At 33.7% G+C, this 59,884-nt stretch overlaps 2 protein-coding genes and 1 long non-coding RNA gene across 5 annotated transcripts; 2 read left to right on the forward strand and 1 right to left on the reverse strand.

Moving 5' to 3' along the window:
- Positions 1–14,542: 14,542 nt before the first annotated feature.
- LOC127835105 (uncharacterized) lies at positions 14,543–28,855 on the reverse strand. Of its 3 annotated transcripts, none has more exons than XM_052361412.1 (15): positions 28,763–28,855; positions 26,582–26,644; positions 25,329–25,500; positions 24,844–24,962; positions 24,548–24,674; positions 23,649–23,792; positions 22,767–22,888; positions 21,961–22,211; positions 21,531–21,618; positions 21,099–21,212; positions 20,876–20,964; positions 20,331–20,473; positions 19,110–19,234; positions 18,427–18,491; positions 14,543–17,493 (listed from the first exon to the last, which is right to left on the reverse strand). In XM_052361412.1, the coding sequence occupies exons 6-15, from the start codon at positions 23,748–23,750 to the stop codon at positions 17,003–17,005; spliced, it is 1,590 nt and encodes a 529-aa protein (XP_052217372.1). In that variant the 5' UTR covers positions 23,751–23,792; positions 24,548–24,674; positions 24,844–24,962; positions 25,329–25,500; positions 26,582–26,644; positions 28,763–28,855; the 3' UTR covers positions 14,543–17,002. The 3 variants fall into 3 exon arrangements, with proteins under 3 accessions (XP_052217372.1, XP_052217374.1, XP_052217373.1); XM_052361414.1 differs by lacking the exon at positions 28,763–28,855 and adding an exon at positions 27,697–27,739; XM_052361413.1 differs by lacking the exon at positions 28,763–28,855 and having other exon boundaries at positions 26,582–26,710.
- A 781-nt stretch (positions 28,856–29,636) lies between these two features.
- On the forward strand, positions 29,637–35,382 carry LOC127835112 (uncharacterized). The gene is made up of 4 exons (XM_052361428.1): positions 29,637–29,797; positions 32,703–32,834; positions 34,081–34,179; positions 35,031–35,382. The coding sequence occupies exons 1-4, from the start codon at positions 29,741–29,743 to the stop codon at positions 35,142–35,144; spliced, it is 402 nt and encodes a 133-aa protein (XP_052217388.1). The 5' UTR covers positions 29,637–29,740; the 3' UTR covers positions 35,145–35,382.
- Positions 35,383–35,480: 98 nt separating this feature from the next.
- LOC127835123 (uncharacterized) lies at positions 35,481–39,947 on the forward strand. The gene is made up of 4 exons (XR_008028364.1): positions 35,481–35,585; positions 35,731–35,843; positions 36,233–36,333; positions 37,405–39,947. It is a non-coding gene; the product is annotated as an uncharacterized LOC127835123 (long non-coding RNA).
- The last annotated feature ends 19,937 nt before the right edge of the window (positions 39,948–59,884 follow it).

The following is a 59,884-nucleotide window of genomic DNA, read 5'->3' on the forward strand; positions in this document are numbered from 1 at the left end:
TTATTATCTCATGAAGCCAATTAACAATAGCTTGTTATGAGCTAACAGGAGGATAAATTGGGTAATCACTTGGCAGAAATGGAATGGGAAGAATACCTCCAATTTGGAGAAATAGGCAAATTATCATTCTGTTAGAAATGGCTTATTATCATTCTGTTAATAAATGGGAGCTTCTCTGTTTGCTGTGTAACCTAATTAGACAACCCTGTTAGAGACCGGTTGGAATGGTAATAATGCTATTAGTCAGGTGTAACTTGCATTTTTTCCTCAGAATCATTCATCATTCTCATCAAAGGTACAGTTACCCAATTGTCACTGGTAATGGGTGTTGGTTGGGTATGATATGGTTTGCACAAAAAACAACATATAACTAACTAAAAATGGTCTATATTGTTTCAACTTGATTTCCCTTTTAAAAGTATAATTTAAGTTGCTAGAACTATTGACCCATTTATGCCTAGCGTCTAGAAAAAAAGACCGTGGCAAACAGCGTAGACCCAGATGAGACGCCACATGATGGCATCATCATGCGGCGTCTCATCAGGGTCTGCCCTGTTTGCTTAAAGGAATTTCTCTAAGAAATATTCTAAATATAGAAATAAATATACTAGACATCCCTAATTTTGGAAATAAATTGATCCAATTTAGAAGGATGGGAGAGTCCACTAGGCATAAATGGGTTAAACAAGCTTAATAATATCATGGTTGATACTGTGTCTGCTCAACAATCTGAAGGTTTCCATACATTGGAAAGATCTTCTCTATGTAAACCACCCTCGAAGAAAAAGGAAATTAAGGCATTTGCATAAGGTGTCATCCCAGATCAGCCTGTGCAGTCTGCAAAGGCAAATCAGGGACAACACTTTCCGCCATGACTGGCTTATTGCAAAGAAGATACTTAATTCAAACGTAAATAATATAAAGGTAAAGCTAGTGTCGTCCCTGATTAGCCTTTGTGGACTGTGCAATGAGGCTAATCTGGAACGACACTTTACAAACATGTGTTAAGCACAGATTTCGTAGAATGTGTCTCATTTATACCACTTACTTATCCTCTTATCCTACCAAGGATTAAGCATTTTTGAAAAATAAAGCAAACAATTAATCTCAAGAAACTCAGGAGAGAAATTTGTGTTCTTATCCAATTCTTTAATAACATAACACCAAATATAAATATTTTTTATTTCGTTTATGAGCTTTTGGCTTTCGATGCATTAGAGTTTAAATAAATAGTTATAAGCTAAGCTTCTTTATCAAGTTTCCTAATAGTTAAAAAAACAACTGCTGAAACGCTGATCTTACACTGGGATTAGATTGAAGAAAAGTGCACCGAGAATGAACATTTAGATAGCACATGTTTAAGGGACTTCCTAATATACATAAGACAAATGTATTTAAAGTACAACTAGTGTATTATTTGAGTAACCCCATGTTCTTCGCTTCTCCTTCTGCTCCTATGTTTGTCACATAATCAATATACAATATAATTGACTAACATCAGCCCCATATACATCTCACATACACAAATGTAGTTTTTTCAAGGGCGATTTGTTTGTAGGCATTTTCTTAAATGACTTTATGTTCAGGTACACAAAGTCAAGAACAATTAGAATTATATACTAACATACAAATGCATCAAATCATGCTTATGACATAATGCTAATGTCAACATAATAACAAGCTTTCTTTTTTTCAATACGCTATTATAACCAATTAGATTGGGGTTACAAAGACTAAAAGCCAATTTTATGACTTGGTATGCATTTAATTGATAAATGTAAAGGTCTCTAGGGAAAACCTGACTTCATGCATGTGGGTAAAAATAATTGTCATAGATCAGACTGTGAAGTTTACACAGGTTAATTTGGAACAACACTTTCCACCTATACTAATTTTTCATTTAGAAACAAGATGTGTTAGTGAAACACTATGTCCCCCCATATATTTGACCTTTGACCTTGAAGGATGACCTTGACCTGTCACCACTCAAAATGTGCAGCTCCATGAGATACACATGTATGCTAAATATCAAGTTGCTATATTCAATATTGCAAAAGTTATGGCCAATGTTAAAGTTTGATGCAAACAAACCAACAGACAGACATGGAAAAAACAATATGTTTCCATGATAGACTCGGAAACATGAAAACATCAATTTGATGAAAAAAATCCATAAAAGCCGAAAGTGTCATCCTTGATTAAGATAAGCAGACAGGACAGGCTAACCTGGAACTAAAATTGAGTCGTGTTCTGAGAAAACTTGGCATAATGCATGTGCGCTTTTATGGTATTTTTAGTTTCAAGGAAGTCCCTCCTTACTGAAAAACAAGATTAGGTGGAAAGTGTTGTCCCTAATTAGCCTGTGCGGTCTGCACAGTCTTAGATCTGGGGCGACACTTTACTCACATGCATTATGCCCAGATTTCTCAGAACACAAATCAATTTATCACATGCATTTAGTCTGCTTATCAATTTAGTAACATTTGTTTCACATGTAATACAATACTCTTACTAAAGGCAGAAGGGTCAACCATAGACCCCTAACCCCTTAAATCCCTTGAAATTCCTTTGATGCCCACTTTGGTATCTATCTGTTCAATGACTGTTAATGCATTAATTACATCCATTTTTGATCAAGTAATCCTATACCACAATAATCTACAGAAGTGTCAATACTACTGATACCTCTGTCAACAAAATAATGAGTCCCTGATTAGATTCCAGATACTGATGGTTTGAACCATGATAAGAAAATCATAAAATTATTTACAAATACATGTGCGAAGATATGATTCAGTGCATTCTTTCAGATTGCAGGTAAGATTCTGCATTGCACTCACTAAATTTTCACATCTTTCAATATTCATTTGAGCCTTGAAATGGGAAAATGGGGCTTAATGCACTTTCGTAAAGTAAAACTGTCGTCCCAGATTAGCCTGTGCATTCAAACACTTTCTGCCTTGAGTGGATTATCCATAAGAAGCAACTTCCTTTAAACAAATAATACCATAAAAGCTGCATGTTTTGTCCCTGATTAGCCTGTGCGGACTCATTAACAGGCTATAAATCTGAGGCAATGCGTTACACATGTACATTAAGCCCTATTTTCCCAAAGCACAGCTTATTTATTTCTGATTTTTTTTATATAGTTTTTCATATATGTGCAAAATGACATTGAGCATGGGATACTAATTTCAGTGTCCACACATGCAAGCCACATGATTTCTTATACAACAAGAACTGCAACTCCATATCTTCAAGAACATTTTCATACTGGAAAAGGGCTACGGGCAAAGGGCATTAACTCCATAAAACAATGCTTCTATTGCACAGAACTCTTCCTTAAAACTAGTTGAACCATGTATGAAGTTTGAAGTTGGTAACTTGACTTATTTATGCCTAGCGTCTACAAAAAAGGACTTGGCAAACAGTGTAGATCCAGATGAGACGCTGCATGATGCGGCATCTCATCTGGGTCTGCGCTGTTTGCTTAAAGACATTTCTGTAAGATATATTCTAAATATAAAAAAAAATATGCTAGACATCCCTAATTTTGAAAATAAATTGATCCAATGTTGAAGGATGGGAGAGTCCACTAGGCATAAATGGGTTAAATAAATTCAAAATTATGCCCCAGACTAAAGTAAACAAGACACACTTGTGGTCAGACAAAGAGACCAGTTGATTAACCCATTTATGCCTAGTGAACTCTCCCATCCTTCTAAATTGGATCAGTTTATTGCCAAAATTAAGGATGTCTAGTATATTTATTTTTATATTTAAAATATTTCTTACAGAAATTCCTATAAGCAAACAGCGCAGACCCAGATGAGACGCCGCATCATGAGATGAGACGCTGTTTGCCAAGGCCTTTTTTCTAGACGCTAGGCATAAATTGGTTAAAGAATATCCCTGATATGTGTGGTAAATGTTATTAACATCCCCTTGCATATTACATAAAACCATCCATGACTTTAAATAAAGGTCGACTATAAACAATATGGCAAATAAACAGTTTTTTGTTACAAAGGAAATTATTATTCACTGGCTAGATCGTTAATAGATTTTAAAATAGTATTCAATACTGGTAAAATGTATGCCGAAAAAATATGCTTGCACTTAAAAAATAAATTTTGGCTTGATGTTTTGAAAAACTATATATTGAAATATTGAAAAGCTGCCAATATTAAATTGTGATGATATTCTGGATATGCCTCTTTTTTATAATCATAATTTTAAAATTAGCAATAGCTATATCTATATCAAATGTCTATATGAAAGAGGTATTCGGTTTGTGAGAGACATAATGGTAGAAAGAAACTGCTTTATTTCCAAAGAATCTTTGGATACACAAGTTGGAACAAACGTAAACTTCCTATTGTACCAAGGATTAATAAACATAATAAAGAAATACATTGACAATTTTGAAGACCTGCCAAATTTTGACAAAAACACTCAAGGACCTATATTACCAACTTACATAAAAAAATAGTAGCCAGCCCTAAAGAAGAGAAACATATTTATAAAACATTTAGATTAAAAACAATGACATTCCAGCTTGTGATACTAACTGGAATTCAACATTTTTAAATATTGAATGGAAAAAAGTACATGCACTTGTATTCAATGTAACTAAAGAAACTAATATCAGATGGCTCCAGTTCAGAATAGTCCACAGAATATTGGGGACAAAATCCCTAATGTTCAAAATGACAATTGTGGCTAATAATGTATGTACATTCTGTCATTTGAAAGTTGAAAATATAATGCACTAATGTTCTGGTACTGTTCACATACCCAGGAAGTTATTAAATTTGTTATTGATATTGTTCGTAGAAGTAGACCAAGCATACCTATTCACATTACATGTCAGGATCTAGTACTTGGAATTATTAATCCAAAAATGAATGATTTAAATATAGTATGCCTAGAGCTTAAACGGTATATCTTTTATTGTCAAAGAAAAAAAACAGAATTCCTTCAAACTACGGACTTGTAATCAGTATGAAACAAACTTTTGAAATTTACAGAAATACACTTAGATCAGAAGAAGAATTTTAAATATGGTCTCTGGTTAAAATATTTACTGACATCTCATATAATGACATAACCAATCATAACTCATAATATAAATAATGCTTATAACATATTTATTTGTTGTCATTGTAAACTCTGCATTATCAGATTTCCGTGATAACTCAAGAACGCTTACGCCTAGGATCATGAAACTTCATAGGTACATTGATCATGACTCACACATGACCCCTATTGATTTTCAGGTCACCAGGTCAAAGTTCAAGGTCACAGTGACTCAAAACAGAAAAAAGGTTTCCGGATGATAACTCAAGAACGCTTACACCTAGGATCATGAAACTTCATAGGTACATTGAACATGACTGGCAGATGACCCCTATTGATTTTCAAGTCACTAGGTCAAAGGTCAAGGTCACAGTGACGCGAAACAGAAAAATGGTTTCCGGATGATAACTCAAGAACGCTAACGCCTAGGATCATGAAACTTCATAGGTACATTGATCATGACTGGCAAATGACCCCTATTGATGTTCAGGTCACTAGGTCAAAGGTCAAGGTCACAGTGACAAAAAACATATTCACACAATGGCTGCCACTACAACTTACAGCCCATATGAGGGGCATGCATGTTTTACAAACAGCCCTTGTTTTTGTTGTAAAATACTTGAAATATAACACAATTATAAAAAAAAAAGAAAAGTTTTTTGTTACATATTATAACATACATTTAAAATGCAAACCTAATATGCTGTCATAGCACTTAGGCCAAATTTACAAGCAGACACATTTTCTTTTGAAATTGTTTTGGAAAAGATCAAAATAGCAACTACTGTTCACAAGGTGCAAATTAACACAACAGGTATATCATTTTGATTAGACAGAACTGCAACAGTTTACTAATAGATTCATGTTGCAGAGTTCAATTGGCCATGTATTTACTAAACCTATTAACCCATTTATGCCTCAAGCTTCTAGAAAAAAGGCCTTGGCAAACAGTGTAGACCCAGATGAGATGCTGCATGATGCGGCGTCTCATCAGGGTCTGCGCTGTTTGCTTATAGGAATTTCTGTAAGGAATATTCTAAATATAGAAATAAATATACTAGACATCCCTAATTTTGAAAATAAATTGATCCAATTTAGAAGGATGGGAGAGTCCACTAGGCATAAATGGGTTAAGTTTCCTGTAAGGATCTTCAGACAATGTGCGGTCTGACCCTCTGCTCTCTAGAGTGCTTTATTTAAGCTTTCCTAATACAATGATTGAAACACTGATAAACACTATTACATAAAATGCAACTATCAAAAAGAACAAAAAATGAAGAAACAAACAAACATAATGCCTTTGATACAACAGTAAACCTAAAAAAACAATATTATTTCAGTCAGTCTCAAAACAGTTACAAAAAACATCCATCATACTTATGCATAACAGCAGACCAACCATTCTAATAAAATTTGTTTTCTAATCTGAAGCCCTAGAATATTAGCGTCACCATCTGTTGTTAATAATTCCTGTTCCATCATAAGTAACAGTGCAGGGGCCATACAAGTCCTCATTTCAATTTGCTCCAAGCTGATTATCAGTGAATTTAATTGACCACAAGTGGGCCAGACAAAATGACATTCCTCTAGGCACATGGAACAAGAAGAGGCCATCAAAGGCACCCAGAACACATCATCTACAACCTTCTTGCACTGAGCTTGGTAACAGCCCTAGTGCTGAGCCCTGATAATTGAAAATTTACATCTCACACAGGAAGTTTATGAAGAGGAAGATAATGCACTTTCCATGTCAAAAGATCCTACTGATAGACCCATACTGGCTGGGTATCTCATTAATTCACCAGCTGTTTATTTAAACTTGGCACGGATATACATGGTTCTAGCTACTAAACCTGGCTCTGGGAAAACGGGGCTTAAACCCTTTCAGTGCGGGGAACCGAATTTTGAAGGCCTTTGCAAACAGTTTGGATCCAGATGAGACGCCACTGATCGTGGCGTCTCATCAGGATCCAAACTGTTTGCTACTCTGATAGTATTCTTTGAAAAAAATCAAAGAAAATGCTAATTTTAGAAATTCAGCAGACGACATTTTTGCAGATAACAAATTTCCCAGCATGCAAAGGGTTAAACCTGGCTCTGGGAAAACAGGGCATCATGCTTGCCTATGTTCAAGATGGGTCAGTAATTAGCCTGTGCAGTCCACACAGGCAATTCAGGGACTACACTTTCCGTCTAGGGTGGGTTCTCCATTAAAGCGGAAAAGATTCTCCCAGATTAGCCTGTGCAGACTTCACAGGCTAATCTGGTACAATACTGTACTCAAATGCACTTCTTTTACAGAGTGCAGCTTAATTCTTTGTTACAAGCTATGTTGAGCTAATGATTTTGCACATTTTTTTTTTGCACAATTTTATGTCATGTTACTTCTTAAAAAGTTCTTTTGGTTTTGATGTTTACATAGAGCTATTATATGTTTTGTAAAATGTTGTGTTTATTCATTAAATATGGTCAATTAATGGAGAAAATACCATGATACTTATGTTCATAGATCTTTGTTCTTTTTCTTTTTGATCATCAAATGAAGTTAAATTATGCTTGTATATGCAGAAAATGTTTATTGCACATAAATTATAATCTTCCCAGTATGACAGTCTCCATGTTGGTTGTATTTAACAATTGATCAGAGAACATGACTTCCCTTGAAAACAATATACAACTTTCTATATTTAACATGGTCTAGAGATGATACAAGATCATTTTGCATGAAAACTGAGCAATATTTCATTTTCAAAGAGAAATTAACATGATTGATAGAGACTAAAGAGAAGCCCGCTTTTGTAGTCTGCTCTAATTCTTTAATGTGAATGCTGGGTTTCACACTAATAAGCATACATGCCATAATTTTTTAGGTCCAAAGCGGGACATTACATAAAAAATTGTCGGGACATTTGACCAAAAAGCGGGACACCTAAAACGATCTATCATTTCACCTTTACTGTAGTCAGTATAGTACTAACAAATACTCTTGATACTTTTATTCAAGACATAAAACATCTGATATGAAGCATGGAGTCTAAAACATAACAATAACAGTTTTATAAAATAATACAATAGCAAACAACGAGGATAATATTCATCTTTTTAGAGTACTAAATCTAGAACATTACAAAAACAATACTCATTATATTAATTTCAATGGCAAACATTAACGCAGGGGAGGCTATCCAGTACGCTGAAAGTACGGGTTACAGTAAACTATCTACAGAACAGTTACACACGGAATGCGCGGCCGTACACATTTCCGAGGTAGGTTTTTGGTGGAAGCAAACCGTCTTTGTGTTCATTTTAACTCTCAACAACGCCTCAACCGTTTTTACACCAACAAAAAACAAAAGGACAAAAGAAGTCTATGGATTTTATTTTTTTCATAAAAAAAAAGTCTATGGATGCTTTACTCGAATTATTTTTCTCTAATGTTAATAATCTTATTTTGTTTTCTTCTTATATACACAGATGAAACTGAATTGTGAATTGTCAGGCGCTGTATTGGGGGTAGTGTCAAACTGTGATGAATACCAACACGTTGTTTTTATTACAATAACACAAGACAAGATGGGTACCACTTTTACTGTTTGTTGCGATGTTTTTTTAAGCATGTATCCATGCGCAGTTTGTTACTTGTCAATTGTCGCGGCTTAATTGGAGTAGGGTCAAACTGTCATGCATAGCACCTCGTTGTTTTTAGCTTAATTGGAGTAGGGTCAAGCTGTCATGCAAAGCACCTCGTTGTTTTTATAACAATTACACCCAATTACACTAGACAGGTTGGGTATCACTTATTGGACTGTTTGTTGCGATTTTGGTATATTGCACATTCGGATTATCCCGCTATTTATGAACTAAACATTGAATGTAAAAGACTCATTAATGACGTAGAGTTAATTTTACAAAACAATTGTTTTGTAAACCGTTTCAAACAAATACAAAAATAAACACATTTTCAACATTTACTTCATTATAATACAACTATCGATATCAATAAGCGACCACTATCTTGAAGACCACCATGGTGTGAATGCCTGATGGAATCAATAATTAGCCGATAAATCGCTGATAAGGTGTCATAAACAACACTGGTACACACGATAAGTAGAATCGGATTGTTATTTGGGGGCAATAAAGGGATTAGCGGGGGTAAGTGTTAGCGAAACAGAGCTTGAATAGCGAATTTTATTGGGAACCTATAGACCTTACATCGTTTTTTACGAATGTCGGGACAAATCGTCTCATATCGGGACGGCGGGACAAAGGGCCCAAAAGCGGGACTGTCCCGCCGAGATCGGGACGTATGGCATGTATGCTAATAAGATTTTAATTGCCATGGTGATAAGCAAATAGTTAAAATATAGGTCACATGCTAAATAGTCATGCCTCAGTTTTCATAATGTGGTCACCCCTTTGATCTCATGTTCTGAAAGTTATAATTATCTATTGTCAGGGGTTTTTTTTACTAAGAAAGTGACGCCGATATTCGGCCTCTTCCCCTACCAGAATTTTCCCCTAAAAATACCATTTCCCCTCCATAAATATAATTTTTCACCAAAATATAATATTTTACCCTCAAAGAAATGTTTTTTTCTTTTGGGAAGTCGACACTTATCCAATTTGTACTATGTACAACGATCTCGCTCTCTCTCTCTCTCTCTCTCTCTCTCTCTCTCTCTCTCTCTCTCCCGACAAACACTCAAATCTGGGAATCCCAGTGATTCTATATATAGCTCTTAAATAACGTCATGGAAACCGGGCAACTAATCGTATTAATCATGTGACTATTTTACTGGATTCCTGTCTTGCGTGAGAAGGGTGTTTCGTCAATTAATTACCGGAAACCAGTCGAATTTTCATCCGGGTTATGTGAAAGCCAAGATATAAACGTTAAAACAGAAAAAAGTCTCACAATTGGCGTTCATACATGAACAAAATAAAACGTTCGGACTCGGAAAATATTAATTGAGTTGACGCATTTTTTAAGAATGAATCATCAAAAACTGTTGAACCCAGCAGGATTCGGAGGTACATGTAATCAACATCGATTAATACTGTCGGATTATTGTGAAAGTGAAAGTAGACAATCAGCAGCTGCCGCACCTTTCCCTTCCAATACTGTAGCTGATCTAGATCGTCAACCCATTCATCATGAAATTGAAATCATAATATTGACATCGTTCCCCGGCCCCAGTTGAAAACATTTCCCATTATTAGATCTACACCTGCAACTTTATTTAGGACTTTGACTTTAATATCATACTTGTTCATGTGTTTAAGAACAAAAAGGCCAGAGACATGCCTCTTTTTCTTAAAAAAAACCCCCTGAAGTCTGTAGGTGAGTTATAGACATTGAAATGAACAGTTTTTCGGCGTAAGCTGTATTAAGCCAGCTTTTCACCCTGACTTGACCTTTGTAAGTCTCCAATAATACTTAAATAAAATTTCCCGCGGCTAGGTACGAATGAATACACTTCATTTATTCCATTGGCTGATTTGAGTATAACACCAGAACATTGGAAACATATCCGCGTCTTTGTAACACTGTTTTACTGCATGAAACAATTTTATCTCTAATGAAAAGGCTCAATAGATAGAACAGTTTTACAATCAATTTTCGACATAAATACAGTTTGTGCGTTCACCTTTTATTTTCAGAGAATTACCAGCGCAAAAGCGTTTATGCTAAAGGCTATGTTGTCATATTTAGAACTTACTTGCATTGCATTTCAACCCGCGAGGTTTCGGGTCAATTCGCGGCCATTTGTGAAAGTCAGAGTTTATATACAGTTCATCACCGGAGTTCGCAGAAGGGGTTGCGATCATTCAACACCGGTCTTACTGACAATACCGTAGTGACTGTAATGCATTGCATTCTAATCCGCAAGGTATCAACAGGCTTCCTGAAAAGTCCCAAAAGGTGCCTGTCAACAGGACAGGCTGCTGGAAAAGTTTGCCTGTCCGGACAAAAATTCACCTGTCCGAACAGCGTGAGTTTATTACTGAAGAATTTAGTAAAGTTTAACTCATATTTATTACAAACAATGCGCAGCCTGTGTCTCAGTACACTTGATAGAGTAAAACCAAAAACACTTTCTAATTAGACTCGGAACAAAATGACATAACAAGATTGGTGTTGCATTCTTCGTTTTGAAAGTCAACACAATCATCCGAATCACAATCTGTGTCGTCTTCATTAAGGCATTGCCTGCTTGGGATTTGTTTTTTTCTAGTGGTGACATCTCCTTTGCCTTCTTGGCTGTTATGGCGTGGCTGTGTGGGATTGATTTTTCATGGTCAATTATCGCTGATATCCTAAAATTACAACATCCGACAACGAATGGATTTGTTGACTTGCATCGCATTTGATCGTGTTTACATATGTCACAAAACATTTTGTTACTTGACTCTTCATAATGAAGTCAACTTCGGTCGGTCATCCACTTAGTTTGAAAAGTTCTGTTAACTCGCTTGGCTTCATAATCTTTCAATTTTTTTATTTTTTTTCTTCATCGGTAAGTTTTCTTTTATGGCCAGGTTGAGCACCATCGAAGTACGTTGGCAACGACATTTTGTTCATGTGTAGTTTTTTGTTACAACCTTTGTAAATGGATAGATGATAATAATCGGACCAATCAAATTGACGTTCTCAAAAAAACAAAAACAAAGGGAGAGCACTCCTAAGAACTAGTGACGCGATAGTGTTCTTAATTACAAAAAGGCTCGAAACTAACGAAAAGAGTTATTCTAATTGGGTGTTATCGTTCTTTTGGCTAGTATGACTTTTCGGTATTCAGTCATTTTTTTGCCTGTCACAAGGCCCGGCGATAATAGAAACTTCGCCGGACCGTAAAGAATTTTGCCGGACAAGACCGGAGGACCGGCCTTTTCAGGAAGACTGTATCAAGGTCAGTTTGCGGTCAGTTGCAGAAATCTTTATATAAACGCCGTCTCATAAACTTTGTGCACTTGAAGTCTGTTTTGATCAGATAGATACTAAATAAAGATATTCGGCGATATTATTGTGGTATGTCAATCATCGATTTTTAATATGGTTTCAACATTTGCATGATAAGGACCAATTTTGATAAAATTAATTAGAAATTTTTATCCATTTAGACCAGTTTATTAAGCATGAGCACAATAATTCACTATACTATAATTATGCAATTAAATAAGATTCGAGTATTGCCGGCTGACCTATATGCACTCGTTTATTTTCATGTTTTTTGTGTTTTTCTATTCAGTAAATATAGATATCTGAGTAATAATATCACATAAAGCAAAATAAGACACGAAATCTGGCGCAACACCCCGTAATTGATTTGCTTATGATGTAGCTAAGAACTGCGCAGAAAAAAGGCATCCGCTACTTTTTATCTCATAGAGATAACTTTTGATCGTTCATAAACATCGACCACAATCAACGCCGTATATCTTTTTTAAAGATATTTCTTGTTATTTTTTCCCCAAATATGTCTCTCGATTTTCCTCTTTTACCCAGCGTCCAGCGTCTTCCCCTCTTTCTAAAAGAAACCCCTGATTGTAGGAGGGGTTTAATTTTCTTTCAAACTATACTATAATTTTTGAATAAAAAAGTAAAAATGACTAGCTTACCAGCTTTATTATGAATGGGTTTTATTCAATTCCTTTTATGGTATGTGGTAAAAATGCCATTAAAGCAAAATAAATAATCTTCCTATGCTTAGGTTTGCATCCCAACATCTAGGAACAGTCTATTATGTGAAGTTGGAAAACGACATTATAGACTGGACTGTTTCAGCTTCATTTGCTTTGTTTTGACCATGCAAATGTCAGTGGTCATAAAAACAAAGATTAAAGCCATAGAGTACAGAGTTCTCTATTAAAAATAGATGGACCTTTGCTCATGCACTGTATGGGCAAACCCTCTTTGCTCATACACCGCATGGGCATATCCCATTTGCTCATGCACCGTATGGGCAAATCCCCTTTGCTCATACACCGTCTGGGCAAACCCTCTTTGCTCATACACCGCATGGGCATACCCCCTTTGCTCATACACCGTCTGGGCAAACACCCTTTGCTCATACACCGTCTGGGCAAACCTTCTTTGCTCGACACTCAACATGCATGGATCAGGCTCCATTAGCAATAGTTGCTCATATATGTATGAACAAACAATATGCAATTGATTTATGCTGAATGATTATGTGAAATAAAGATAGGATATTTGTTGTTTGTTGGTAAAGAGATCATAGAAATAGAAATTATTCTTTTCGTGAGTGGCGAAGCAACAAGTGAAAGTATTTACTTTCAATGATTACGAGTTAATAAAATTAGATAGTCTATTGAAACTAACACATTTTCTTAGTATTTTATGCCAAGTTGACAAACTTACTGCTATAAAATCCATGTTTATCAGAAAATTCTGCGGGAATCTGAATTATATGACGCTACGTCATTTCACAATTTTGCATTTACTGTAGACGATTGGTAACAAAAAACAATGAAAAATTACAGTGAGAAATAATGATATTTTTCACTGTTTGAACAGTGAAATATACAGTTTTTGTCACACATATTTCACTGTAAATCATCAAAGAGCATAAATTGATATGCTGTTATTGTACAATTTGTTAACACATCTGGATGTGTTATTTAAAAAATAAGAACAACAATTTTCAATTTTCAAAGTCATATTTTATTGTTTTCCCTGGTTTATTTCATTTGGAAAGTTTTTGACATGTATGGAGACTTGTACATTAGGTTTAATTATTTGAAATTTTTTTTTTAAACAACAACATGCACTCTTCGAAGTAAGTTTTTTATTTTTGGTTGTAATAGATGACCATTTTTTTCATCAACAATCATTAATACAGTTTATTCCATTTTATGTGCATTTAATTGATTTAAAAAAGAAAGCAATTCAAATTTTAAACAATTCTATAAGCATGCTTTTAACCATTATTTTCTATAATTCATGATGAAAATTACTGGAAAACCGATAATTTCATAGGATGGAAATTTTTTTTTTTCATAATACATAAAATAACACAGAAACAGAAAAATTAATTAACAGTCTTGCAATGTTAACAATGATGTACAATTCATTGTGTTTTTAAATAATGAAATTTTTGTATGAAAATTGACATTTGTCTCACTCAGGTTTGATAAAGACTTCAAATTTAATAATGTAAAAAAATTACTGTTAATGCACTGCGAAATTTGACCTATAATTAGTAAATTCACCAAAAAGATATTTTAAGCAGATTAGTATGTAAATGTGACAAACATATTGTTAGGTAGACAAATCTGTTTAAAATAATAAAAATACATAGATTATATATGACATTATCAACATGTACAGTCGTTTACAGTCATTACAATAAAATATTAAAATCTATTTCAGGAACTTGACGGTAGAATGTATATTAAAAAAATCACACATGTGATTGTTTATAATAAATTTATATATAGCACATACACATTAATTATAGAAAAACCAACAAGATAAAATAAATAGATTGAAATATATAACAATATTGATTGGAAGTTCACATATAACTTTGTTTTTAAAAACTCCAAAGATACATTATATACAATGGCTTCAAACTAGAATTGTACACAGAATTGTGGGTACAAAATCTCTGTTATTTAATAATATTGATTAGAAATTTACACATAACTTTGTTTTTTAAAACTCCAGAGATACATATATACAATTTCTTCAAACTAGAATTGTACACAGAATCTTTGGTACAAAATCTCTGTTATATATGAAATGAAAAGTTTAAATGACAATCTATCATGTTATTTTTGTAAAAAACATGAGGAAACCTTAACTCATCTCTTCAATCCATTTTCAACTATATAAAACATTCAATGATTCTGAACAACATCAATTTGCCCAACAGTTCTTGCCAACATGTGCTCGTTGGATTTTTTTTATGAAGAATTGACCCCATCATTATTTTATTTTATTCTTGAAATAAAATTGTATGTTTTTATTTGTAAAAAAAATAGTAAAATCCCAACATGTCCAGGGCTAGGAAAGACTTTTCAACTAGCATGGGAAATTCAAAAGCACACCATTTCCCTAGACTCGGAATTTCCAAATTGGTCAGTTGTTGCATTATTTATGCTATGGACCCATAACGAAAAAATGTCCTTGTGTTAAATTGATGTGCACTGAAATGAATATTTGAACTATACACTGTGGTGTTGGTATCACATTTTCTTTTCAAATCTGTATTTACCATTTACACGAGAAAACAGTGATTGTATTACAAATTTCCATATTATGTTACTATAATTAAGATCCCTGTCTTATATAGAAAGTATAGTTACTACATGTTGTACTTGTATTTTCTGTGCTTTTACAAAGATTTACTAAGTACACATGCATACATTGTACACTTCTTATAAACTTGCATTCTGTTTATAAACTTGCAAACCATGTAGCTGTATACAAACACAACAGTTTCTGTATTCAATTACTACTTGTTTGTAAGGTATGAAGTAGGATCGACCACTCCTTCACAAAGTTTATCCTATTTCTACATAAAAACCGATAGAATAACTACTGATACTATAAACTTGAGCTCTAAACTATTGATATTTGTTGAGCATGTTTTTTTGCGATCTCTACTTTTAAAACACTGTATGATACAACATGATGTCATAACAAATGATGATGTTTAAAGTAAACAAATAGCTCATTGCAAATATTGGGAAAGCATTGCTATTGCTTTGATTTTAGGGCGATAAACGACCACAAATTAATCGGATAAATGTAATATTATTTGAGGGTCGGATAGAGATCAAGATTATAACGCTTGGCTTGAAGCTTGCACGATAAACTTGATCTCTATTGGACACTCACATAATATACCCTATTTATTAGGCTAGACAGACACCATAACCACTACACCACTGCCACCACATGCAGAGGTTGAAATGCACACACTTAATCACACTTCTATCATTACTTTTATTTCCTCTGCTCTTATGCTTTTGTTGGTGTGAAACAAATAAACTATTATCATAAATCCAAGTTTGACACAAAGTGTTTTCCTTAAAAGATTGAGGAATTTTTTTTGCTTTTGAATTTCATTAACCAGTTAAGGCATACAATTATTAACCTTGCATACCACGGTAATCAATTATCATTATGAAAACAGAAATCCATGTTTTCAGATGATACTCTTATTAGTTTAAGGCGAATGACCAATTGCCACAAAAAAATGTTTCTATGTTTTGCATTTTTTCACGCCACTTGTTTTCTATATACAGAAATCAAGTGTGGGTTATTCTGCAATAATTATGTATTTAATTGCTATTAACACATTATGTTTGTAAGGTGTGGAGTAGGAAGGCCTCGACATATGCATACTTATTGAGGATGTAAATAAAGTTTGTTTAAATAAAAATAAACATTTTAAGTAAAACAAACTTGCTGTTTGCCATTGCCTTAAAAAGAAAAAAAGAAAGTATATACTATTTTTTATTTGTTATGAAACGTAATTAAAAAACATTAAGAGCATATCAGCTTGTCAGTAGCATCAATAAACATGACGTCATTTAGTTTCTACGATGTTTGTTCTGAATTAAAGTTAAGTCATGAGCAAAATATTTATGAATGAAAACAACTTCATATGTTAGTACAATTCAATGACGTCACTAAAAAGGGAACTTTGTACTTAGAAGGGCGAAGTATTGAAAACTATAGTTTATGTTCAAAAGCTTGAACCAATCAATCTGAATCATGTTAGAATCTAATTAATATTTTTCTATGAGTGTTTGTTGTTGAATAACCCACAGTAAGGAGTATAGATGCATGTTATCAAATCGCTCGTGCTGTGGGTTATTCGACAAGAAATCATCATAGAAAATTGTATTTCTTAATAAGAAGTGTGATTAAGTGTTTGTAGATGCTCTAGTCAAAATAAACATCTACCTGATCCTTAATGTGTTTGGGCAAGTGCCCAGAAGGGGTAAGACTGAACCCTCTGCACCAGATGACATTGGTGTTCACAGTTTCAACAAAGGGTTCAGTCTTACCACCTTTGCAGCCTTTCATTCTCCTACTTGCAGGAGTCCAGGCTGTTGTTTTTGCCCCCTTGTACCAGTGAATTTCAACCTCTGCAGGCGATACAATATTAATGACTTTGGCAAGCTGGGGCCACTCATCTGCATATTTCGCCCAGTCAAGTAAAACAAAGAAGCCTTCTTTGATCGTTTCTTTCGCTGGAGCAGCAGAGGCAGCAGCAGCCTTCTTGTTGCCTATTATTACAGGAGGGATGGGATCGTCTATTTTTGCGATTCCCAGCAAGTCTGATAAGTCATCTGAGGCTGCTGTGTCCTCTTGCCTCCTTTTCTGCATAAGCAGATCAAGGATGTGCACTGGCTCATCCATCCAACTGTCCTCTGAAGGAAGAACATGCATAAATACTTAATTTGCAATGATGAGTGATCAACGTGGTGTTAATTAACCAGTAGCTTTATGCAATCATGAACTGGTATGTCAATTTTCGTAGATTCAGCATCTTAGTAATATATACCTCAGGCTCAATTGTGCAATTAGCCAGATTTGTTTTCCTGCTCCTAGAATGTAGTTTTTTTAAATATGAAAGAATGTTTTATATTTTTTTGTGCAAAAATGACTTGAAAATATTAGGATAGCTAGAATAAGTATAGGTCAGAATATTTGTTGGATACTAGTGATAATAGAAAACATCCATTTTCTGTGATCACTCAATTTAGATTGATTTTCTTCTGTATCCAACAAATTTTCTTTTTATTTTATTTTATGCTTTTTTTACCGTTTTTTTACATAAAATAGTTTACCTGGAGAATTTCAGAGGAATAATGACCTCATTTCCTTAAAATATGACTTAATTTTACAGTATAACAGTGATACATAATCAATATATTTCACTGCTTTTTTTCACTGTTTTAAACAGTTAAATATCAATTCTGTTTTACTGATATTTATACTCTATAAACCTCTGCAAAGCATAAAATAAATAGAGGATTTGTTGGATTTGAGTGATCATAGAAAGTAATTTTTCACGAGTAGCGCAGCCATGAGTAAAAATCTATGTTTTCTATGATCATGTGTGAATTAATATACATGAAGATATTACACCGAATCCAACAAATTTTCTTTTTATTTAAAGCTTTTCCCCATTTTTTTAACTTTTAAAATAGTTTTAACTTATATTTCCCTATGATCCACCAGAAAGCATAAAAAATATGTGATACTCATATAACATTCTGTACCTCTCTGTCTTAATATTTGTGTTGTTGGAAATAGAGCTTGTATGTTTTTTAAACTAAAAATGTCTACAAAATAATTACCTATTTCCTTAAGTTCATTGAAATATTTGTCCCAGTAGTTGGCCATGGCATTGTCCTTGTAGAAACTGCAATATATAAACATAATTGGTCAATATGTTATATTTCGAGATTTTTAATACCATTATATCACCAAGAATGTGGTCGCTTTTACCAAAGACATGCACACACAATTTGGATGTTAATCAATGAACTCCAATGTGAAAATATACCATATAAATTAAATCTTAAGCTAGCATTTTCAAATATTTGGGGTCATATTGTTTTTGCCCTGTCTGTTTGTTTTTGTTTGTTTGCTTCAAAATCTAACATTGGCCATAACTTTTGTAATATTAAAGATAGCGAATTGATATTTGGCATGCAAGTGTACCTCATGAAGCTTCACAATTTGAGTGGTGAAAGTTAAAGGTCATCGTTCAAGGTCAAAGATATATGGGGGACATAGTGTTTCACAAACACATCTTGTTTACTAATACATATAAAAATAAAATTACCTCTAAGTGTGAGGCTAATTTGAATTAAAATGCATGAAATATATCAGTGCATACTTTTCGAAGTGTGTTAAGCCAATTAACGATATATGGCTGGGGTGAACATTTAATTGTTGAATTGATTTTAAAAATGGAAACATAAATAACCTTAGTGTTCAGTCTAGATGGCATCATCTCATAGCTTATGCTACTTACGAAGCAAACGTCTGCATATCATTGATGACCTTATCATCAATGCGTTCCAACGATGGGGCAATCTGTGAAACTGGTCCTGACGGGCAACTCTTCAACAAGAAGTTTCCTTCGCATACATTCCAAGTCTGCAATAGACATGTTTAAATATTTAATTCATTTTGAGGACTTCAGTACAAATACATATTTGTACAGTTTATAAATTAAATTTCCTGGTAAAATGTAATCCATAGAGCATTACCCAGTACAAAAGTTGACAATCACAATAGCTCTATTTGCAATTTATGTTAATATTTCAGAACACTTAGTAATTTTTGTTGCACAAAATCAAAGATTTTAATCACATCATCACTTATACATGTAAAAACCACCTTGCGTGAAACTTTCTGTCAAGTAATACATATTAGGGATATGTATTTTACTCATGCAACTTTTTAAAAATGTTATGATTTTTTAAGATTCATTTTATATTCAATTTTTATGTTTGTAAGTCATTTTATCTTCTGTAAATGTTATTTACAAAAAAAGGCAGTAGATGTTGTTGAAAAAAGAATATGATATCAATGTTGATTATTTATATTATTTTATTTTATACTTTCCGGTGGTTTATAGAGAAATATCAGTGAATTAAAACTGATAATTTCACTGTTTCAAACAATGAAAATTATCAGTGAAAATTATCGATAATTTTCACTGTTTATGTTAAATGACGTCATTTTTTGGACGAAATGACGTCATTTTCTCAACGTAATTCTTTAGTTAAACTCTTTAACAATGTATATAAACTGTGAAATAAAGCATAAAATAAAAAGAAAATTTGTTGGGTTCGGTGGATTATCGATTTTAATTCACTCGTGATCATATAAAATGTATATTTTCACTCGTGGCTGCGCCACTCGTGAAAGTATTATTTTCTATGATCACTCGTGAATTAAAATCGATTATCCACCGAATCCAACAAATATCCTCTATTTATTTTCTTTGAACTTTAGATAAAGTCACAAACTGAGTGTATTGCAAAGTCATGTTTATTAATCTTCATTAAATTTTGACATAAATATGAATAGTAATTGCTATATATGACACATTTTTTATGAAAGCCAATGTCATGTGAGGCTTTTGCAAAACAAAAGGAAATATTATTTCATAAATTTCTGCTTTCTTAAATTTTCTAATTGAGCTTAATCATTAAAGGGGTTTCTTAATTACATTAGTTGATTTTACCTTATCGGTGGACCACTTTTTTGTGTAAATCACAGCTTTGCCATTCTGATTTATTATTTTGAAAACATGTGGCCTGCTGTGGTTACAAATGGGATTCATGTCGAGGTACTCAGCAAAGTTGTATACCTCACTGAGCTTGATCCCTGGAATCATCCATTTTAATATCTTAAAATGAAAGCTTGGTATATGTTTTTTATGTTTCACTTTGAATAATTCTTGTGGCTCTCAGAAAGACAAATTTTAACCAGATAATGAACAAATAAAGATGTACTAATAAAAAGGTATTGGTCATTCTGAGTATGGTTCATTTAATACACTTGCATGTCAACTATCAAGTGGCTTCAAAGTACTAGTATTGCAAAAGTTATGGCCAATGTTTGAGTCTGAAGCATACAAACAAACCAACAAACAAACAGACAGGTCAAAAGAAAATATTTCCCCTAGCATAGACTAAGGAACAAAACAATGACATTAAATACCTGTATCTTTAGTCAACAAAACTTAATTATATACTTAATTACATATGCATCTATAGAAAGACTTACCTGTGGGTGCAGGTGTGTAACATTTTTCGAAGCCAATTATTAGTTCATCAAGTGTCCTCACCTCCTTTGTCCACAACCATGTAGAAAATCTGAAATTAAGAGAAATAATGATGTATTTGATAATCTCCTTTGAATGTGAGTGATAAATGTTATGTAAAAAAATATTTATCTTCATATGAATACTGCTACCATTGTAAAATTTTGCTGTAATATGGTTGAGTACCTGGAAAACATTTGATCAATGTCCTCATGTGTATGTCCCACCATGAGGAATGAAAGTTTGACTTTCTGAAAAACACCATATTCCACCAAGGCAGCCAGGAATCCCAGCATGTATCTGTTAAACAAAAGACCCTTATTAGTGAATTATTTAAAGCGGTCATTATTGGGCATGTGTATAACTATTGTTTCGATGTTCCATGTGACATCATAACAAGTAACCTGTTTAGTATGGTAATACGGAATCAGTAAACTAGCCAGTAGCATACATCTAAATTTATTTCTGTGCAGTTGTATTATAACTACTGATACAACTTGTATTCTTTTTTATCAGAGACAATAAGTAAGCATATAATAAAATTGTTTATTTCTATGTATAGATTCATGAACATATTGAGTATCTCATATTTTCTGATTGTAAACCTCTATCAAATACCTGTTTTTATTTTGGCCTGGACAGTTGTCTAGTTGCAGGTAGAGAACAGGAGGGAGACTGGTCATAAGCAGAAGGGTATGAACCAGAACTGAAATGCAAGAAAAATATCTTGAAATTCTTATCACATTTTCATTCAGATCATCATCATTGGAATGTCTTTTTTATACGTTTTTTTCACAAATTCAATCACAATTGGATAAATGTAGAACACTCATATGGCGATTGCAGCTATCTATATTTTTTTAATTATTTATGTTTTTGTTTTTTTACACATTGATTGGAAATCGGAGTAAAACACATTTTGTTCCAAAGGTGTATAAGAAACATGTGCCAGAGGGAGATTAGAACATAGATTTGCACTATGGGAAGTTTAAGTTACAAAATAACAGAATATGGACGAGGTTAAAATAACATTTAGAATTTTGATTACCACTGATAGCAAAGGAACTGCCATGAGCCCACTGGAAGGTGTCAAAAAATCCATAGGCACCATATCCATGGACAATGGCACCCATGAGATTAACTTTCACCTTCCAGAGGTTAGACAGTCCCTTTGCTTCCTTCAGGTAATGTGGAAGGCTTGTCTTCTCCTGGTCCATCCCATCCAGAATGATAGACAGGTATCTGGCAGGGCTAAACTTTGCCTTTTGCGCATGCTTATAGTACTTCTGGCGTTCCTGGCTAAAAGAACAAAATTAACATAATGTTTAATGTAGAATTGCAATGCTAGTCCAACATATATTTAAACTATCCTTTGTTATCAATTCTTCATGTCCATTTATTAAGACATACTTTATTATCATCCAATTATACATCTTAATGAACATTAAGTCTGTAAATATTTTTGTGAAAGCTGATTCATGTTAATTGAAACACTTAGCAAGAGATTTTTTTTTTTTTAAGAAACACAATGCCCCCTACTGCGCCTGCCACTTTGAAGCCATATATTTGACCTTTGACCTTAAAGGATGACCTAGACGTTTCACCACTCAAAATGTGCAGCTCCATAAGATACACATGCAGACCAAATATTAAGTTGCTATCTTCAATATTGCATAAGTTATGGCCAATGTTAACGTTTTGGAACGGACAGATGGACTGACGTACAGTTGAACTACTATAAGCCATCCTATCAGGGGCATAAGTTACAATTTCATCAATCTGTCATGTAATTCATTAGATGGTTAAATCAGAATGAAAGTATCAAAATGAATACAGAAAAAAACATATCATTACTTCTGCTGTTGTAAATGTAATTCTCTCAATTTGAATAGTTTTTTCTTATCCTCCCTGCATGTTGCCTTTTCAATTTCAGTCTTTATTTTTGTGCACACATCACATGCTGAAAATCTGGATCTCTGCAATAAATGTACAATTGTTTGAAAGAAAACCAACTTTCCAATTGCAAAACAGTGCACTGAATAAAAAAGAGATTGTAAAATTGCAAAAAATCAAAGTTAAATTAATATAACAGAAATCAAACTTAAGATGTATTTTTGTTTTTTTGATATTATATATAAAGAATTAAAACCTATATTCGAAAGGTCACCGTATTTATATTTAATTGAAAACAAAAAACATAGAAGGACTATTGCCAAAATGCATCTCTCATCCCATAATTTGTTTATTGAAACTGGCAGACATCATAATATTGTCAGAAACGAAAGAATATGCCCCATGTGAAGCTGTAATGATATTGAATATGAGGTACATTTCATACTTATACTGTCTGCAATACCTATAAGCAAGAATCAAATATATTCCAGAATTCTATTACAAGTGACCTAGTAATACTATGGTCAAATATATTAAACTACTAAATGATAGAAAGAAAACGACACTTAGAAAATTATCAACTTATTGTATAACGTGTTTCAAAAAAAAGAAATAATAATTTGTTTATTATCACATGATTTGTTAAGATTAACTATAGCCTACACTAACAATTGAGTGTACTTTGCTTGTAACATGTTGTCTGTAAGATTTTCATGTATTTGTATATGACGATAAGCTTGTTATGCTTAAGTCAAAATAAATATTATATTCTTATTTGATCTGATATTTGTTATTTGATATTTGAGTAATTGTTTAGACTACACACGACTACTTTAACTTTACCTTAGGAATGATGATGTGTGGCATGTACCTGGCCCACACCCGCATGAAGTGTGTATGGCTGATCGGATGTTCGCCATACACCTCTGCTTCCACACACATCATGTTGTACACATCTTTTTTTTTAAGCAGCAGGGAAGATGAAGTCTAAAACAAACAACTAGGAACGATACGATATGGTCATGCACAACATGAAACATATCAATAACAAAGAGAATTCAAACAAATATTTATATACATAATTGAGTAATATGTTACAGTAATAACAAGAAATATCTTTAAAAAAAGATATACGGCGGTGATTGTGGTTGGTGAAAGGTAAAGAGTTTAATGACTGAAATCAAAGATAGCATATGTCTTAAATGTTTGTACAGTTCTTAGCTGCATTCCACGCAGTACGGGATGTTACACGTAGTTTTTGCGTTTTATTTTACATTATTACATATTTCTGATCATATATCTATAGATACAAAAAAAGAAAAATGGAAGTGAAATTAAAACATTTTAGTCAACCGGCCACACGCGAAGTATATGAACTAAAATATACTAGTTCACAGACAGGAATATGTAATTAATTACTAAATATGAGAACATAGCCTTTAAATACAAACATTTTGGCGCTGGCAATCCTCTGAAAATAAAAGGTGCACGCACAAACTGTATTGATGTCAAGAGTTGAGTGTAAAACTGTTCTATCAATCAAGCCTTTTCATTAGAGATAGAATTGTTTCATGATGAACACACAGTAAAACAGTGTTACAAACACGCGGAAATGTTTCCAATGTTCTGGTGGTATACTCAAATCAGCAATTGGAATAAATGAAGTGTATTCATTCGTGGTAAGGTCAGGTAAGGTGAAAAGCTGGGTTATACAGCTACGCCGAAAAAAAACAATATCTTACTTGTTAGAATCTGGCATCTTGTCAGCATAACGACTGGCAAAGCTGCTCAGCCAAGACAATGCATACTGTGTTTCCACAGTCTTTGCTCCAAGCACCTTGCCAGGTCCCACCAAATATTTGGTGCCATCTGTGAAACACAATTATAATGAACATTTCTTATGAAAAAGTGTTTTCCATTTTTTTGGCTTGTATAAAAAGCAAACTTAAAAGAACCTGTATTTAGGACTTAAAATAAGCTGTATTAAAGTTTAAAAGATACTTAATTTTATTGTAAATAATCAACCATGAAATCAAACCTGTAAATTTTGTCCACAAGGCGTAGTAAGTACTAAGTGGAATCCCCAGACACTTCAACCAAGCACTTTTGCACACTTTCACGCCTTCAATTATGAAGACTGTCTTGTTTTCAGGTTTCCTAAAATTTCAATGTTAATGAGAATTCCTGTTAGGTGTAAACACATAGATACACAAGATTATATCAGGCACATCTTATTCCATTTAGGTGTGTAAATAGTCTTTTGAATAAGAAATATATTTGAATGATTTTATTTTCATGTTGCATAAACATGCATAAAATTAAATATGATAAAATATGTCCTTGAATGACAATAATTGGCATAACTATATAGTTTTTTAAAGTTACCACATAAGTTAATAGAAATATTACTCATTAATAAAATAATAAAAAGTAACAAGACAGTTGTCATAATGTGATTCATATGCAATATATTTTGTCATGTTATACTGTGTATTACAACACAGTTGAGGATTTTCATATTACTGTGTGTGAGTAGAAATCCAATTGAGTATCCACTGTGAGCGCTCTAACAAGGACAGCTGTTGAACACTGTCTCTTGCCGTGCGCATCACTTCAATTGGCATTGCTGCCAAACACATTAGGCTACAACACAAGTAAGCCTGTAAAACCTGCAGTGGCAGCAGGTCTTTCTTCACTGTAATGAATGAAGGATGGACATGTCCAAAATGTTACAATTCAAATTTTAAACAAGGCTATTGTCAAGCAATATGGTCCCCTACCGACTCCACCATTGTCAGAAATTCCATCATTTTCAGAATAATTTTTTTTGTTTCCATAGCAAACACAAATTTTGACGTAGGAACAAAATGAATTGACGTGCAAAATTTCCATATAGCAGGCCGTCAACTGATTCCTATATTCCTATATTTTCCTATATTTTGGAGAATGTTCACACATTTTTCAAAACCTATATTTTCCTATATTTTTTACTTTTTTTCCTCTATTTTTCTATATTTTTTACTTTTCCACTATTTTGTTTTGAAAATTTCCTCTCTTTCTTTAAAAGAAGTAATACTGCCTTAAGATATTTTAATTTACAGTGTGAAAAAGCTGTCCCTCCTCTTCCAAGGCATCACCATCTTGCAGGAGTGCTGTTGTACACTATTGTGATATCTATATGGACACCTTTGATGAAATTCAGGTGCCCACATTGATGACCACAGTGTGTTGCTGCATCAGCATATCTGCCTTGGTGGGAAGATGAGGGACTGTTTTGTTAAGTAAAACATGAATTTAATGATTATTGACGGAAAACAACTAAGTAAGAAGTTCTCTAAATATCTCTAGAACATTACTTTTTGCCATAAAATTGCTATATTTTAACCCTAAACAAACCCAAACCTCCTTTATTTTGATGTAAAAATTCCTATATTTTTTTCCAATATTTTCGCTTAAGTCAGTTGACGGCCTGATATTGCCATCTATCCATGTTGCAAGTTTCATGAAAAAATATTAAGAACTTTAAAAGTTATCGCAGGATCCAGAAAAGTGTGAAGGACTGACGGACAGACAGACTGACAAGACTGACAGACGCAAACCATAAGTCCCCTCCGGTGAAACCGGTAGGGGACAATTTGCTTATTTCAATAAAAAAAAAAACATTTTATTTAATTTGTAACTTTTTTGTGGTCTGAAACATTGATATAAATAATTCATAACACTATAAGACATAAATGGATAATAATGAAATTACTAATATTTTTTTTATAATTCACCCTTTTTGGTCTCCCGTTCTTGCCGCTCATGTTTTCGGTAACCCACCGGTCTGCCCCTCTTTTCTGAAAGAAAACCCCAACAATTTCAGACATTGTATGAACACGATTGAATTAAAATCGAAATTCCATTGAATCCAACACATTGTACTACTTCAATACAATAATATTTATTTAGCTTACTAAGATGTCATGTAATTAGCAATGGTTGTCTTGCAATTCATAATAAATGATTAATAGAAACATATGGCCTGGAAACTGTTAACTGCATAAGCATTGCATGTTGTGTTAAGGATTAAATGAATATTATATATATATATATATATATATATATATATATATATATTTATATATATATATATATATATATATATATATATATATATATTTATATATATATATATATATATATATTTATATATATATATATATATATATATATATATAATTATATATATATATATATATATATATTTATATTATATTACGCTTTCCGGTGGTTGATAGAGAGAAATCTCAGTCAGTGAAATTAAACTGTTATTTAATAGTTTTAAACAGTGAAAAACAACAGTGAATAATATTGATAATTTTCACTGTTTTACTGTGAAATGACGTCGTTTTTCAATGAAATGACGTCATGAATCCAGCGAAATGATTACCGGGTAGTTAAACTCTCTTACAATGTAAAAAAAAAAAACAGTGACAAAAGGATAAATTAAAAAGAAAATTTGTTGGATTCGATGGAATATCGATTTTAAATCACTTGTGATTATAAAAATACATATTTTCACGAGTGGCTGCGCGAAAATATTATTTTATATAATCAATCGTGACATAAAATCGATATTCCTTCAAATCCAACAAATATTCTCTCTCTGTCTCTCTCTGTGTGTCTCTCCTCTCTCTCTTCCTCATTATTTTTTGTTAAAAAGTCTTGTACTATTCAAATTTTTAGTGCAATAAACAGTACATTTCAACGTTACTTCAAGCTATCTGTTTCCGAATTGATGTGATGTAAATAAAGTTAAATGTAATTGTCTAGCACCATTCATGTTTACAGATGAATAAATGATAAATACGGTATGTAAAGAGTTAATAATACTGAGAACTCATTGTACCTGATTTCGCCTCTGACCTAGTGAGAAGTTCCTGATAATCCTCTTCATCAGAGTTACTGAGATCTGTGTACAAAAGAATCACCATATAGCATAGAAGTAATGAAATCATTAACTAATTTACAATGATAAAGCTTTGACAATTTTTCGAAATCCAAAAATTTAGTGTGTTGATAAAGCACATTATCAGAAAAGCTATCTACAATCGGCAATACATGGAATATGAACAAATTGTAACTGTGACCTTAATTAGTAAAGATATAAGGCAATGCACAAGTCTTTAATGACGTTTTCTTTTATTTACAGACTTCCATTACCATCATTTTCAAGTTGTGTTTCATCTTCAAGTTGTGTTTCATCTTCAAGTTGTGTTTCATCTTCAAGCAATGAAACTCGATCAAAATCGTCATCTGAAACCAAAGTAAATTATTCAACATTTTACCGCAATCAATGCTTATTTGTACTAAAATCTAGTTCAAAGCTCAAAAGTTGGATGAACTTTGACAATTAAAAGCGTACTTTTTTTTACAAATACTCTATTCTATAATCAAAATGCATATATAGCACTAGAATAAATCACAAAATCGTCTTGTATATCAACAGCATATATACAACCCTTTAACATATCACTGTGACGAAACCTCAATCATTCAGCCATAGTGTATAATCAGTTTTCAGTGTATGCATATTAAAACAAGATAATGCCAAACAATATTGTCTCCTCCGTTGTCAGTGTTTTTATGTCCCCACCAATACAGTGGGTGACATATTGTTTTTGCCCTGCCTGTTTGTCCGACAAACACATTTCTAGTTGTGTTTTTTTTAAATATTTGTTGCCATAGACATATGAACATAATGAAATGACATGCATAATCTACATATTGCAAGCTCTCCATGTTTCAAGTTTCATGGAAAAATATGAAGAACTTTTAAAGTTATCGCAGGATCCAGAAAAATGTGACTGACTGACAGAGAGACAGACAAACATACAGACAGACAGACCATAAGCGCAAACCATAAGTCACCTCTGGCTTCACCAGTAAGGGACAATAAATATAATTTTACCTACCATCAGAGTGTAGGTAAACTGTTTCTCGGTATGTGGCATATTCCGTCTCCATCTTCAAAAACCCAGACTACAGTTAATAGCTGAAGCAGGAATAAGATATATGAATTGGTAATGATTTGTGTACATGTTGATGCCGATTTGTTAGCGATTTGGTAACAATTTAATAGACCCGATTTAATACCGATTCATTATTTAGTTGATTTTATCCCGATTTATTTGCACGATTTGTTTACGATTGATTGACGATTCATTAGTTAGCTCATTTGCTTGGGATTTCCATCGGTACCAAATCGTGAAAAAATCACGTCACTCGTCAACTGGTCTATTTACGATTTTTTCGACCGATTCATTCACATCTTTTTTTGCTTGGGTGCAGTTAAATAATATACTCCTATTTCGAATAATTTAATGCTAATTCTGAACCTTAGTAAGGGAAGTTGTGTTTAAGAAGTATGTAAACACGGCCGTACGCTATTGTTTTGATACCTTGACTTCTCGTAATTATCAAAATAACAACCAATCGGCTTAACGGTTACCTATCATTGTTCAATGGAATGCTCCGAACGCTGGATTTGGGCAAGTTCATTTCTTAAATAGACAAAAATGTTTAGATAAAAACCACAAGACAAATAACATTCTAAAATATCAATATTTGATTGAAAAAGTGCATTAGAGATTACATATGTTATGTACCCTCACAAAAGCATATTCATAAAAAAAGAATCGATAACACTTTCACATGTATGGTACGTGTAAACACCTACATGACATCATGAACCAATGACGTAAGACCGTGTGCATAATTTTATCATACTTAATTAATTGTTTGTTTAAACAATAATGGCGCGATAAAAATGTATTATGTATTCAAATGTAACAGGTTTTTTCACGGTTGATCTGGATTGCCTTACGGCTCCAAGTGAAGAATTGGTGGTGCGATGCACAGACACTACATGGGTGCAGCAAATCAAAGAGAGCATGAGATCTCAACCATCACGGCCAGTCACAAGAATTCCGGTTCTGTGTGAAAGAGAGGTAAAAATATAATATCAGTTTCACATTACAATTAACGTGTGCCAATACTTAAATAATACATTTTAAACTTTTTACAAATCCAAAAAAAATGTTGTTTTTTTTTAAGTTTTCATTTTTAGCTCCACTGGCCAAAGGCCAGCGGGGCTTATGTCATGGTCCTGTGTCCGTCGTGTGTGCGTGTGTGCGTCCATCCGTGCGTTAACTTTTTCTTTAAAGCCACACACCTTAAAGGGATCTTTTCACGCTTTGGTAAATTGACAAAATTGAAAAAAGTTGTTTCAGATTCGTAAGTTTTCGTTTTAGTTATGATATTTGTGAGGAAACAGTAATACTGAACATTAACCATGCTCTAATATAGCCATTATATGCATCTTTTGACGATTTTAAAACCTAAAAATTATAAAGCGTTGCAACGCGAAACGATTGAATAATTTGGAGAGTTCTGTTTTTGTCGTTAAATTTTGTGAAACTACGAAGATTGCTTATATAAGGTATAAAATACATCAAGAATGTGTACTCGGCGGAATAGCTCAGTAGGCTAAAGCGTTTTTACTTCAGGACTCTGGCAGGACTCCAGGGGTCACTGGTTCGAAACCTGCTCCGGGCAATGTTATTTTCCTTTTTTTATTTTTTTTCTTGATTTTTTACTGGAGCTTTTATGATCCAATGTTTACATTTATCAATATAAAGCATTTAATGAATAAGTTAAAAAAAGGCCAAAATCTGTGAAAAGGCCCCTTTAATATGAACTACATTTCATAGTAAATTTAAGTATAGATAAGAAACATATTTTATTTATGCCATTTAGAATATATCTGGTAGTTACAGGGTAGAAATCCATCTTGTTGCGCTTTAAAACTTAAAAAATAATCGCGTGTGTCGAAATGGACGTATACGTTTAGAAATCCTACTTTCGGTTTGAAAAGCGGTACCGTTTGAAAAATAATAAATTACTTGCTAACTAGGCTATATATTTAATTTTATCTATGCCAATTAGAATATATCTGGTGGTTACAAGGTAGAAATCCGTCTATTTTGCGCTTTAAAACTGAAATAATTATCGCGTTTGTCGAAATTACGTTTACATATAGAAATCCTACTTTCGGTTTTAAAATTAAAACAAAACAAAATAATAAATTATTTGCTTACTAGGCTTTAGATATAATGACAATTTTGCACACTTTCAAATTGCATCAATATGTATTAATTAACATATATTTCATTTCAAGGTGTGTGGCTTTAAACATCAACTTCTCCTAAACTACTCGTCCAAATCTGATGAAATTTTCAGGAATGTTCCTGTGGTGAACCTTTTTCAAATTTGTTCAAATTATGCCCCTGAAAATATGCTTATATAAGGCCTATTTTGTGCAAACTTTATTAATCTTCTTGTCCATAACCATTAGGCCTAGGGCTACCAAATTTGGTATGTATTGACATCTTATAGTCCTCTACCAAGTTTGTTAATATTATGCCCATGGGGTCTAATTTGAACCTGCCCCAGGGGGTCAAAAAATGAAAATGAGCTTATATAAGGCCTATTTTGTGCAAACTTTAAAAATCTTCTTGTCCGTAACCATTGGGTCTAGGGCTACCAAATTTTGTATGTAGTGACATCTTATAGTCCTCTACCAAGTTTGTTCAAATTATGCCCCTGGGGTTAAATTTTACCATGCCCCGGGGGTCAAAACATTGAAAATTTGCTTATATAAGGCCTATTTTGTGTAAACTTTAAAAATATTCTTGTCCATAACCATTGAGCCAAGGGCTACCAAATTTGGTATGCAATGACATCTTATAGTCCTCTACCAAGTTTGTTCAAATTATGCCCCTGGGGTCAAATTTGACCCTGCCCTGGGAGGTCAAAAAATCGAAAATTTGCTAATGTAATGCCTATTTTGTGCAAACTTTAAATATCTTCTTGTCCATAACTGTATGGCATAGGGCTACCAAATTTGGTATGTAATGACATCTTATAGTCCTCTACTAAGTTTTTTCAAATTAAGCCCCTGGGATTAAATTTGAACGTTCCCCAGGGGTCACAAAATTGAACATATGCTTATATTGGGCCCATTTTCTGCAAACTATAAAAATCTTGTCCATAACCATTGGGCCTATTTCTACCAAATTTGGTAGGTAGTGACATCTAATAGTTCTCTACTTAGTTTGTTCAAATTATGCCCCTAGGAACAAATTTGACCTTGCCCCAGGGGTCACAAAAAAGAACATATGCTTAAATAAGGCCTATTTTGTACAAACTTTAAAAAACCTTCTTGTTCTTAATTATAGAGCCTAGGGCTACTAAATTTGGTATGAAGTGAATAGTCCTCTACCAAATTTGTTCAGATTATTCCCCTTGGGTTCAAATTTGACCCGGCCCCGGAGGTCACAAAACTGAACATATGACGTTTACCAGTGGAGATTACTGCGCCCGTTTGGCTGTGACCAACAACAACAACAACATCTTGTAAACATGAGATAAAACCCTGTCATTTAGTGCCATTTTAGGTCAGATGGTGACTGCTTACACAGGCATTGAAGTAAGAACATGTGTTATGTATGTTTTTCTTACAAACTGAAAAAAGTCGGGTTTTATTTAAATATGTCGAAAGTGACCATATATCCGGATGAAAATATTTTGGATGACATGTTAATTTCCATAGTAACTTTTTCCATATATAAAAATGCTCACCCTTCCAACTTTAAGCGCCCAGTGGGACGAGGGATAGAAAGAGAAAGTCACATGCTTGAGTACATTTCAACCCATGCGCATTACACGTTTTTTTTGCAAAGAAAAAACAGTGAAGCGATACAGGGCCATCATGGCCCTCTTGTTACTGTTATACCATAATGATTAAACACTTCTGAAATTCCCTGCTACAATTATCAATACATGTACATTTAGATTCCCCCAGTGGATTTTTGCATTAACACCATGCAACCACTTCTGACACTGGGGGGAAACCATATGGTGACAGCCATGAAGGACCTGCTAATAGAAGAAGCTGGCAATCCTGATTATGAATGTTTGAGGCAAGTTTAACAAGAAAAATCAAGCATAATATTGTGTTGTCTGACTTTTGTTTGTTTCTGACAAACAAATTTCTTGTTAAGTTTTTGAAACAGGGTCTTTTTTCATTGTGCAGACATATGAAAAGAAACATTGTGGTGCATTCTTAATCATATTAGAGATCATTGCTTTCAACTTGGGAGATGCTCAATATGTCTAAGTAAAAAAAACAAAAAACATTTTTTTTTTTAATTTGGTAATTCCGCTATCAATTTTGGGAAAAAATGACCTTACTTTCAATGGGAAAATGGCCATATTTCGGGCCCTGTTATAAAGCCCTTATCAGTATACTATATTTCATAAAAACATGTAACTTTACTCAAATTAAAATAATTAAACACATTTTTTATTCTTTTCAATAAAAGAGCGGAAAATACAAGTGAAAGATTAACTAATATTTTTTACTAGTGAATATATAAGGTTGACATTTAAATCCAGCTTTTAAATGATGCAGGGATTTTCTTAGCCACTGTGGAACAACGAGCCTGCTCAAATTTGTGATTTTTTAAAGGACAAAATGCATTAAATTGTGAATTTTTACCAACTGCTAAGTGTGACATTTTAAACATTTGCATTTATAAAGAACGTATGTGTAAGAGACTTCATTCCTTCCTTTGGCCCATTCACCTTTTAATATTAACCACCACAGAGCATATTTTTCCGCTCTTCAACCTCCAAAAATATTATTATTTTACACTTTCAAGGAGGTTCGTTTTACGGCCTTACATAAAAAGCAGGTAAAATCCCTGCCTCAAAATACAAAACCTGGTGACGTTCTAAATTTTGACCCTCATTATTTGTTTGATATTTCTTCAAAAGGCATGAAGGAATAAAAAGAAAATTTGTTTGATTCAGTGTAAGATTGCATTTTATCCCATTTTATACTGGCATTGACTGTATAACACAGCATGGAATAAACTAGGCTGTATACCACCTTGATACACAAAAAAAGGCTTATGCTCCCTGTGTTCTAAGCCTCGCGACATAAACTTCTCTCTATATTCAACGCTAACCTAGTATTCTATATATATTTCATTCTTGGTATCAGAAACTAGATACAGAAACTTATATAAAACAATTGTTTGTATGAAACATGTAAATTAACACAAATTAAGATGAAAATCATGATTATAAAAATAATATAAAACCATAATTCTATACATGTACATGCAACTGTGAAATTACTAAGATTATACTGTTTTGATACAGGAAGGTGGATGTAGAAGTTTATGTTGGGCTTACGCCCAGAGAAGCCATGTTTGTTGCATCATGGCACAACATACAATGTTCACAGAAGCCAATGAACTTCCAGGTAAATAAAAAAATTACATAGTGATGAGTACAATTGTTCACAGGAAAGTCCGTGCGCTTTACATTTTCTTAGGTTGGCAAAATAAGAAAGATAAACAATATTAAAAAAATACCGGGCTTAAGTTAATGGAAGGTTTTTTTAGGAGCACTTCTAGCTTTGGTCTCAAAACTTCTAATATTCAACACTTAGATTTGGAAATCAGCCCAGTTTTAATTATATCAATTCATTCAGTGATTATAATTCATATCAACCAAATATAAGGCAACAAAAATACATATGCTAAACCATGACTGTACATAAAATAGCTTTTGTAAAGTAACACGAATTTATGTTAACTTCAGCTGAAAACATTAAATAATTAATGAACTTTCATATCAAAGCAAACTTCCAAAATAAAAGACCATAAAGTTGAGAATCCCAGTATTCATAAATTAATGTAAGCCCTGTAAAAAAATAATATTAGTGATCAAGATGTAGTCGCAGTTAAAAGTGTAACCTTACAAGAAACACAAAAGTTCGCATATAGTAATGGTGTTTTTTCCATTAACTAGCAATTGTCTTTCTAGTCATTATATATATTTGATATCATTTTTAAAATTTTCTTTTAATCTTGAAATGAGTTTGAATTTTTCAATTTGTTATAGTATAAACAAATATGTATTCACAAAACTCATCTTTAAATGTCCTAAATAATATTCAATTCATTTTTTTCCATTAAAAAATTCAATTAAAAAGTAAAAAAGTAATAATAAAATGGAATTTCAGAAGGTTTAAAATACAATTAACAGTGTACTCTTTCCATCATAAATAGGGTTACATATAAAATATAATCCTGACCAGCATGCTTTCAGGACAAAGTACGCATGGCGCGGAAAATATATGAAAGTAGAAGTACGTGTAGCAGCAATTGGAAGGGGGAAGTAATGGTGGCCCTTGGTTCTTTGGACAAAAAGGCATGTATCTAAATGTAAATGTACCAGTAAGCTGAGAACTTAGTCATTTCATAAGTGTTGAATTTTCAATTATTAAAGTAAAAACAATCCTGAATCGTATATCTAAAACAGGTGTGGGTTGTACAAACAGCAAGTCAGTTACTGACTTACCATGAACAAAACATCAATTTAAAAAAATGATTCCATTATAATATATTAATGTTACAAGGAAATAATATTGGAAAAAAAACATTAAGATTTGTGCTGATTAATGCCAGTCATGTGTCTATAAACATAATCTTTTAAAACAAATAACAAATATAATGCTTTGTTACTTAAATAATTTAATAACAGGTTTACAAGCTTGCAGAGGGCCTGGGCCCAGTTCTCTCAGTAGCTGCCTACAGCCAAGAAAACTGGGCAGCAGTAGAACGCATTTTCGAGTCCCACTCGCAAGAGTCATTCCCTCAAAACGTAAGAATCTGTGCATCTTACATTTTCTGTTCCCTTAAATAACTGACATACATGTATGTTAGTATGATTTGGTCAGTTCAGAGTTGTATCCTTTAAGTGATGGTGAAGGATATCAGTGAATTAAATGTTCTTGTTTAATTTTTAGTTATTCAGACAGCTGCAGGGTGTCCAAGACAAATCCAGGACACCCTACTTAATAAAGGCAATTGGCACTTCAGGATTAAAAGTTGCCCGAGAAATTGCAGAAGATAAAAGAAAGTAAGGTTATGTCAACATTGAAGTCCATCAGTTTTTAAGTTTTATTAACCAAGCTGAAGTTTGGGCATATTGTTATGGCCTTGGAAATCTTTATGTCATCTGGAGCTGTTCATGTGTCAATATCAATCTTGAAATAAGGAGTTTTGCCCCATAACTTAGCAGTTGGTAATATTTTTGTCATAAACTTTACCACACTTGCAATTCATGTATGCACAGTTGATTCAAAGACTATTAAATACATAATGGTGAAAAACATGGTTTTACACTAAACACAAACTAAAACACACCTTTAATTAATTTCATTGTTTTCGATTTTAAATAGCCAGCAACTCAGATATATGTGTCAATACTTGAAATCCCATTTCAACCACCAATGTTTTTTTCATAAGAGACCACATGAAGCAATTAGCTGTGGCCACATTACAGATGGGGACTTGGGAAGACATTGAGGAGACATATACGTTGTCAGACAAGATGTTAGAGTTCACTGGTATGCTTATTTATTAAAGGTTATAATTTGGAGAAAAAATAGCCTATTAAAAATAATGGCTTATTTGCAATTATTAATCCTCTCATTACTACAATTGTATTCATTTTATAATGCTTGAAATATCATAAAATATATTTGTTACTTTCCTAAGAATTGAACAATTAGACCCTGAAAATCCTAGCCTGAAGTCCGCTTAAAAATATTTAACAGATCCATATTTCATACACAACTGTACGTTTCCTTGATCTTACAAATCATTACTTCAAAACTTGTTTTAATTATATGCTTTCAAATTTCCAAAAAACATACGCCATTTTTATGGCAAGTTAAAATTGCAAAGCCCCTTCATACATGACATAGCAATAGTACACATAGAGGATGAATGGACAATGATATTTTATTTATATTTTTCTGTATGTTATTTAATATATGCAATACAATTTCACCAAAAAAAACTAAACTGACATTTTCAAAAAAAGGTTTTATCATGAGTTAACAGAGCAATTGTTCTTATAGTTAAATATCACTTATATAATTTCAAATAAATCAACAATATTATAAAACATATTATACATCCAATAAATTCATCCAATCGGCATTCTTCATATGTTACCGTCCAATATATTCCGGTATTGGATCCAAAAAGTCTGTATTTTTTCCATATAGGACAGATGAGTACAAGTGCACTAAGCAATTGTTTTATAACGATAAAAGCCGTTACTGAGAAAAAGTATCCGAATGTACTATTATCGACTTGCACGGGCGCTTGTCTTGAAAATAGTATAGATGCAATTAAAGCATTTTTAAATCAAAATTAAAATGAAACAAAGAGCTGAAGAAAGAGATATATGATAAAAAGCTTATTTGACGTTTAAACTGTACAGTACGTGATATATTTGGACTCGCACACAGCCTTAAGGCTCATCCAATATGACGTCAGACTGTGTGCTTGTCAAATTATATATACGTATTGTGCAGTGAAACGTCTAATAACCTATAAAAAAGGGAAGTTTTAGATAACAAAGTAGATGTCTTATTTCTTGAATATCAATTACATTTTTATTATTACAGGTGACTTATCAACCCCTCAAGGACGTGAACGTTATTGTTACCACGTTGAGAAATTGTCCGTCAACGACAAAGATGCATGGACAGTTACAATAACTGTCAAAAAAAATGGAATTGACGTGCCATTGCAGCCACAAATTTTACAAAAGTTCACTGAAAAAATTATTAAAACAGTGCAAAAAAATGTCACTGATTTTGAAGAATAAATAGATAGACGAATTTTGTTGAATTCTGTGGAATATCAATTTTAAGTCACAAGTGATCATGTGGGTGATCCACTCTTGAAAATACATTCTTTCTATGATCACGAGTGATTTAAAAATGATATTCCACAGAATAAAACAAATTTTATTTTCACTTCATGTTTTTTTTCAACGTTTATTGACATCGTAAACTAGTTTTGCTAAAGAATTTTGCTGGAATAGTGACTGTTATTTTTCACTGTTTGAAACAATGACGGACGGACGGACGGACGACAGTGCCAAAACAATATCCCTCCGCCTCTGGCTGTGGATATACATGTATACTCATACCAAGTTTCAATGAAATCCGCCAAAGCACTTCCAAGATATGGCTCCGGACACAAAAGTGCCTATAGTAAAAAGCATTTTTTCAAGATACAAAGGGCCATAACTCTGTTTTTAACAGATGGTGTACAATGCCATTTGGTGTTCATCACCCTCTTATGCATATATATACTCATAACAAGTTTCAATGAAATCTGCCAAAGAACTTCCAAGATATGGCTCTGGACACAAAAGTGCCGGATGGACAGCCGGACAGTCGGACGGACGGAAAACGCCAAAACAATATCCCTCCGCCAGAAACGCCTCTGGCGGGAGATAAAAATTCTCATATAAACTACGGTAATCTGGTGATAATTGTTAGTGACATACGGGACATAATTGTAACACTCTCATGTAGAGCTAAAATAGTAGAATTTGATTTCCGCATAAAGAGAGTGAATTATGTAAAGACTTTTAACTGAGATTATGTTCCGGTACTTTAATTTTTTTTTTTTTTTTCAGATTTTATTCAATTGATATAAGGGTTCGTTTAGAGTCATACAAGCAACTAGCTGTATTGTACATGTTAATACAATTTATTTTCAACCCTCAAACACCTTCTATGGGATGTGATATTTATATATCATTTGAATGCTTGCTTTATTTATATTAATTTAAAATGTTCATGAAAAAAATGTCAAACAAATATAATGTGCATTTTCTTAACTAGGGGGGGGGGGGACAATTTTAGTATGAATAAGGCCAATTTTTTTTTACCTAAAACCAAAACCGGCCTTGGTTTTATTCATATGCAAAGATAACTTGCATGATAAATAGAAAATATTATACGAGTGTCTGATTGACATCAATATCATCATGCGAGCTTCAAGTCGAGCATGGTAATCTTGATTTCTATCCAACACTCGCATAATATTATATTTATCCAATTAATTTGTGGTCGTTTTTCGCTTTCGCTAAAAAATCAAAGCAATAGCGTTGGTTTCCCAATATTTGCAATGAATTGTTTGTTTAATTCAAACATTATCATTTGTTATGAAATAACATTGAATCATACAGTGTTATAAAATTAGAGGATCACAAAAAAAATGCTCTAAAATTAACAATAGTATAGAGCTAACGTTTATAGTATCAGTTGTAATTCTATCTGTTATCATGTAACAATAGGATAAACTATAATTTCTTCTGTTTAAGGCAATGGCAAACTGAAATTGTGTTGTTGTTTTACTTAAAATGTGTCATTTTTATGTCCCCCACCACTACAGTGGGGGACATATTGTTTTTGCCCTGTCTGTTGGTTTCTTTGTGTGTTTGTTTGTGTTTGTGTCAAACTTTGACATTTGCCATAACTTTTGCAATATTGAAGATAGCAACTTGACATCTGGCATGCATGTATATCTCATGGAGCTGCACAATTTGAGCGGTGAAAGGTCAATGTTAAGGTCATTCTTCAAGGTCAAAGGTCAAATAAATAGCTTCAAAGTGGCGCAGTAGGGGACATAGTGTTTCTGACAAACACATTTTTTGTTTTAATATGCATTTACTGTTAAGTTCCTGAACTACATTTTGATATTGTATTCGAATGACTGAAAATGATTGAACATGTTGATTATGTCATACATAATCTATGTATTTTTATTATTTAAAAAAATTGTGTCTACCTTCCAATAGTGATGTCAAATTAAAAAATAATCTGCATAAAAATCTTTTTTGGTGAATTTAATTATTACAGGTCAAGCTATTTAAGAGCATAAACATTAATTTTTTAATTAATTATTAAATTTAAATCGATACCATACTATAAATTTTCAGTAAAAAAGAACACTATGAAACACATTATGTATTGATCCTCATTGTTAATATTGCAAGATTGCTAATTTATTTGTCTTTTTATGTGTGATTTGAAGCATTATTTGCATAACTAATGACCATTTTTCAAAGAACAAACATATTTACAATAAAATGAATCTAGCGTTTTTACTATTTAAACCAGCCAGAAATAAGGTGACCTTTTATAAACATTATTGGCATTAAAACCTTAATTTTGTAAACTGCATGTTGTTATTTATAACCATAATTATATGTAATGAAACATAACGTACAAGTCTCGATACATGTCAAAAACTTTCCAAAATGAAGTAAAACAGGGAAAACAATAAAATATGACTTTGCATAATGAAAATTGTTGCTTATTTGTGAAATGAGGCATCCAGATGTGTTGAAAAATCATACAACAACAGCATATTATTTGATGATTTTTGATGGTTTACAGTGAAATATGTGTGACATAAAATGTATATTTCACTGTTGAAACAGTGAAAAATATAAATATTTTTCACTGTCATTTTTCTTTTTTTATATCCTGATCTTCTACAGTAAATGCAACGACCCACAAATGACGTATGGCTCAAAATTGTGAGATGACGTAGCATCATATAATTCGTGTTCCCGCATAATATTTCAATAAACATGGAATTTATAGCAGTGAGTTTTTCAACTGGGGCATAAAATAATAAGAAAATTTATTAGTTTCAATAGACTGTCGATTTGTATTTGCTGGTGATCATAAAAAGTATATATTTTCACTTCCCCACACACAAAAAGAACAATTTCAATTTCTATGATCACTTCACCAAACCAAAAAATATCCTACCTATATTTCACATAATCATTCAGCATAAATCAATTGCATATTGTTTGTTCATACATATATGAGCAAATATTGCTACTGGAGCCTAATCCATGCATGTTTAGTGTCAAGCAAAGGCTAGTTTGCCCATGCGGTGCATGAGCAAAGGGGTTTGCCCAGACGGTGTATGAGCAAAGGGGGAATGCCCATGCGGTGTATGAGCAAAGAGGGTTTGCCCAGACGGTGTATGAGCAAAGGGGGTATGCCCATGCGGTGTATGAGCAAAGAGGGTTTGCCCAGACGGTGTATGAGCAAAGGGGATTTGCCCATACGGTGCATGAGCAAAGGGGATATGCCCAATGCGGTGTATGAGCAAAGGGAGTTTGCCCATACGGTGTATGAGCAAAGAAGGTATGCCCATGCGGTGCATGAGCAAAGAGGGTTTTAATCTTTGTTTTTATGACCACTGACATTTGCATGGTCAAAACAAAGCAAATGAAGCTGAAACAGTCCATTCTAGAATTAATGTCGTTTTCCAACTTCACATAATAGACTGTTTAGGGGATTAACAAGTTATATATAAATTATTGCTTCAAACATCATGTGTTGGATATAAAAACTCTTTGATGTCAGTTTGAAAAAAGATAGAGGTTTTTATCTGTAACAATATATTTTGGCTACTTAAAAAATGGGTACATATATAAAAATGATTTCAAGTTTGAACAATCCTTCCACGTGAGCCTTGCTGTAAGGGGCTTAATACATGTGTTTAAAGTGTCCTCCCAGAGGCAAAGGCTAAACAGATGAGACACTTTCCACATATACTGGATTTTCGTTCAGAAAAGACTACCTACAAACATAAATTTCAATAAAAGTGGAAAATATCGTCCCTGAATATCCTGTGCATACTGCACAGACTAATCTGTGACGACACTTTACGCACATGCATTAAGCCCCGTTTTCTCAGAGTGAGGCTTATATATCCCAGCTGTTATGCATTGCTATTTTTCGTGTACACACATAATTAAATATTTGTTTGTTTTCTGCATTTTACTAAGACGTAATCATGATTAAAGATAATTATGGACTATCATGAGTTTTTTATGCCCCCCTTCGAAGAAGAGGGGGTATATTGCTTTGCACATGTCGGTATGTCGGTCTGTCGGTCCACGAGGTGGTTTCCGGATGATAACTCAAGAACGCTTATTCCTAGGATCATGAAACTTCAAATGTACATTGATCATGACTCGCAAATGACCCCTATTGATTTTCAGGTCACTAGGTCAAAGGTCAAGGTCACGGTGACCCGAAATAGTAAAATGGTTTCCGGATGATAACTCAAGAACGCTTATTCCTAGGATCATAAAACTTGAAAGGTAGATTGATCATGACTCGCAGATGACCCCTATTGATTTTCAGGTCACTAGGTCAAAGGTCAAGGTCATCGTGACCCGAAATAGTAAAATGGTTTCCGGATGATAACTCAAGAACGCTTATGGCTAGGATCATGAAACTTCATAGGTACATTGGTCATGACTGTGAGATGACCCCTATTGATTTTCAGGTCACTAGGTCAAAGGTCAAGGTCACAGTGACAAAAAAACATATTCACACAATGGCTGTCACTACAACGGAGAGCCCATATGGGGGGCATGCATGTTTTACAAACAGCCCTTGTTTTATATATAAAACATACACATGTTACTTTTATGTTAATAAATAAACACACACAATGCATAACACGTCAACCAAACAACTCAAACAGACATTAGATTTGTTTATATTTCATCATTACATTTATATTCTGACAGAACATTATTTGGAAAAACACGACCTTCAATAAAAAACTGAAATAAATGTACTGCCTTTAGAACTCATTTTTGTGAGGAAAGTTTCATGTTGTGAGGTTTTTCTCATCAAGTTTCCGAATTTACCTTGTTGATAAGTCCTTTTGTATGGTCAATTAATCTTGTTTTAATCAGACAGAACAGTAATCTGATAGTGCAAGGCCCACATGCATTCCATTTATTAGTGCTGCAACAATATACCGGTTTATCGGTATATATCGCAATACGCAATTCGCATATTGTATTGCGATACGATTTTCATCATACCGGTACGAACATTTTACAAAAATTCATTCAAATTTCGTCCAGAAAAGCCATTCGAAATAATGATAACAAGGTAAACAAAACAAAGCAGTGTAAAATAAAAAATCCGTAAAAATAGCATTCTGAGATTATACAGAGTAGCGTTGTTACATCGGAGCATTCGTTCGATGCTTTTGAACAGATTATCGTTGAATTAATTGCGCACAGCTGTAAATGTTTCGTTCGATTCTGATTTGAGCATTATTTGTAATCCGAATTTCGGAAACACGCTTCCAAATTTTAATGCTAATGCGACAATAAAAAATTATAGCGTCAAATAAAAAGTGCTTTATCCTTTGTCTCAATAAAAAGCGCGCGAAAATTATACAGACATGTAGAACGTGGCATGGAAAGTATGGGTGTATTTTGTGTTGTATAAAAACGGGAACATCACGTCAGGTGAATTACGCGTGTTCAGTGGAAAAAAAACGCCCCGCTTGGACGTTATTTCATCACATCTTTAAATAGTAACAAATGCCAAAATGAATTTGATACTTAAGAAAATTTGCGAATGTTTGTGTTTCTTGTTATTCTTGAGCACATTTATAGTAAATATATACCAGAATTTGCTTTAAAACTGGAATAAACGGGATTATCAGGTAATTGGCAAGTTATAATTTTGGTACAAGTAAGCAATATATTGCGATATATTGCAATACGGGTTTTTGAACTGACAATATATTGCAATACGGTTTTTGGCGTATTGTTGCAGCACTACCATTTATGGTCAATTAAAACTGTAAACCTGGGCTCAATGATATAACGAGGGCACCCTGGCTAGGTGAGCACAGTTAACCTGCAAGTATGCTGTAGTTCTGCTAATAATAACACCCATCAGTACTGCTAAAAAATACATGAGCCTCAATCTGGGAAAACGGGGCTTAATGCAAGTGTAAAGGGTTGTCACAGATAAGCACAGAATTGGCTCAATAGGGACGCCACTTTAAACATAAGGGGCTATTTCGTTCAAAGGAAGTCTCTTAAAAGCAAAATCCAGTAAAGGCAGAAATTATTATCCCTTATAAGCCAATGCTGACTGCACAGGCTAATCTGGCACAACATGTAACGCACATGCATTTAGCCCTGTTTTCCCACAGCAAGCATGTGAGTCCTGTCATTGGATTATTGCATGTACGTAAGGTGTCATCCCAGATACCACAGTGCAATCCAAACAGACGTATCAAAGATAACAATTAATACTGTGAAACAATTATTATTAATCGCCAAACATTGATTTTGGCATATTTCGTCAGTAGACCGATTGGTGGATTTAAGTTGCTTACCAATAATTATGTGTAGTGTTAAAACAAAAGGAAGACTGAAAGACATTGATATGCAATGTAATCCACGCACATATCCTGCACACAAATTGAGAAAAAATCAAAGTTGAGACAAATTTTGACCACAGTCTATTTGTTATACTAACGCGCGTAATACCCAGTCTGTACTTTATCTTGACTTTCTTCCTGCTGCTAAGGCTAGTATTCCATCTATCCGCATCCGTATCCGCAAAATCATAATACGGACGCTATATTCCATTTATCCGCATACGTCGAGCGTATCTTTATTTTTGTAGATGGATAAAACTAAATATTATAATTGAGATAATTATTATGAAGGACAGGCCTGAATTTAAGTAGATATAAGGTACAAATCATCATTCTGTCTGTAAAAGAATACAAATGGTAAATACCTGAAACATCTTCTTTAAGTGCCTTGGCCATGCTTTTCCAAACATTTGAAGTAAAATCAGAGTCCCGATATGCAGAACTGAGTTAGTTGTATAAATCCGGGTAATTTTTCACGAATTTGATAGTTTTTCAGTTGATTTTTGAGATGACAGCTACTCTCATCATGCTAAATGCCGTCCGTATCTTGTCCGCATCCGCATTAGAATGCTCACTTGAAGTCTAAATTAAATGCTCTTTGTTCTTTTTTTGCACATGCCCGGGCGGACAACTAGATTATAAAATAACTTGGCCGGACCCAACTTTTTTTGCCAGGGGCAATAGGACAACCGTTAATGTTGAGCCCTAGAACTTTTTTTGCGGACGCCTTTTGCGCATGCGGATATACGGATGTGGAAGAATGGACTAAAGTGCATTTCAACTTGTTCTATTTTTTGCGGATATGCGGATGCGGATAAGGACAGATGGAATACCAGCCTTAATCTATCAGAAGGAAGAAACTTGACCTTGATGGAGTGTACTTTTAGGGGATATACAGTAACATCAGGGTGCTATCAATCTTTATTATTTTCAGAGGTCTAGTGCATTTTAATGGCTCATAAAACTTAAATATGCTCATGCAGAAGGCTTTAGCCAATCTAGTAACCAGACCCATTTTATTAATGACCTGTCATTAAAATTACACACCAAAACATGGTGCATGCTTTCCTTTGGATTACTGCATGCGAAATAATACAGACAGAGAGTAATTTTTTAGGAATAAGCATTTTAATAATCTAGCTTCAATGTATTGAATTTATAAATGTTAACATAACAAGTGATGGAGAAAGTTTTTATCGATTACAATCATGAGATGGAAAACATAATGTTAAGTACAATAAACTCATATCAAGAGCAAATACTTTAGTCTTATTGCTTATTAATGGATACATGTGCATTGATTAGAACTTTACTTTCAACTAATATTAAACTGTTTCTTTTGTGGAGTATAGTTTCTTGCCAACTTTGATAGCATTATGCCGTTCCAGTAACAAACAACAAAATAGAACATCAATCAGTTCTTACATACAGTGTCAGTTGTTTCTCTTTCATAGCATAGTGGTGAACTTTACAGGTGAGAGAAACATCTTCATAATACCTAGTATTTTCATGGACAATTCATTTTCTGTCAGGAATTCTTACATACCATATGAATTACATTGTGACAATAATGGAACCAGACTATTCAAAATGTTTCCTACGGTTTACAAGGAAAACAGTATGGGTTTGCCAAAAATCTTAATGAGTTCTATTAAATACTTAGGGTTCCACAATGTTTGTACATCTTTTATATTTGAGTGTTCTTTGTTCAAATTATCTGCTTTATAAGGGTGAAATGACAGATAAAAGTTTGAAACTATTTGTAATTTTGTTCTTAGGCCCTAATGCACTATTTTTTAAAGTAACTTATGTGTTACATACATGTTAATATACGAGTGCACAGCCTATTCCATGCAGTTATGGGGCGTTACAAAATTTACAGCTCTGTATTTGTCAGTTTCAATTTACAATGTAATTATGTCCCATTATATTTGTTTTATTTATCACACAAAAATATGTATTTGAATATTCAACTGTCTATTTCCGACACTTGCAAATAAGCCTCACTATACGAAATTATGGTTTTATGCACATGCCTAAAGTGTTGTCCCAGATTAGCCTGTGCAGTCTGCATCTGCTAATCAGAGATAAATGCAACCTGCAAAAAAATATGACATTTGATAGAATGGTAAGTAAAATAGCTCTGATTTCTCCAGGTGTAGTGAAAAAAGTATAGTATTTGTGTTAATAGGATGATTCATACCCAACCACTGACCAGGTGATATTGCTTCAAGAGATATGATATGTCTTCAAGCTGCAGATATTATACAGATTGATGTAGGAACAAGGTCACATCTCTTGTACCAGATACCTAGATTTGTTTTGATTCTGGATTTGTCATCATAATATGAGCTACGTTTTGGGAGAACTGTGCTAAATGAATGTACGTAAATTGTTGCCCAAGATTAGCCTGTGCAGTCTGTTCAGGCTTATCAGGGACAACACTTTTCACTTTGATGGACTTTTCTTTAAAGAAATCTTTTACTAAATTGACAATAAAATTAACAAATATTATTTTAAATTCGCAAATTTTCGTTTTAGTTATGTTATTTGTGAGTAAACAGTAATACTGCACATTTACCTTACGCTCTAAAATATCCATCATATGCATCTTTTGACGATTTAAAAACCTGAAAATGATAAAGCGTTGCAACGGGAAACGATTAAATAATTTGGAGAGTTTTGTTGTTGTCGTTAAATTATGCGACACTACGAGGATTACTTATATTAAGTAAAAAATACAACATCATTGTATGAGCACAGATGGCCTAGCGGTCTAAGCGATAGACTTTTACTCCAGGGGTCAGTGGCTCGACCCAAGTTGATGTTTAATTTTGTTTCTTTCATTAATTGTAATCTTGATTTTTACTAGAGCTTTTCAGATCCAATGTTTACATTTATCAATATAAAGAATTTAATGATAAACTTCAATACATGCCAAAATCTGTGAAAAGGCCCCTTTAAAGGTAAGTCTCTTATTACAAATTAAGTCCAGGCAGAATCATCATCATCACCAACAGCATTTTATTTAAGTTATTAAACGCTGATTAAGACAAAATGTGGGATTTAGACATGTTGTATTTAACTGTTTTAGAGATTTACTATGACCACCCCCCACCCCCCCTGGCACACACAAACACATAATTTGCTGACTAAATTACTAATGTTTCAATAATGCACCATGTCCATATACAACAAAACCTCATGTACTGCACATCCAATAGGGTGTTTGCAGTACCTCCAATTTCTGCTGATAAGGTTTTTCAGTTTAAGAACTAACCTCTATGATTTTCAACATAAAATTGCTGTACACTTTATAACACAAAATTATTTTATTTATTGATAGTTTGTTAACATTGTATTGGGAAGCAACATTCTGCTAAAGATCTTGTTGGATGTGTTTTGGCATTTTTACTGATATTTATTACAAATCCCCAATAATCAAGTAGATATGCCCCTGTAATGTGTATTTTCAATTTTATGATGTCCTGCGCTTGAGGCGGATTTATGTGAGGACCTGGAGACTGCGTCCCAGCACGCCTACCTAATTTGCATACAAGACTTACATAATTTGGGACGAAATTTGAATTATAGCTGAAATTTCAAGCTATTTAGTTGTTCCAAAAAGACATGCCCCTGTGATGTCTATGATTCCAATATAATTTCAGCCCCTGCTGTGACCTGGCACCAGGCATGTCAGAACTTATCTGAGTTATGAAACCCAAGAGCATGTGCATTAAAGCACTTTGGAATATAGGAGATAGGCGGGAGATAATGCAAGGCTATAAATTACTGAATATGTTTAAACAATATTTAAAAATGCAAATTTTCAAGAATAACGCAGACAGGCTTATTAATTATTCATTCTAAATACAAAGTATATTGTAACAATTAATTTCATCCTCTTCGCCTGTGGTCCCAAATGGCGTTTTGTAGCTAGTGGGTTTATCACAGGGTGGCTTGCCCTACGCCCAACCCTCCCCCTTTTTTTAGATGGGCTAAGGGCTGTCATTGACTTTTTTATGACTGGGAAAACAAAATGCCAAGGAATCAAGATCCAGTAAACCAAATTTATCAATAGGATAGCTGTTAGTAATGTCTTAAGCCAGTGTATAGAATTAATATCATTGTTAAGTCTTTACAAAATTGAACTCTTTATAATTGATCAAACAGCATCTATACCCATTAATTTATTGGGACCAAAACAATTGTTCTGTACTACAAAGAAGACGTGACATAACAAGTTACAAAGAGAAGCAAAATCTTTAGACATCAAAGTTAATGTAATTAAAACCCAATCAGTGCCTGTGAATATTATGTGTACAATAAATATGCCAGCAAGCTGTTGTGTTTAGTCAAGTGGACATATGCATCCCAGACGAAAATGCCATCAAACTTATTTGCCACCCTTGATATTGACTCTCTCAAACTTTTATGTATTTAATTTAGGATTATCTGATGTAAGATACGCAAGTACTTAAGAAAAAATGCATTTGAAGAATTTTTTATTTTAGTGCTCAACGACTAACAAGTTATACTTATCACTAAGTACTCATCATGGTTACTTTTATTATACAAATGCAAATGGCTTTATCTTTATTCATTGATAAATTATAATTTATCCACACTATGGGAAAACTGGGCTTAATACATGTGTGTGTAGTGTCTTCAAGATTAGAATGTACAGTCCGCGAAGGCTAATCGGGGACAACACTTTCGGCTTTAATGGATTTTTTTTTTTAAAGGAACTCTAGTCTGAACATAAGTCCAGTCTAGGCGGTACTTTACAATGCATTAAGCCTGGTTTTCCAAGAGAGTGGCTCAAACCAGTTATCAAAATATCAAGTCATGAGAGAGAGGAATGACTCAATGTCTGGAGAGTAACTGGCCATGTGGACACTTAAACCCTTTTCATGCTGGGAAATTTGTTGTCTGCTAAAATGTCGTCTGCTGAATTTATAAAATTAGAATTTCTTCGATTTTTTCAAAGAATACTATCAGAATAGCAAACAGTTTGAATCCTGATGAGAGGCCATGTTCTGTGGCGTCTCATCTGGATCCAAACTGTTTGCAAAGGCCTTCAAAATTCGTTTTTTTAACATGTTTTTATTCAGTATAAAAAGTCAATGAACTCTGCATTGTTGCTGAATATACAATACACTTGAAAATAGGCTTTATGCTGATTGAAATTAAAAACAAAAAAACAACTTAAGCATCAGTATCTGTTCTTTCTGAGCAAAAGTGGCATTTATTGTTAGTGAAGAAGATACATTTTCAAGAATAAACATCAGAATTATAAATGTTTTTAGAATGTTAGCATTTTATCCAGTAATCTCAAAGTACCAGTTTTTGGATAGAAATCCAATAGCATTATTATTTAGAAGTTTGCAAACCCTTGTTCCGAAATAAAAATCATTAACAAATATGCGGAGTAATTTATTTAAACAAACAGAAAATGCATTCTGAAACCCTTAATAGGAGTGCTGCAATAATTTGTAATCAATAACTTATGTTTTAAAAATCATTGGTTCATGCTACCAATTGTAAAATATTGCAACCAATCCCTGAATAATGTAAATTTGCCATGACGTTGGAATAACATATATCCCGATCAGACTAGAATATTAAATATACCCATTGTCTGTTATAAAAAAATAGTAACATAGGTTACAACTCAAATTTCTCACTTTGTTTAAACTTATTATAATTTGTAAATTATCAACTGGTAGGAGAGAAACATACATTTATGTTTGTTCTCCCTTTCTTCTGTTTGAATCACATTCTGAAGAAGTACATGTATTTGAACTTAAGTAAACTACTTTATAATTTTAACAAAGGAAATTAAAGCAAATTTTGTTGCAGAATTTTATTTTATTTTGTATACTGTCTTGCTATACCATTCGACCCTAACATATTGACTGATTATATTCAAAAATGTAGCAATATTTGTATGTTTCTTATTGGCTTTTGTGGTCTTGTGCTTCATTTAAATAAAAAAGCCTGTGTGGTAAGAGTGGTACAATAGACTGATCCCGGAAAAGCACGAGTTTAGAAAAACAAACTAATTACCCCGGTACAAACATTGCTGGTCCATTATATCAACCAATGATAGCTTCCTTTAGATAATAACGGTTGATATGGTGTGTGATTTTGAAAGGATTACAAATGGGTCATGTTTATTTGTACCAGCAGATAAGTGGGTTTTTCCAAAAAGTTGCTTTTTCCGGGATTCATATATTGTGTAGTAAAATATAACACCCTGTGATGTTAATCAAGATTAAAGGTAGAGGTAAATATTACTCTAAGAGGGATTTGCAGGACTGTTATACACTTAGAAGCATGATGATGATCATACATTGTTTAACCCCTAAGAAATGATCTACGTAAAATGATGTGGGGGCGCTGCGTAAAACAACAATCAGGTCTTGTGTTCGCGGCATAATACAACTAAATAAGGTAAACATGTTCGCCGCATAATACCAATACATGTAAATGAGACCAACGTGTTCACTGCATAAAACAACAATAAGGTCAATGTGTTTGCTGCATAATATAACTAAATCATGGCGATCCATCCCATGACAAAGAAATTAGTTTTTACAGTAATGTATGCAATTGATTTTGCGTTAATTTGCTGTTCTTGTTGATATCCGAGTTTTTCAAATGGCAGCGTTATATGTTCCCTTTGATATATTGCTCAAGAGCTAGAAGGTTACAACATTGCAGGGCATAGACCTGTCACGTAATCGTTCATAGTTCATGGACGACACATAGTTACTAACAATGTTCATTGCTCTTAAATTACCGGTGTGTAGCCTATCATTCGATATCTCGTCATGCGCATATTGCCAAGATAACGAGATTTGCAGTAACTACCATTTTCTCGTGTCACGCATGGGACAAGTCTGTCCCTCTCTAGTAATATTAATTTCTCTGCATAATGAAGGGTAAAATATTCAACAACACTATATATCAGTTTCTAGTCCAATTTAATGTCTGACTTAACTTATATTTCGGTTATACAAATACGTTGTGATTGCTACATGATTGTGTCTTTTTCCAACTATCCACCTCTAGGTCTAAACGCTAACTGAACTATTTCCCTCTAACATCTGCCCCGTGAAACTCAGTTATGAATCCCATTGGTCAGTGTTCTATACGTGCTTGTTGCTGATTGGTTGAATTACAACCTAGGACTGGGTATGTACACGCTAATCAGCATTGTGATACAAATAAATAATGCAAATACAGCCTAAGGCTTGTGTCAACAGCATCGTTCCCCCTTTGTTGTTAAACATACACCAGATCCAAATATTTAATCTTTTGACCGTCATGCATACTCGCCACTGATATACTTGTCAATATTTGGTACATAAAGAAAACCCAAATATTTCACCCAATTTCTCATCATTATTTGACAGACCTCATTTTTGTAAGTTAATACATGTTAATTATCCAAAAACTACTTCATTACATTTCTACTGTATTTATTGTTTTTAAAATAAAAAGAACAATTTTTAGCAATTATCTTATATGACTGTAAAGTGGTTTACTCTTTATCGTGTTTAATTTGGTTGTAGTTGTATGCATGAACTAGGATGTACATGATTGTAATACTTAGCTATCTATTCTCCACAGTCAACATTTAAGCATGCCCTTCCGTTTACCAAATCGGCCTGACGCTCCTCACCAGTGGTTATTTCCGTTGATCACAATAATAATAATAAGTGACAGCAAAATGTGTCTAGTACTAAAATTAATATATTTATGAGAAGACCAAAAATATTGTGTATGCCCCTGCATTGACAGATTTGGGAGGTACATATTGATTGACCCATCCTTCCATCTCTACACGGTGAACACAAATCTTTCTTACTTGCATGGATTTTGTACTTGAACACTACCAACACACCCATACCAACCTTACTGCACGTTGCTGTTGACGCTCACCTACTTTTGGTTTAGACTAATGCAGAGTCCAATCTCTTGTAGGCTGCAGAGTCCAATCTCTTGTAGGCTGCAGAGTCCAATCTCTTGTAGGCTGCAGAGTCCAATCTCTTGTAGGCTAAGGGCTTATATAGGCTGAGAGCTTCTATAAGCTTTATTGCTGATAAATGTTGTTGTTGTTGTTTATCCCTTTACCACTTAGATACGTATTTTGACGCATTTTTATTCCCTCAGAAAGTTAAATTTAAATAAAGACCTATCTTACTAGATGCAAGTTTAAAAGGCTTCATTTCCAAGCCGTATATACTGATTAGCAGCAAACAGCATACAACCTGAACAGCCTGCGAGTTACTAACAGGCTGTTCTGGTTTTATGCTGTTTACACATAGCCATTTTTACATTGCTTTGGGTGTGAAAGAGTTAACTAAAATTGACGCATTCCATCTTACAACATTTTCGCTTTCTACAATGCTTAAACACTAGGATGGATATTTTCTATGAACACTCTTAATAAACTAAAATCACCTGCTTCATCTTGATATGACATTGACCAACTTTGGGACTTAAACTCAGGTCTAAATTTTGGTAACACCAAATTTACCCATCTTTAGTTTCTCCTTAAAATTTACTTGATTTTGTACTTAGCTTTTTCACTCTGGCCTAGTTCTTGGTTAATTATACCCCACCAAACGAAGTTGAGCTTGTCTGTTGGTCAGTGGGTCGGTCGCTCCGTATTAAGTGTCCGCTCTCTGATTAAGTTGTTTTCATCCGATCTTCACCAAACTTGGTCAGATGTTATATCTAGGTGATGTCTAGGTCAAGTTCGAATATGGGTCATGCCGGGTCAAAAACTGGGGTCACGGGTTCACTTAATGCGTTTTAAACTATGAGCATGGTGTCGGCTCTCTAATTCAAGTAGTTTTCATCTGATCTTTACCACCCTTACAAAATGTAGTCAGAAGTTGTATCTAGATGATGTGTAGATCAAGTTCAAACATGGGCAATGCCAGGTCAAAAACTAGGTCACGGGGTCACTTAGTGCGTTTTAAACATTGAGCATGGTGTCCGCTTATTTTTTTAAGACAACATGCAAAATATTCTGTTTCAATGCGTCATGTGGGGGTATTCGTCACGTCTGTGACAAAGCTCTAGTTATAATTGTTATTATTCAAGCTCCTTGTATTGCCTTAAGTTTTATTTCAATTTGCTGTCCAGTCATTGTTTTTTGTCTGTCTGTTTGAGAGTAACCATCAATGATATATTTGATCTTGCATCAATTATGATTATAAAGAGCTTTGTTTCATGCAAGGGCATTGTATTTTGACAATTGCTAGGATATCCTATATACCAGACTTCATTTTTAATTTGACATTGACCTCAAACTTAACAAGCACTTCTTTGGGGTCTAACTGTGATTCCACTGACCAAGTCAGATTATTGTAAAGTTTAATAACAAGCAATAATGAGGAGAGTGTGACAACCACTTCTGGGGAATTAGTCACCATCTATGAGAAACAAAACGCTCTCATTCAATACAGCAGTATAACACAAAAAATAATGCTCATTGCTTAAGAAAATTCTTATTTCAAGTAGATTTTTTTTATCAGATCAGGCATATAGATTTTTAATAATTAAATGCAACCACTTCTGTCATATCAAATTAGAAGACTTAAAAGCCTGTAAACAGAACTGATGCTCAATACTAAGATTTTACAGTAAAACATTTACTTTTTCTTTTGGGGTAATGATATATTTAAACATTTTGATTTTACAATAAATGATATTTAAGAACATGTGTACATTTTTAAAAATAAATAAAAATTATAAATAATATTACAAAAAAAGGTTTTGTGGAGTTGTGTGGAGTCGGTCTGTGTTAAAAAAAAGACAGATAATAATTGACACAAAATGGTCTCAGCATGTTTAATAAATTATAACAGTATGTTTCCGAAAGAACACATAACACAGGCAAGTGTTATATGGTGTACAACAAATGTCTATTGTAAATGACAATATTTAATCTTCCCATCATTTATATACATTATTTAATATATTACATGTATTTTTCTGTTTGTGACAAAAAAAGCATGATCATTGCTAATGATGAAGATGATGATGTAGATGATGATGATGAGAGTGATAAGAAGGATGATAATGATGATAATGATGATAATGATTATGATGATGGGTATGGTGGTGGTGGTGGTGGTGCTGATGATGATGGTGATGATGATAATGATGTTGATGATGTTGAAGATGGGGATGAGGAGGAGGAAGAGGATGATGATGATCATGATGATGATCATGATGATGATCATGATGATGATGATGCTTCTGCTGCTGCTGCTGCTGATGATGATGGCGATGGTAATGGTGGTGGTGGTGGAGGCGATGATGATAATGATGATGATGATGATGATGATGATGATGATGATGATGATGATGATGATGATGATGATGATGCTGATGATGATGTTGGTGATGATGATGATGATGATGATGATGATGATGACAATGATGATGACGATGATGATGATGATGGTGGTGGTGGTGGTGGTGGTGATGATGATGGTGATGATGGGGATGATGATGATGATGAAGATGGTGATGATTGTGATGATTGTCATGATGGTGATGGTGGTGATGGTGATGATGGTGGTGGTGATGATTGTCATGATGGTGATGGTGGTGATGGTGATGATGGTGGTGGTGATGATGGTGATGATTGTCATGATGGTGATGGTGATGATGGTAGTGATGATGATGATGGTGATGATGGTGGTGGTGATGATGATGATGATGATGATGATGATGATGATGATGATGATGATGGTGATGATGGTGATGGTGATGATGACGATTATTATGAAATTTATACAGATATTATGATTATTTTTTGACAATTGTGATAATGATAATGATGATGAAGAAAATGATGATAATGCACTGACTGTTGTTACTCATTTTTATTTAATTTTTTTTTTCAAAATCATGGCTTTAAGGTGCTGGGTAAATTTCTTTAGAAGTTTTTGATAAAACCTTGCGAAAACCACCTGCTAAGTTTTTTTAGTTTCATGCAGTTTTAGATGAATGCCACAGAACCATTTGCGCTCTTGTGTTCTTTCTTGTATACCTTCAAGGCCAGGCAGGCCTTGGCCTGGATTAAAAAATCAGGAATTGAGTTTAATGATGCTTACCATTGCTAATCTTAAATCATGACAAGTTGGTACTTTATTTTATTTTCACTGTTAACCAAAATAACCTATCTCATGTGAGCACATTGCATCCTATCAATGTTTGTGGTTCTGCTTTAAAATAAAATTCTACAACACCAACATCTTTGATAAAAAAGTAACACTCTGGTCACAATGCACATGCTATATGTCTAGTTGTTAACATTAACTTATACAATTGACATTGTATCCAAAACTGTGTATTTTTTTAAGGCTAGGGACCAAGTACTGACTGTACAATACTGATCTATACATCGTATCTTACAAGCTGTTTCTTGTGAAAAGTTTGCTGTCTTATCATGTGTTTTAAAAGTCCAGCTTTAGACATAATCTCACTACCGACACCCTACCAGCTCACATGGAAATATGTATAATAGGTGCACAATATACATAATTATGAATCTTTATCATGACATGGCAGTGATGGGGAAAGATTTGTGCTTAATATCATTCAACATGTATTTCTATGAAGTCAGTCAAGAGCCACTTATTCAGAAAACGGATGCAATTTTTATTAACTGCTATTCCTAGAAATCCACTATTTAAGTACTCACAATCAACAAGGATATATGTTGACCCTCTTGTTTTACTGAAGTTGTCTTATCCAGATGTTTTAGCCTAGATTTCTTACCATACTTGTATGCAGCAAGAAAATTGATGGCAGATATATTTGCGCTCATGTTCATATTCTTTGAACGTTTAAGCTGTTTGCATCTGCCTTCAATGTCAACATTAGTAGATTTCATGCAAACAATATGCCTTCCATGAAAACAAAAGTAGATTTTATGCAAACATTTGAAGATATCTGCAAGGCGCAGGATGTTAGTCCAAAATTAAAATTAAGGATGTTTGCGTAGCTATTAGGGCTGTCACGATTCACCGGTATATCGGTATATCGCGGTGCATGTCGTGAAAAAAATCGCACCGCGGTACGCCGTTGCCGGACCGGTTTTTTAATATTATTATATTAGCACAGATATAAATACATTACATAATTATTTTGATATAGATATCGTTTTGAAAAATGTAGAAGCGATTCGAAAGGGCTAAATAAATAATCCGTTAATATCCAGGTCAAGCAAGCGCTTCCACTTGTAGATGTTTAACTTTCACGTTTAAAATAAGGCGATGTATGGGTCCGTACCTTTTTTGGAATTAGGGACAGATTTCCTTTGCAAATAAGTTCATAATTATCAAAAATATGTTTATTCTATTTCTTATTTTCTTTCTTTAGTATATCGATCGTTCAAAGCATGGCATTTCCGAATCATGTTATATTAAGATTCTGAATAAGTCGAGGAAGAGTCAGAACGCTACGGATTTTCAATATTGGGCCCGCTGACTCCGCATTTTGAACATGCCCTTGAAGCGTTCGATTTACACAGCTATTGTAAACAACATGGCGGACATTTTAGAAAAAGACGCGAACAATAACAATGACTACTTCTATCAAGTTTATTACAGTTTCTTTTACAGTTTCTAGTCATACTATGATACCAGTGTTTTCTGATTATGGAGTTAAATAAAGTTTGTAAAACTTGTTATTCTGCTGTTTTCTTCACAGATACATATTCTGTAAAATATCGCGGTACGTACCGCGATACAGTATTGCCCTACCACGATATACCGCGGTACGCTCACGGCGTATCGTGACAGCCCTAGTAGCTATGAATATTTAGAATATTTAAGTAATTGAACTTTGGCCGTATATAGACGTATATATATATATATATATATATATATATATATATATATATATATTTATATATATATAATATTTGATATAAAGTGATAATGCTGGAACAAGCTTACTTAATCATTTAAATAAATAATTTTATAAAATTTTATAAATATTTAATAAAATAGTTTATTTAATTGCAGGACCTTTGCCCCATCATCATTCAATTATGGTTGTCAGGGACAGAAAAACCCGAGAAACCCGAGCTATTGTCATAGCCAGCACGTCCGCCGTCCTACGTCCGGGTGTTAAGATATCAATGAGGAGAATTCATTAACCAATTACCATACACTTAATCATTATTTACGAGTATACCTTTATTCAAAGGATTTGCACCCATCCACAACTCAATTTATGTTTCGGGGGATATGAATTCAACGAATGTACTGGTTCTTTTTTAACACACCTGAGAACAAAATGCGGTGAGCTATGGTAGTAGCTGGCCCAGCGGCGTGTCGTCTGTTGTCATTTGTGAGAGGTCAGTTGTCAATTAGCTCCAAACCGCCAAGCGTATTTTCATAAAAAAACACAGATTTAATAGTTGTTATGTCACATCATCAGTGGTCCTTTATAGTATTTTGTTCAAATCTAACCCAGCAACTACTTTAACTACCTGCTTTGACCAGCGTGCTTTCTCTGTCAGTACGATCTCAGACCAGAAAGTGGTTGACGATTGTCCGTGCTTACTAAAGGTGTTTTTAACCAGGTTTTCCGAAGGAAAAAACTGGTTATTAGATTGGGGATGTTGGCTGGTGGGCTGGCGGGCGGAACAAGCTTGTCGGGGCCATAACTTTGTTGTTCATTGTCAAATTTTAAAATCATTTGGTACATTTGTTCACCATCATTAGACGGTGTGTCACACGAAAGAATTACGTCGATATCTTCAAGGTCAAGGTCACAATTTGAGTTTGAAGGTCAAAAATGGCCATAAATGAGCTTCTCAGGGCTGTTACTTTGTGATTCATGGTGAGATTTTAAAATCATTTGGCACATTTGTTCACCATCATTAGACGGTGTGTCGCGCGAAAGAATCACGTCGATTTCTCCAAGGTCAAGGTCACAATTTGAGTTTGATGGTCAAAAATGGCCATAAATGAGCTTGTCTGGGCCATTACTATGTCATTCATTGTGACATTTTAAAATCATTTGGCACATTTGTTCACCATTATTGGACACTGGTTATTAGATTGGCGATGTCGGCGGGCGGGCTGGTGGGCTGGCGGAACAAGCTTGTCGGGGCCATATCTTTGTCGTTCATTGTCAGATTTTAAAATCATATGGCACATTTGTGCACCATCATAAGATGGTGTGTCGCCCGAAAGAATTACGTCAATATCTCCAAGGTCAAGGTCACAATTTGAGTTTGAAGGTCAAAAATGGCCATAAATGAGCTTGTCCAGGCCATAACTTTGTTGTTCATTGTCAGATTTTAAAATAATTTAGCACATTTGTTAACCATCATTAGGCGGTGTGTCGCGCGAAAGAATTACGTCGATATCTCTAAGGTCAAGGTCACAATTTGAGTTTGAAGGTCAAAAATGGCCATAAATGAGCTTGTCTGGGCCATTACTTTGTGATTCATTGTGAGATTTTAAAATCATATGGCTCATTTGTTCATCATTATTGGACGGTGTGTGGCAGGAAAGAATTAAGTCAATATCTCCAAGGTCAAGGTTGCCACAACTAAAAATATATTGATTTTGAAACAACTATGTAACTATGAACAATCAGTAACAATGCACATTTTGATTTTGAGTTGTCTCTCTTTATCAGACTTTTTATGCCCCCGGTAGGATGGCATATAGCAGTTGAACTGTCCGTCAGTATGTCAGTATGTGTGTATGTCAGTATGTGTGTATGTCAGTCTGTCTGTCCGTCCGTCAAAAAAAAACAACAAGTTTAACGTTGGCCATAACTTTTGCATTATCGAAGATAGAAACTTGATATTTGTCATGCATGTGTATCTCATGAAGCTGCACATTTTGAGTGGTGGAAGTTCAAGGTCAAGGTCATCCTTCAAGGTCAAAGGTCAACAAAATAATAATTTCAAAGCGGCATTCTCATGAAGCTGCACATTTTGAGTGGTGGAAGTTCAAGGTTAAGGTCATCCTTCAAGGTCAAAGGTAAAAAAATAAATATTTTTTTTGTATTTATTTCAAAGCGGCGCAATAGGGGGAATTGTGTTTCTGACGAACAAAGCTCTTGTTTTTTTTAATTGAAATCAAGGTCAATTTTACACAAGGGGGTTAACAATACACATTTTGAATTGTCTCCCTTTATCAGACTTTTTTCAACTGAAAACCTGGTTTTGTGACAATTTTGTCCCTTGTTTGCCATTTGTAGAATATAATAGACGATCTGTGTGTGTCCAAAGATGTACCATGGGGTCATCAGTGTCAAATGTGACGCATTTCTAGTTTCTTTTTCTTTGTCAGATTTTAAAATCATTTGGCAAATTTGTTCACCATCATTGGACGGTGTGTCGCGCGAAAGAATTATGTCGATATATCCAAGGTCAAGGTCACACTTTGAGTTAAAAGATAAAAAAATGGCCTTAAATGAGCTTGTCAAGGCAATAACTATGTCGTTCATATGTCGTTCATTGTAAGATTTTAAAATCATTCGGCACAGTTACTCATCATCAACGGACGGTGTGTTGTGCAAAAGAACTACGTCAATATCTCAAAGGTAAAAAATAGTCACAAAATGAGCTTGTCCGGGCCATAACTATGTCATTCATTGTGAGATTTTAAAATAATTCAACACATTTATTCACCATCATTTGACAGTGTGTCGTGCGAAAGAATTACGTTGATATCTCAAAGGTCAAGGTCACACATGGAGTTCAAAGGTCAAAAATGGCCATAAATGAGCTTGTCTGGGCCATAACTATGTCGTTCATTGTGAGATTTAAAAATCATTTGGCACATTTGT

Source organism: Dreissena polymorpha, chromosome 6 (assembly GCF_020536995.1).
Source record: "Dreissena polymorpha isolate Duluth1 chromosome 6, UMN_Dpol_1.0, whole genome shotgun sequence".
Taxonomy (NCBI): Eukaryota; Metazoa; Mollusca; class Bivalvia; order Myida; family Dreissenidae; genus Dreissena; species Dreissena polymorpha.

Excerpts from the sequence above, each read along its gene's own strand:
- LOC127835105 (XM_052361412.1), bottom strand. The coding sequence starts at position 23,750 with ATGATGTGTGTGGAAGCAGAGGTGTATGGCGAACATCCGATCAGCCAT. Across the intron at positions 22,889-23,648 it reads CACACATCATCATTCCTAAG|AGATCCAGATTTTCAGCATG; the intron begins GTAAAGTTAAAG and ends CATTTATTGCAG. Across the intron at positions 22,212-22,766 it reads TTACATTTACAACAGCAGAA|CCAGGAACGCCAGAAGTACT; the intron begins GTAATGATATGT and ends TTGTTCTTTTAG.
- LOC127835112 (XM_052361428.1), top strand. The coding sequence starts at position 29,741 with ATGAGATCTCAACCATCACGGCCAGTCACAAGAATTCCGGTTCTGTGT. Across the intron at positions 32,835-34,080 it reads ATTATGAATGTTTGAGGCAA|GTGGATGTAGAAGTTTATGT; the intron begins GTTTAACAAGAA and ends TGATACAGGAAG. Across the intron at positions 34,180-35,030 it reads AGAAGCCAATGAACTTCCAG|GACAAAGTACGCATGGCGCG; the intron begins GTAAATAAAAAA and ends GCATGCTTTCAG.